The sequence below is a fragment of the Cnephaeus nilssonii genome (assembly GCF_951640355.1).
Source record: "Cnephaeus nilssonii genome assembly, chromosome: 16".
Classification (NCBI taxonomy): Eukaryota; Metazoa; Chordata; class Mammalia; order Chiroptera; family Vespertilionidae; genus Cnephaeus; species Cnephaeus nilssonii.
The window spans coordinates 1303331-1375419 of NC_137087.1; positions in this window are offsets into that span (position 1 = coordinate 1303331).

Below are 72089 nucleotides of genomic sequence, written 5' to 3' on the forward strand. Positions count from 1 at the left end.
ACAAGATTTCCCAGTGACAAAATTGTGCTGTTCATATATTCAGTGTACTGGAATATGTATTCCTATTGTGTGAAGCACATTTCTAAATATTTCCCTAGTCTGGAGACGTAAGTTCTGAGTGCTACACACCCAATTGTCCAGTGATTGAAGCTCATTCATTGTGAATAGCCAACATTACTACACTGTGACCTTAACCCTGTCCCTAACCCTCTAACCCAAACCCTAAACCTAGCCCACACCTGAGCCTGAACCCTACCTAGCCCAAAACCTTATCCTAACCCTAACCATGAACAGAGCCCCAATTCTCTAACCCTAATACCAGAACTAATCTCGATGACGTCATCACTCCCAGCTGGTCCCCTGGCCAAATCATTATCACCTGGGATCAATTAAGCCTGCCCACGTGGCCCCTCCCCCTTGGTGACGTCATCACATCCAGTTTAATGGCCTAACCAGGCTTCTTTCAAAATCGCCAACTCATTGTCGCGGAATAATAATTGTAACCAGTATCCAACTCGGATCTATGTTCTATGAACACGATTTCCTTGTCAGGAAACAATGTGTTACAGATATTAAGGCCCTTTATTCACGTATTCCTAGTGTTTGAAGCACTTTCTTAGATATTAACCTAGGTTATCATTGTGAATTTCCCGAGTTGGAGTCTCTCTCTTCCAGTGTCTCAAGCTTTTTCATTGTGAATTCTAATTTGGTAAAACAACCTTGTTTACAAATATACCAGCCCTTTCAACATTATTACCAGTTGACAGTCTATCCTACCTTTCACAGCACTTTGGATACAAATTCTCAGTATTTCAAAATTCAGTAGAGATGTTCCGGTTCTAAAACGTATTCCAGGAGTTCTAGAGACACTCTGCCATTCCCCTGGTCTGTTGTTTTGAGCAATGAGACTTTTCATTTTAACACGGGTGTCATACCGGCTTTTTAAAGGCACAGTAAAACATTACTTGGAACCCTAGCCTAACTAACATTTTTATTTCATAGTGTTCTCAATACTTTCATACTGTTCGATAGCTCTAGGAAAATGAGTTTTTCAGTGTTTCACCAAAACCTTTAACCGTAAACGTCAACTCCTTTTGACGGGAAAAATAAATGTAAACAGTGTCACACTCGCTTCTCAGCTGTTTGAACAAGATTTCCCAGTGACAAAATTGTGCTGTTCAGATATTCAGTCTACTGGAATATGTATTCCTATTGTGTGAAGCACATTTCTAAATATTTCCCTAGTCTGGAGTCGTAAGTTCTGAGTGCTACACACCAAATTGTCGAGTGATTGAAGCTCATTCATTGTGAATAGCCAACATTACTACACTGTGACCGTAACCCTGTCCCTAACCCTCTAACCCAAACCCTAAACCTAGCCCACACCTGAACCTGAACCCTATCTAGCCCAAAACCTTATCCTAACCCTAACCATGAACAGAGCCCCAATTCTCTAACCCTAATACCAGAACTAATCTCGATGACGTCATCACTCCCAACTGGTCCCCTGGCCAAATCATTATCACCTGGGATCAATTAAGCCTGCCCACGTGCCCCCCCTTGGTGACGTCATCACATCCGGTTTAATGGCCTAACCAGGCTTCTTTCAAAATCGCCAACTCATTGTCCCGGAATAATAAATGTAACCAGTATCCAACTCGGTTCTATGTTCTTTGAACACGATTTCCTTGTCAGGAAACAATGTGTTACAGATATTAAGGCCCTTTATTCACGTATTCCTAGTGTTTGAAGCACTTTCTTAGATATTAACCTAGGTTATCATTGTGAATTTCCCGAGTTGGAGTCTCTCTCTTCCAGTGTCTCAAGCTTTTTCATTGTGAATTCTAACTTGGTAAAACAACCTTTTTTACAAATATACCAGCATTTTCAACATTATTACCACTTGACAGTCTATCCTACCTTACACAGCGCTTTGGATACAAATTCTCAGTATTTCAAAATTCAGTAGAGATGTTCGGGTTCTAAAACGTATTCCAGGAGTTCTAGAGACACACTGCCATTCCCCTGGTCTGTTGTTTTGAGAAATGAGACTTTTCATTTTAACACGGGTGTCATACCGGCTTTTTAAAGGCACAGTAAAACATTACTTGGAACCCTAGCCTAACTAACATTTTTATTTCATAGTGTTCTCAATACTTTCGTACTGTTCGATAGCTCTAGGAAAATGAGTTTTTCAGTGTTTCACCAAAACCTTTTCCCGAAAACGCCAACTCCTTTTGACGGGAAAAATAAATGTAAACAGTGTCACACTCGCTTCTCAGCTGTTTGAACAAGATTTCCCAGTGACAACATTGTGCTGTTCAGATATTCAGTCTACTGGAATATGTATTCCTATTGTGTGAAGCACATTTCTAAATATTTCCCTAGTCTGGAGTCATAAGTTCTGAGTGCTACACACCCAATTGTCCAGTGATTGAAGCTCATTCATTGTGAATAGCCAACATTACTACACTGTGACCTTAACCCTGTCCCTAACCCTCTAACCCAAACCCTAAACCTAGCCCACACCTGAGCCTGAACCCTACCTAGCCCAAAACCTTATCCTAACCCTAACCATGAACAGAGCCCCAATTCTCTAACCCTAATACCAGAACTAATCTCGATGATGTCATCACTCCCAGCTGGTCCCCTGGCCAAATCATTATCACCTGGGATCAATTAAGCCTGCCCACGTGGCCCCTCCCCGTGGTGACGTCATCACATCCGGTTTAATGGCCTAACTAGGCTTCTTTCAAAATCGCCAACTCATTGTCCAGGAATAATAAATGTAACCAGTATCCAACTCGGTATTATGTTCTTTGAACACGATTTCCTTGTCAGGAAACAATGTGTTACAGATATTAAGGCCCTTTATTCACGTATTCCTAGTGTTTAAAGCACTTTCTTAGATATTAACCTAGGTTATCATTGTGAATTTCCCGAGTTGGAGTCTCTCTCTTCCAGTGTCTCAAGCTTTTTCATTGTGAATTCTAATTTGGTAAAACAACCTTGTTTACAAATATACCAGCCCTTTCAACATTATTACCAGTTGACAGTCTATCCTACCTTTCACAGCACTTTGGATACAAATTCTCAGTATTTCAAAATTCAGTAGAGATGTTCCGGTTCTAAAACGTATTCCAGGAGTTCTAGAGACACTCTGCCATTCCCCTGGTCTGTTGTTTTGAGCAATGAGACTTTTCATTTTAACACGGGTGTCATACCCGCTTTTTAAAGGCACAGTAAAACATTACTTGGAACCCTAGCCTAACTAACATTTTTATTTCATAGTGTTCTCAATACTTTCATACTGTTCGATAGCTCTAGGAAAATGAGTTTTTCAGTGTTTCACCAAAACCTTTAACCGTAAACGTCAACTCCTTTTGACGGGAAAAATAAATGTAAACAGTGTCACACTCGCTTCTCAGCTGTTTGAACAAGATTTCCCAGTGACAACATTGTGCTGTTCAGATATTCAGTCTACTGGAATATGTATTCCTATTGTGTGAAGCACATTTCTAAATATTTCCCTAGTCTGGAGTCGTAAGTTCTGAGTGCTACACACCAAATTGTCGAGTGATTGAAGCTCATTCATTGTGAATAGCCAACATTACTACACTGTGACCGTAACCCTGTCCCTAACCCTCTAACCCAAACCCTAAACCTAGCCCACACCTGAACCTGAACCCTATCTAGCCCAAAACCTTATCCTAACCCTAACCATGAACAGAGCCCCAATTCTCTAACCCTAATACCAGAACTAATCTCTATGACGTCATCACTCCCAACTGGTCCCCTGGCCAAATCATTATCACCTGGGATCAATTAAGCCTGCCCACGTGCCCCCCCTTGGTGACGTCATCACATCCGGTTTAATGGCCTAACCAGGCTTCTTTCAAAATCGCCAACTCATTGTCCCGGAATAATAAATGTAACCAGTATCCAACTCGGTTCTATGTTCTTTGAACACGATTTCCTTGTCAGGAAACAATGTGTTACAGATATTAAGGCCCTTTATTCACGTATTCCTAGTGTTTGAAGCACTTTCTTAGATATTAACCTAGGTTATCATTGTGAATTTCCCGAGTTGGAGTCTCTCTCTTCCAGTGTCTCAAGCTTTTTCATTGTGAATTCTAACTTGGTAAAACAACCTTTTTTACATATATACCAGCACTTTCAACATTATTACCACTTGACAGTCTATCCTACCTTACACAGCGCTTTGGATACAAATTCTCAGTATTTCAAAATTCAGTAGAGATGTTCGGGTTCTAAAACGTATTCCAGGAGTTCTAGAGACACTCTGCCATTCCCCTGGTCTGTTGTTTTGAGAAATGAGACTTTTCATTTTAACACGGGTGTCATACCGGCTTTTTAAAGGCACAGTAAAACATTACTTGGAACCCTAGCCTAACTAACATTTTTATTTCATAGTGTTCTCAATACTTTCGTACTGTTCGATAGCTCTAGGAAAATGAGTTTTTCAGTGTTTCACCAAAACCTTTTCCCGAAAACGCCAACTCCTTTTGACGGGAAAAATAAATGTAAACAGTGTCACACTTGCTTCTCAGCTGTTTGAACAAGATTTCCCAGTGACAACATTGTGCTGTTCAGATATTCAGTCTACTGGAATATGTATTCCTACTAGAAGCCCAGTGCATGATTTAATCATGCACGTGTAAGCTGTCTGTCCACTGGTCGGCAGCTCCGAAGTCCCTGGGCCCCTAGGGTGAGGCGGGGCGGGGGCGTGGTCCTCCTGCGGCCAGAGCCCGGCCGGGGTCTTGCCTTTGCCTCCCACCCAGGAAGGCTGGGGCCACCGCTGCGCGCTCCTGCGGCCCAACTGCCGCCAGACTCCTCCCCGGGGAGCCGCGCCGCCCGCCCGCCCCCCCCCCCCCCGCCGCCACCGCCTCCAAACCTCCAAAACGCTGGCTCGGCTCGCTGCCCCAGAGGCCTGTCTGTGCTGCAGCACAGCCATGGCACAGATGCTGAGCTCACGTCGCCGCTGGCAAGGCGAGCTCAGCGTCCTGCCGGCCCAATCACCACCCCAGCCACCCCGAGTCCCGCCCCCTGTGTCTCCCGCTGGCCCAATCATGGGTGTAGCGGAGTGATGGTAATTTAAATATTACCTTTTTATTATGTAAGATTGTGTGAAGCACATTTCTAAATATTTCCCTAGTCTGGAGTCATAAGTTCTGAGTGCTACACACCCAATTGTCCAGTGATTGAAGCTCATTCATTGTGAATAGCCAACATTACTACACTGTGACCTTAACCCTGTCCCTAACCCTCTAACCCAAACCCTAAACCTAGCCCACACCTGAGCCTGAACCCTACCTAGCCCAAAACCTTATCCTAACCCTAACCGTGAACAGAGCCCCAATTCTCTAACCCTAATACCAGAACTAATCTCGATGATGTCATCACTCCCAGCTGGTCCCCTGGCCAAATCATTATCACCTGGGATCAATTAAGCCTGCCCACGTGGCCCCTCCCCGTGGTGACGTCATCACATCCGGTTTAATGGCCTAACTAGGCTTCTTTCAAAATCGCCAACTCATTGTCCAGGAATAATAAATGTAACCAGTATCCAACTCGGTATTATGTTCTTTGAACACGATTTCCTTGTCAGGAAACAATGTGTTACAGATATTAAGGCCCTTTATTCACGTATTCCTAGTGTTTAAAGCACTTTCTTAGATATTAACCTAGGTTATCATTGTGAATTTCCCTAGTTGGAGTCTCTCTCGTCCAGTGTCTCAAGCTTTTTCATTGTGAATTCTAATTTGGTAAAACAACCTTTTTTACAAATATACCAGCACTTTCAACATTATTACCACTTGACAGTCTATCCTACCTTTCACAGCGCTTTGGATACAAATTCTCAGTATTTCAAAATTCAGTAGAGATGTTCGGGTTCTAAAACGTATTCCAGGAGTTCTAGAGACACACTGCCATTCCCCTGGTATGTTGTTTTGAGCAATTAGACTTTTCATTTTAACACGGGTGTCATACCAGCTTTTTAAAGGCACAGTAAAACATTACTGGGAACCCTAGCCTAACTAACATTTTTATTTCATAGTTTTCTCAATACTTTCATACTGTTCGATAGCTCTAGGAAAATGAGTTTTTCAGTGTTTCACCAAAACCTTTTCCCGAAAACGCCAACTCCTTTTGACAGGAAAAATAAATGTAAACAGTGTCACACTCGCTTCTCAGCTGTTTCAACAAGATTTCCCAGTGACAAAATTGTGCTGTTCATATATTCAGTGTACTGGAATATGTATTCCTATTGTGTGAAGCACATTTCTAAATATTTCCCTAGTCTGGAGACGTAAGTTCTGAGTGCTACACACCCAATTGTCCAGTGATTGAAGCTCATTCATTGTGAATAGCCAACATTACTACACTGTGACCTTAACCCTGTCCCTAACCCTCTAACCCAAACCCTAAACCTAGCCCACACCTGAGCCTGAACCCTACCTAGCCCAAAACCTTATCCTAACCCTAACCATGAACAGAGCCCCAATTCTCTAACCCTAATACCAGAACTAATCTCGATGACGTCATCACTCCCAGCTGGTCCCCTGGCCAAATCATTATCACCTGGGATCAATTAAGCCTGCCCACGTGGCCCCTCCCCCTTGGTGACGTCATCACATCCAGTTTAATGGCCTAACCAGGCTTCTTTCAAAATCGCCAACTCATTGTCGCGGAATAATAATTGTAACCAGTATCCAACTCGGATCTATGTTCTATGAACACGATTTCCTTGTCAGGAAACAATGTGTTACAGATATTAAGGCCCTTTATTCACGTATTCCTAGTGTTTAAAGCACTTTCTTAGATATTAACCTAGGTTATCATTGTGAATTTCCCGAGTTGGAGTCTCTCTCTTCCAGTGTCTCAAGCTTTTTCATTGTGAATTCTAATTTGGTAAAACAACCTTGTTTACAAATATACCAGCCCTTTCAACATTATTACCAGTTGACAGTCTATCCTACCTTTCACAGCACTTTGGATACAAATTCTCAGTATTTCAAAATTCAGTAGAGATGTTCCGGTTCTAAAACGTATTCCAGGAGTTCTAGAGACACTCTGCCATTCCCCTGGTCTGTTGTTTTGAGCAATGAGACTTTTCATTTTAACACGGGTGTCATACCGGCTTTTTAAAGGCACAGTAAAACATTACTTGGAACCCTAGCCTAACTAACATTTTTATTTCATAGTGTTCTCAATACTTTCATACTGTTCGATAGCTCTAGGAAAATGAGTTTTTCAGTGTTTCACCAAAACCTTTAACCGTAAACGTCAACTCCTTTTGACGGGAAAAATAAATGTAAACAGTGTCACACTCGCTTCTCAGCTGTTTGAACAAGATTTCCCAGTGACAACATTGTGCTGTTCAGATATTCAGTCTACTGGAATATGTATTCCTATTGTGTGAAGCACATTTCTAAATATTTCCCTAGTCTGGAGTCGTAAGTTCTGAGTGCTACACACCAAATTGTCGAGTGATTGAAGCTCATTCATTGTGAATAGCCAACATTACTACACTGTGACCGTAACCCTGTCCCTAACCCTCTAACCCAAACCCTAAACCTAGCCCACACCTGAACCTGAACCCTATCTAGCCCAAAACCTTATCCTAACCCTAACCATGAACAGAGCCCCAATTCTCTAACCCTAATACCAGAACTAATCTCGATGACGTCATCACTCCCAACTGGTCCCCTGGCCAAATCATTATCACCTGGGATCAATTAAGCCTGCCCACGTGCCCCCCCTTGGTGACGTCATCACATCCGGTTTAATGGCCTAACCAGGCTTCTTTCAAAATCGCCAACTCATTGTCCCGGAATAATAAATGTAACCAGTATCCAACTCGGTTCTATGTTCTTTGAACACGATTTCCTTGTCAGGAAACAATGTGTTACAGATATTAAGGCCCTTTATTCACGTATTCCTAGTGTTTGAAGCACTTTCTTAGATATTAACCTAGGTTATCATTGTGAATTTCCCGAGTTGGAGTCTCTCTCTTCCAGTGTCTCAAGCTTTTTCATTGTGAATTCTAACTTGGTAAAACAACCTTTTTTACATATATACCAGCACTTTCAACATTATTACCACTTGACAGTCTATCCTACCTTACACAGCGCTTTGGATACAAATTCTCAGTATTTCAAAATTCAGTAGAGATGTTCGGGTTCTAAAACGTATTCCAGGAGTTCTAGAGACACACTGCCATTCCCCTGGTCTGTTGTTTTGAGAAATGAGACTTTTCATTTTAACACGGGTGTCATACCGGCTTTTTAAAGGCACAGTAAAACATTACTTGGAACCCTAGCCTAACTAACATTTTTATTTCATAGTGTTCTCAATACTTTCGTACTGTTCGATAGCTCTAGGAAAATGAGTTTTTCAGTGTTTCACCAAAACCTTTTCCCGAAAACGCCAACTCCTTTTGACGGGAAAAATAAATGTAAACAGTGTCACACTCGCTTCTCAGCTGTTTGAACAAGATTTCCCAGTGACAACATTGTGCTGTTCAGATATTCAGTCTACTGGAATATGTATTCCTATTGTGTGAAGCACATTTCTAAATATTTCCCTAGTCTGGAGTCATAAGTTCTGAGTGCTACACACCCAATTGTCCAGTGATTGAAGCTCATTCATTGTGAATAGCCAACATTACTACACTGTGACCTTAACCCTGTCCCTAACCCTCTAACCCAAACCCTAAACCTAGCCCACACCTGAGCCTGAACCCTACCTAGCCCAAAACCTTATCCTAACCCTAACCATGAACAGAGCCCCAATTCTCTAACCCTAATACCAGAACTAATCTCGATGATGTCATCACTCCCAGCTGGTCCCCTGGCCAAATCATTATCACCTGGGATCAATTAAGCCTGCCCACGTGGCCCCTCCCCGTGGTGACGTCATCACATCCGGTTTAATGGCCTAACTAGGCTTCTTTCAAAATCGCCAACTCATTGTCCAGGAATAATAAATGTAACCAGTATCCAACTCGGTATTATGTTCTTTGAACACGATTTCCTTGTCAGGAAACAATGTGTTACAGATATTAAGGCCCTTTATTCACGTATTCCTAGTGTTTAAAGCACTTTCTTAGATATTAACCTAGGTTATCATTGTGAATTTCCCGAGTTGGAGTCTCTCTCTTCCAGTGTCTCAAGCTTTTTCATTGTGAATTCTAATTTGGTAAAACAACCTTGTTTACAAATATACCAGCCCTTTCAACATTATTACCAGTTGACAGTCTATCCTACCTTTCACAGCACTTTGGATACAAATTCTCAGTATTTCAAAATTCAGTAGAGATGTTCCGGTTCTAAAACGTATTCCAGGAGTTCTAGAGACACTCTGCCATTCCCCTGGTCTGTTGTTTTGAGCAATGAGACTTTTCATTTTAACACGGGTGTCATACCCGCTTTTTAAAGGCACAGTAAAACATTACTTGGAACCCTAGCCTAACTAACATTTTTATTTCATAGTGTTCTCAATACTTTCATACTGTTCGATAGCTCTAGGAAAATGAGTTTTTCAGTGTTTCACCAAAACCTTTAACCGTAAACGTCAACTCCTTTTGACGGGAAAAATAAATGTAAACAGTGTCACACTCGCTTCTCAGCTGTTTGAACAAGATTTCCCAGTGACAACATTGTGCTGTTCAGATATTCAGTCTACTGGAATATGTATTCCTATTGTGTGAAGCACATTTCTAAATATTTCCCTAGTCTGGAGTCGTAAGTTCTGAGTGCTACACACCAAATTGTCGAGTGATTGAAGCTCATTCATTGTGAATAGCCAACATTACTACACTGTGACCGTAACCCTGTCCCTAACCCTCTAACCCAAACCCTAAACCTAGCCCACACCTGAACCTGAACCCTATCTAGCCCAAAACCTTATCCTAACCCTAACCATGAACAGAGCCCCAATTCTCTAACCCTAATACCAGAACTAATCTCTATGACGTCATCACTCCCAACTGGTCCCCTGGCCAAATCATTATCACCTGGGATCAATTAAGCCTGCCCACGTGCCCCCCCTTGGTGACGTCATCACATCCGGTTTAATGGCCTAACCAGGCTTCTTTCAAAATCGCCAACTCATTGTCCCGGAATAATAAATGTAACCAGTATCCAACTCGGTTCTATGTTCTTTGAACACGATTTCCTTGTCAGGAAACAATGTGTTACAGATATTAAGGCCCTTTATTCACGTATTCCTAGTGTTTGAAGCACTTTCTTAGATATTAACCTAGGTTATCATTGTGAATTTCCCGAGTTGGAGTCTCTCTCTTCCAGTGTCTCAAGCTTTTTCATTGTGAATTCTAACTTGGTAAAACAACCTTTTTTACATATATACCAGCACTTTCAACATTATTACCACTTGACAGTCTATCCTACCTTACACAGCGCTTTGGATACAAATTCTCAGTATTTCAAAATTCAGTAGAGATGTTCGGGTTCTAAAACGTATTCCAGGAGTTCTAGAGACACTCTGCCATTCCCCTGGTCTGTTGTTTTGAGAAATGAGACTTTTCATTTTAACACGGGTGTCATACCGGCTTTTTAAAGGCACAGTAAAACATTACTTGGAACCCTAGCCTAACTAACATTTTTATTTCATAGTGTTCTCAATACTTTCGTACTGTTCGATAGCTCTAGGAAAATGAGTTTTTCAGTGTTTCACCAAAACCTTTTCCCGAAAACGCCAACTCCTTTTGACGGGAAAAATAAATGTAAACAGTGTCACACTTGCTTCTCAGCTGTTTGAACAAGATTTCCCAGTGACAACATTGTGCTGTTCAGATATTCAGTCTACTGGAATATGTATTCCTACTAGAAGCCCAGTGCATGATTTAATCATGCACGTGTAAGCTGTCTGTCCACTGGTCGGCAGCTCCGAAGTCCCTGGGCCCCTAGGGTGAGGCGGGGCGGGGGCGTGGTCCTCCTGCGGCCAGAGCCCGGCCGGGGTCTTGCCTTTGCCTCCCACCCAGGAAGGCTGGGGCCACCGCTGCGCGCTCCTGCGGCCCAACTGCCGCCAGACTCCTCCCCGGGGAGCCGCGCCGCCCGCCCGCCCCCCCCCCCCCCCCGCCGCCACCGCCTCCAAACCTCCAAAACGCTGGCTCGGCTCGCTGCCCCAGAGGCCTGTCTGTGCTGCAGCACAGCCATGGCACAGATGCTGAGCTCACGTCGCCGCTGGCAAGGCGAGCTCAGCGTCCTGCCGGCCCAATCACCACCCCAGCCACCCCGAGTCCCGCCCCCTGTGTCTCCCGCTGGCCCAATCATGGGTGTAGCGGAGTGATGGTAATTTAAATATTACCTTTTTATTATGTAAGATTGTGTGAAGCACATTTCTAAATATTTCCCTAGTCTGGAGTCATAAGTTCTGAGTGCTACACACCCAATTGTCCAGTGATTGAAGCTCATTCATTGTGAATAGCCAACATTACTACACTGTGACCTTAACCCTGTCCCTAACCCTCTAACCCAAACCCTAAACCTAGCCCACACCTGAGCCTGAACCCTACCTAGCCCAAAACCTTATCCTAACCCTAACCGTGAACAGAGCCCCAATTCTCTAACCCTAATACCAGAACTAATCTCGATGATGTCATCACTCCCAGCTGGTCCCCTGGCCAAATCATTATCACCTGGGATCAATTAAGCCTGCCCACGTGGCCCCTCCCCGTGGTGACGTCATCACATCCGGTTTAATGGCCTAACTAGGCTTCTTTCAAAATCGCCAACTCATTGTCCAGGAATAATAAATGTAACCAGTATCCAACTCGGTATTATGTTCTTTGAACACGATTTCCTTGTCAGGAAACAATGTGTTACAGATATTAAGGCCCTTTATTCACGTATTCCTAGTGTTTAAAGCACTTTCTTAGATATTAACCTAGGTTATCATTGTGAATTTCCCTAGTTGGAGTCTCTCTCGTCCAGTGTCTCAAGCTTTTTCATTGTGAATTCTAATTTGGTAAAACAACCTTTTTTACAAATATACCAGCACTTTCAACATTATTACCACTTGACAGTCTATCCTACCTTTCACAGCGCTTTGGATACAAATTCTCAGTATTTCAAAATTCAGTAGAGATGTTCGGGTTCTAAAACGTATTCCAGGAGTTCTAGAGACACACTGCCATTCCCCTGGTATGTTGTTTTGAGCAATTAGACTTTTCATTTTAACACGGGTGTCATACCAGCTTTTTAAAGGCACAGTAAAACATTACTGGGAACCCTAGCCTAACTAACATTTTTATTTCATAGTTTTCTCAATACTTTCATACTGTTCGATAGCTCTAGGAAAATGAGTTTTTCAGTGTTTCACCAAAACCTTTTCCCGAAAACGCCAACTCCTTTTGACAGGAAAAATAAATGTAAACAGTGTCACACTCGCTTCTCAGCTGTTTGAACAAGATTTCCCAGTGACAAAATTGTGCTGTTCATATATTCAGTGTACTGGAATATGTATTCCTATTGTGTGAAGCACATTTCTAAATATTTCCCTAGTCTGGAGACGTAAGTTCTGAGTGCTACACACCCAATTGTCCAGTGATTGAAGCTCATTCATTGTGAATAGCCAACATTACTACACTGTGACCTTAACCCTGTCCCTAACCCTCTAACCCAAACCCTAAACCTAGCCCACACCTGAGCCTGAACCCTACCTAGCCCAAAACCTTATCCTAACCCTAACCATGAACAGAGCCCCAATTCTCTAACCCTAATACCAGAACTAATCTCGATGACGTCATCACTCCCAGCTGGTCCCCTGGCCAAATCATTATCACCTGGGATCAATTAAGCCTGCCCACGTGGCCCCTCCCCCTTGGTGACGTCATCACATCCAGTTTAATGGCCTAACCAGGCTTCTTTCAAAATCGCCAACTCATTGTCGCGGAATAATAATTGTAACCAGTATCCAACTCGGATCTATGTTCTATGAACACGATTTCCTTGTCAGGAAACAATGTGTTACAGATATTAAGGCCCTTTATTCACGTATTCCTAGTGTTTAAAGCACTTTCTTAGATATTAACCTAGGTTATCATTGTGAATTTCCCGAGTTGGAGTCTCTCTCTTCCAGTGTCTCAAGCTTTTTCATTGTGAATTCTAATTTGGTAAAACAACCTTGTTTACAAATATACCAGCCCTTTCAACATTATTACCAGTTGACAGTCTATCCTACCTTTCACAGCACTTTGGATACAAATTCTCAGTATTTCAAAATTCAGTAGAGATGTTCCGGTTCTAAAACGTATTCCAGGAGTTCTAGAGACACTCTGCCATTCCCCTGGTCTGTTGTTTTGAGCAATGAGACTTTTCATTTTAACACGGGTGTCATACCGGCTTTTTAAAGGCACAGTAAAACATTACTTGGAACCCTAGCCTAACTAACATTTTTATTTCATAGTGTTCTCAATACTTTCATACTGTTCGATAGCTCTAGGAAAATGAGTTTTTCAGTGTTTCACCAAAACCTTTAACCGTAAACGTCAACTCCTTTTGACGGGAAAAATAAATGTAAACAGTGTCACACTCGCTTCTCAGCTGTTTGAACAAGATTTCCCAGTGACAACATTGTGCTGTTCAGATATTCAGTCTACTGGAATATGTATTCCTATTGTGTGAAGCACATTTCTAAATATTTCCCTAGTCTGGAGTCGTAAGTTCTGAGTGCTACACACCAAATTGTCGAGTGATTGAAGCTCATTCATTGTGAATAGCCAACATTACTACACTGTGACCGTAACCCTGTCCCTAACCCTCTAACCCAAACCCTAAACCTAGCCCACACCTGAACCTGAACCCTATCTAGCCCAAAACCTTATCCTAACCCTAACCATGAACAGAGCCCCAATTCTCTAACCCTAATACCAGAACTAATCTCGATGACGTCATCACTCCCAACTGGTCCCCTGGCCAAATCATTATCACCTGGGATCAATTAAGCCTGCCCACGTGCCCCCCCTTGGTGACGTCATCACATCCGGTTTAATGGCCTAACCAGGCTTCTTTCAAAATCGCCAACTCATTGTCCCGGAATAATAAATGTAACCAGTATCCAACTCGGTTCTATGTTCTTTGAACACGATTTCCTTGTCAGGAAACAATGTGTTACAGATATTAAGGCCCTTTATTCACGTATTCCTAGTGTTTGAAGCACTTTCTTAGATATTAACCTAGGTTATCATTGTGAATTTCCCGAGTTGGAGTCTCTCTCTTCCAGTGTCTCAAGCTTTTTCATTGTGAATTCTAACTTGGTAAAACAACCTTTTTTACATATATACCAGCACTTTCAACATTATTACCACTTGACAGTCTATCCTACCTTACACAGCGCTTTGGATACAAATTCTCAGTATTTCAAAATTCAGTAGAGATGTTCGGGTTCTAAAACGTATTCCAGGAGTTCTAGAGACACACTGCCATTCCCCTGGTCTGTTGTTTTGAGAAATGAGACTTTTCATTTTAACACGGGTGTCATACCGGCTTTTTAAAGGCACAGTAAAACATTACTTGGAACCCTAGCCTAACTAACATTTTTATTTCATAGTGTTCTCAATACTTTCGTACTGTTCGATAGCTCTAGGAAAATGAGTTTTTCAGTGTTTCACCAAAACCTTTTCCCGAAAACGCCAACTCCTTTTGACGGGAAAAATAAATGTAAACAGTGTCACACTCGCTTCTCAGCTGTTTGAACAAGATTTCCCAGTGACAACATTGTGCTGTTCAGATATTCAGTCTACTGGAATATGTATTCCTATTGTGTGAAGCACATTTCTAAATATTTCCCTAGTCTGGAGTCATAAGTTCTGAGTGCTACACACCCAATTGTCCAGTGATTGAAGCTCATTCATTGTGAATAGCCAACATTACTACACTGTGACCTTAACCCTGTCCCTAACCCTCTAACCCAAACCCTAAACCTAGCCCACACCTGAGCCTGAACCCTACCTAGCCCAAAACCTTATCCTAACCCTAACCATGAACAGAGCCCCAATTCTCTAACCCTAATACCAGAACTAATCTCGATGATGTCATCACTCCCAGCTGGTCCCCTGGCCAAATCATTATCACCTGGGATCAATTAAGCCTGCCCACGTGGCCCCTCCCCGTGGTGACGTCATCACATCCGGTTTAATGGCCTAACTAGGCTTCTTTCAAAATCGCCAACTCATTGTCCAGGAATAATAAATGTAACCAGTATCCAACTCGGTATTATGTTCTTTGAACACGATTTCCTTGTCAGGAAACAATGTGTTACAGATATTAAGGCCCTTTATTCACGTATTCCTAGTGTTTAAAGCACTTTCTTAGATATTAACCTAGGTTATCATTGTGAATTTCCCGAGTTGGAGTCTCTCTCTTCCAGTGTCTCAAGCTTTTTCATTGTGAATTCTAATTTGGTAAAACAACCTTGTTTACAAATATACCAGCCCTTTCAACATTATTACCAGTTGACAGTCTATCCTACCTTTCACAGCACTTTGGATACAAATTCTCAGTATTTCAAAATTCAGTAGAGATGTTCCGGTTCTAAAACGTATTCCAGGAGTTCTAGAGACACTCTGCCATTCCCCTGGTCTGTTGTTTTGAGCAATGAGACTTTTCATTTTAACACGGGTGTCATACCCGCTTTTTAAAGGCACAGTAAAACATTACTTGGAACCCTAGCCTAACTAACATTTTTATTTCATAGTGTTCTCAATACTTTCATACTGTTCGATAGCTCTAGGAAAATGAGTTTTTCAGTGTTTCACCAAAACCTTTAACCGTAAACGTCAACTCCTTTTGACGGGAAAAATAAATGTAAACAGTGTCACACTCGCTTCTCAGCTGTTTGAACAAGATTTCCCAGTGACAACATTGTGCTGTTCAGATATTCAGTCTACTGGAATATGTATTCCTATTGTGTGAAGCACATTTCTAAATATTTCCCTAGTCTGGAGTCGTAAGTTCTGAGTGCTACACACCAAATTGTCGAGTGATTGAAGCTCATTCATTGTGAATAGCCAACATTACTACACTGTGACCGTAACCCTGTCCCTAACCCTCTAACCCAAACCCTAAACCTAGCCCACACCTGAACCTGAACCCTATCTAGCCCAAAACCTTATCCTAACCCTAACCATGAACAGAGCCCCAATTCTCTAACCCTAATACCAGAACTAATCTCTATGACGTCATCACTCCCAACTGGTCCCCTGGCCAAATCATTATCACCTGGATCATTAAGCCTGCCCACGTGCCCCCCCCTTGGTGACGTCATCACATCCGGTTTAATGGCCTACCAGGCTTCTTTCAAAATCGCCAACTCATTGTCCCGGAATAATAAATGTAACCAGTATCCAACTCGGTTCTATGTTCTTTGAACACGATTTCCTTGTCAGGAAACAATGTGTTACAGATATTAAGGCCCTTTATTCACGTATTCCTAGTGTTTGAAGCACTTTCTTAGATATTAACCTAGGTTATCATTGTGAATTTCCCGAGTTGGAGTCTCTCTCTTCCAGTGTCTCAAGCTTTTTCATTGTGAATTCTAACTTGGTAAAACAACCTTTTTTACATATATACCAGCACTTTCAACATTATTACCACTTGACAGTCTATCCTACCTTACACAGCGCTTTGGATACAAATTCTCAGTATTTCAAAATTCAGTAGAGATGTTCGGGTTCTAAAACGTATTCCAGGAGTTCTAGAGACACTCTGCCATTCCCCTGGTCTGTTGTTTTGAGAAATGAGACTTTTCATTTTAACACGGGTGTCATACCGGCTTTTTAAAGGCACAGTAAAACATTACTTGGAACCCTAGCCTAACTAACATTTTTATTTCATAGTGTTCTCAATACTTTCGTACTGTTCGATAGCTCTAGGAAAATGAGTTTTTCAGTGTTTCACCAAAACCTTTTCCCCGAAAACGCCAACTCCTTTTGACGGGAAAAATAAATGTAAACAGTGTCACACTTGCTTCTCAGCTTTTGAACAAGATTTCCCAGTGACAACATTGTGCTGTTCAGATATTCAGTCTACTGGAATATGTATTCCTACTAGAAGCCCAGTGCATGATTTAATCATGCACGTGTAAGCTGTCTGTCCACTGGTCGGCAGCTCCGAAGTCCCTGGGCCCCTAGGGTGAGGCGGGGCGGGGGCGTGGTCCTCCTGCGGCCAGAGCCCGGCCGGGGTCTTGCCTTTGCCTCCCACCCAGGAAGGCTGGGGCCACCGCTGCGAGCTCCTGCGGCCCAACTGCCGCCAGACTCCTCCCCGGGGAGCCGCGCCGCCCGCCCGCCCCCCCCCCCCCCGCCGCCACCGCCTCCAAACCTCCAAAACGCTGGCTCGGCTCGCTGCCCCAGAGGCCTGTCTGTGCTGCAGCACAGCCATGGCACAGATGCTGAGCTCACGTCGCCGCTGGCAAGGCGAGCTCAGCGTCCTGCCGGCCCAATCACCACCCCAGCCACCCCGAGTCCCGCCCCCTGTGTCTCCCGCTGGCCCAATCATGGGTGTAGCGGAGTGATGGTAATTTAAATATTACCTTTTTATTATGTAAGATTGTGTGAAGCACATTTCTAAATATTTCCCTAGTCTGGAGTCATAAGTTCTGAGTGCTACACACCCAATTGTCCAGTGATTGAAGCTCATTCATTGTGAATAGCCAACATTACTACACTGTGACCTTAACCCTGTCCCTAACCCTCTAACCCAAACCCTAAACCTAGCCCACACCTGAGCCTGAACCCTACCTAGCCCAAAACCTTATCCTAACCCTAACCGTGAACAGAGCCCCAATTCTCTAACCCTAATACCAGAACTAATCTCGATGATGTCATCACTCCCAGCTGGTCCCCTGGCCAAATCATTATCACCTGGGATCAATTAAGCCTGCCCACGTGGCCCCTCCCCGTGGTGACGTCATCACATCCGGTTTAATGGCCTAACTAGGCTTCTTTCAAAATCGCCAACTCATTGTCCAGGAATAATAAATGTAACCAGTATCCAACTCGGTATTATGTTCTTTGAACACGATTTCCTTGTCAGGAAACAATGTGTTACAGATATTAAGGCCCTTTATTCACGTATTCCTAGTGTTTAAAGCACTTTCTTAGATATTAACCTAGGTTATCATTGTGAATTTCCCTAGTTGGAGTCTCTCTCGTCCAGTGTCTCAAGCTTTTTCATTGTGAATTCTAATTTGGTAAAACAACCTTTTTTACAAATATACCAGCACTTTCAACATTATTACCACTTGACAGTCTATCCTACCTTTCACAGCGCTTTGGATACAAATTCTCAGTATTTCAAAATTCAGTAGAGATGTTCGGGTTCTAAAACGTATTCCAGGAGTTCTAGAGACACACTGCCATTCCCCTGGTATGTTGTTTTGAGCAATTAGACTTTTCATTTTAACACGGGTGTCATACCAGCTTTTTAAAGGCACAGTAAAACATTACTGGGAACCCTAGCCTAACTAACATTTTTATTTCATAGTTTTCTCAATACTTTCATACTGTTCGATAGCTCTAGGAAAATGAGTTTTTCAGTGTTTCACCAAAACCTTTTCCCGAAAACGCCAACTCCTTTTGACAGGAAAAATAAATGTAAACAGTGTCACACTCGCTTCTCAGCTGTTTCAACAAGATTTCCCAGTGACAAAATTGTGCTGTTCATATATTCAGTGTACTGGAATATGTATTCCTATTGTGTGAAGCACATTTCTAAATATTTCCCTAGTCTGGAGACGTAAGTTCTGAGTGCTACACACCCAATTGTCCAGTGATTGAAGCTCATTCATTGTGAATAGCCAACATTACTACACTGTGACCTTAACCCTGTCCCTAACCCTCTAACCCAAACCCTAAACCTAGCCCACACCTGAGCCTGAACCCTACCTAGCCCAAAACCTTATCCTAACCCTAACCATGAACAGAGCCCCAATTCTCTAACCCTAATACCAGAACTAATCTCGATGACGTCATCACTCCCAGCTGGTCCCCTGGCCAAATCATTATCACCTGGGATCAATTAAGCCTGCCCACGTGGCCCCTCCCCCTTGGTGACGTCATCACATCCAGTTTAATGGCCTAACCAGGCTTCTTTCAAAATCGCCAACTCATTGTCGCGGAATAATAATTGTAACCAGTATCCAACTCGGATCTATGTTCTATGAACACGATTTCCTTGTCAGGAAACAATGTGTTACAGATATTAAGGCCCTTTATTCACGTATTCCTAGTGTTTAAAGCACTTTCTTAGATATTAACCTAGGTTATCATTGTGAATTTCCCGAGTTGGAGTCTCTCTCTTCCAGTGTCTCAAGCTTTTTCATTGTGAATTCTAATTTGGTAAAACAACCTTGTTTACAAATATACCAGCCCTTTCAACATTATTACCAGTTGACAGTCTATCCTACCTTTCACAGCACTTTGGATACAAATTCTCAGTATTTCAAAATTCAGTAGAGATGTTCCGGTTCTAAAACGTATTCCAGGAGTTCTAGAGACACTCTGCCATTCCCCTGGTCTGTTGTTTTGAGCAATGAGACTTTTCATTTTAACACGGGTGTCATACCGGCTTTTTAAAGGCACAGTAAAACATTACTTGGAACCCTAGCCTAACTAACATTTTTATTTCATAGTGTTCTCAATACTTTCATACTGTTCGATAGCTCTAGGAAAATGAGTTTTTCAGTGTTTCACCAAAACCTTTAACCGTAAACGTCAACTCCTTTTGACGGGAAAAATAAATGTAAACAGTGTCACACTCGCTTCTCAGCTGTTTGAACAAGATTTCCCAGTGACAACATTGTGCTGTTCAGATATTCAGTCTACTGGAATATGTATTCCTATTGTGTGAAGCACATTTCTAAATATTTCCCTAGTCTGGAGTCGTAAGTTCTGAGTGCTACACACCAAATTGTCGAGTGATTGAAGCTCATTCATTGTGAATAGCCAACATTACTACACTGTGACCGTAACCCTGTCCCTAACCCTCTAACCCAAACCCTAAACCTAGCCCACACCTGAACCTGAACCCTATCTAGCCCAAAACCTTATCCTAACCCTAACCATGAACAGAGCCCCAATTCTCTAACCCTAATACCAGAACTAATCTCGATGACGTCATCACTCCCAACTGGTCCCCTGGCCAAATCATTATCACCTGGGATCAATTAAGCCTGCCCACGTGCCCCCCCTTGGTGACGTCATCACATCCGGTTTAATGGCCTAACCAGGCTTCTTTCAAAATCGCCAACTCATTGTCCCGGAATAATAAATGTAACCAGTATCCAACTCGGTTCTATGTTCTTTGAACACGATTTCCTTGTCAGGAAACAATGTGTTACAGATATTAAGGCCCTTTATTCACGTATTCCTAGTGTTTGAAGCACTTTCTTAGATATTAACCTAGGTTATCATTGTGAATTTCCCGAGTTGGAGTCTCTCTCTTCCAGTGTCTCAAGCTTTTTCATTGTGAATTCTAACTTGGTAAAACAACCTTTTTTACATATATACCAGCACTTTCAACATTATTACCACTTGACAGTCTATCCTACCTTACACAGCGCTTTGGATACAAATTCTCAGTATTTCAAAATTCAGTAGAGATGTTCGGGTTCTAAAACGTATTCCAGGAGTTCTAGAGACACACTGCCATTCCCCTGGTCTGTTGTTTTGAGAAATGAGACTTTTCATTTTAACACGGGTGTCATACCGGCTTTTTAAAGGCACAGTAAAACATTACTTGGAACCCTAGCCTAACTAACATTTTTATTTCATAGTGTTCTCAATACTTTCGTACTGTTCGATAGCTCTAGGAAAATGAGTTTTTCAGTGTTTCACCAAAACCTTTTCCCGAAAACGCCAACTCCTTTTGACGGGAAAAATAAATGTAAACAGTGTCACACTCGCTTCTCAGCTGTTTGAACAAGATTTCCCAGTGACAACATTGTGCTGTTCAGATATTCAGTCTACTGGAATATGTATTCCTATTGTGTGAAGCACATTTCTAAATATTTCCCTAGTCTGGAGTCATAAGTTCTGAGTGCTACACACCCAATTGTCCAGTGATTGAAGCTCATTCATTGTGAATAGCCAACATTACTACACTGTGACCTTAACCCTGTCCCTAACCCTCTAACCCAAACCCTAAACCTAGCCCACACCTGAGCCTGAACCCTACCTAGCCCAAAACCTTATCCTAACCCTAACCATGAACAGAGCCCCAATTCTCTAACCCTAATACCAGAACTAATCTCGATGATGTCATCACTCCCAGCTGGTCCCCTGGCCAAATCATTATCACCTGGGATCAATTAAGCCTGCCCACGTGGCCCCTCCCCGTGGTGACGTCATCACATCCGGTTTAATGGCCTAACTAGGCTTCTTTCAAATCGCCAACTCATTGTCCAGGAATAATAAATGTAACCAGTATCCAACTCGGTATTATGTTCTTTGAACACGATTTCCTTGTCAGGAAACAATGTGTTACAGATATTAAGGCCCTTTATTCACGTATTCCTAGTGTTTAAAGCACTTTCTTAGATATTAACCTAGGTTATCATTGTGAATTTCCCGAGTTGGAGTCTCTCTCTTCCAGTGTCTCAAGCTTTTTCATTGTGAATTCTAATTTGGTAAAACAACCTTGTTTACAAATATACCAGCCCTTTCAACATTATTACCAGTTGACAGTCTATCCTACCTTTCACAGCACTTTGGATACAAATTCTCAGTATTTCAAAATTCAGTAGAGATGTTCCGGTTCTAAAACGTATTCCAGGAGTTCTAGAGACACTCTGCCATTCCCCTGGTCTGTTGTTTTGAGCAATGAGACAGACTTTTCATTTTAACACGGGTTTCATACCGGCTTTTTAAAGGCACAGTAAAACATTACTTGGAACCCTAGCCTAACTAACATTTTTATTTCATAGTGTTCTCAATACATTCATACTGTTCGATAGCTCTAGGAAAATGAGTTTTTCAGTGTTTCACCAAAACCTTTTCCCGAAAACGCCAACTCCTTTTGACGGGAAAAATAAATGTAAAGAGTGTCACACTCGCTTCTCAGCTGTTTGAACAAGATTTCCCAGTGACAAAATTTTGCTGTTCAGATATTCAGTCTATTGGAATATGTATTCCTATTGTGTGAAGCACATTTCTAAATATTTCCCTAGTCTGGAGTCGTAAGTTCTGAGTGCTACACACCCAATTGTCCAGTGATTGAAGCTCATTCATTGTGAATAGCCAACATTACTACACTGTGACCGTAACCCTGTCCCTAACCCTCTAACCCAAACCCTAAACCTAGCCCACACCTGAGCCTGAACCCCACCTAGCCCAAAACCTTATCCTAACCCTAACCATGAACAGAGCCCCAATTCTCTAACCCTAATACCAGAACTAATCTCGATGACGTCATCACTCCCAGTTGGTCCCCTGGCCAAATCATTGTCACCTGGGATCAATTAAGCCTGCCCACGTGGCCCCTCCCCCTTGGTGACGTCATCACATCCGGTTTAATGGCCTAACCAGGCTTCTTTAAAAATCGCCAACTCATTGTCTCGGAATAATAAATGTAACCAGTATCCAACTCGGTTCTATGTTCTTTGAACACGATTTTCTTGTCAGGAAACAATGTGTTACAGATATTAAGGCCCTTTATGCACGTATTCGTAGTGTTTGAAGCACTTTCTTAGATATTAACCTAGGTTATCATTGTGAATTTCCCGAGTTGGAGTCTCTCTCTTCCAGTGTCTCAAGCTTTTTCATTGTGAATTCTAATTTGGTAAAACAACCTTTTTTACAAATATACCAGCACTTTCAACATTATTACCACTTGACACTCTATCCTACCTTTCACAGCGCTTTGGATACAAATTCTCAGTATTTCAATATTAAGTAGAGATGTACGGGTTCTAAAACGTATTCCAGGAGTTCCAGAGACACTCTGCCATTCCCCTGGTCTGTTGTTTTGAGAAATGAGACTTTTCATTTTAACACGGGTGTCATTCCGGCTTTTTAAAGGCACAGTAAAGCATTACTTGGAACCCTAGCCTAACTAACATTTTGATTACATAGTGTTCTCAATACTTTCATACTGTTCGATAGCTCTAGGAAAATGAGTTTTTCAGTGTTTCACCAAAACCTTTTCCCGAAAACGCCAACTCCTTTTGAGGGGAAAAATAAATGTAAACAGTGTCACACTCGCTTCTCAGCTGTTTGAACAAGATTTCCCAGTGAAAAAATTGTGCTGTTCAGATATTCAGTCTATTGGAATATGTATTCTTATTGTGTGAAGCACATTTCTAAATATTTCCCTAGTCTGGAGTCGTAAGTTCTAAGTGCTACACACCAAATTGTCGAGTGATTGAAGCTCATTCATTGTGAATAGCCAACATTACTACACTGTGACCGTAACCCTGTCCCTAACCCTCTAACCCAAACCCTAAACCTAGCCCACACCTGAACCTGAACCCTACCTAGCCCAAAACCTTATCCTAACCCTAACCATGAACAGAGCCCCAATTCTCTAACCCTAATACCAGAACTAATCTCGATGACGTCATCACTCCCAGCTGGTCCCCTGGCCAAATCATTATCACCTGGGATCAATTAAGCCTGCCCACGTGGCCCCTCCCCCTTGGTGACGTCATCACATCCGGTTTAATGGCCTAACCAGGCTTCTTTTAAAATCGCCAACTCATTGTCCCGAATAATAAATGTAACCAGTATTCAACTCGGTTCTATGTTCTTTGAACACGATTTCCTTGTCAGGAAACAATGTGTTACAGATATTAAGGCCCTTTATTCACGTATTCCTAGTGTTTGAAGCACTTTCTTAGATATTAACCTAGGTTATCATTGTGAATTTCCCTAGTTGGAGTCTCTCTCTTCCAGTGTCTCAAGCTTTTTCATTGTGAATTCTAATTTGGTAAAACAACCTTTTTTACAAATATACCAGCACTTTCAACATTACTACCACTTGACAGTCTATCCTACCTTTCACAGCGCTTTAGATACAAATTCTCAGTATTTTAAAATTCAGTAGAGATGTTCGGGTTCTAAAACTTATTCCAGGAGTTCTAGAGACACTCTGCCATTCCCCTGGTCTGTTGTTTTGAGCAATGAGACTTTTCATTTTAACACGGGTTTCATACCGGCTTTTTAAAGGCACAGTAAAACATTACTTGGAACCCTAGCCTAACTAACATTTTTATTTCATAGTGTTCTCAATACATTCATACTGTTCGATAGCTCTAGGAAAATGAGTTTTTCAGTGTTTCACCAAAACCTTTTCCCGAAAACGCCAACTCCTTTTGACGGGAAAAATAAATGTAAAGAGTGTCACACTCGCTTCTCAGCTGTTTGAACAAGATTTCCCAGTGACAAAATTGTGCTGTTCAGATATTCAGTCTATTGGAATATGTATTCCTATTGTGTGAAGCACATTTCTAAATATTTCCCTAGTCTGGAGTCGTAAGTTCTGAGTGCTACACACCCAATTGTCCAGTGATTGAAGCTCATTCATTGTGAATAGCCAACATTACTACACTGTGACCGTAACCCTGTCCCTAACCCTCTAACCAAAAACCCTAAACCTAGCCCACACCTGAGCCTGAACCCTACCTAGCCCAAAACCTTATCCTAACACTAACCATGAACAGAGCCCCAATTCTCTAACCCTAATACCAGAACTAATCTCGATGACGTCATCACTCCCAGCTGATCCCCTGGCCAAATCATTATCACCTGGGATCAATTAAGCCTGCCCACGTGGCCCCTCCCCCTTGGTGACGTCATCACATCCGGTTTAATGGCCTAACCAGGCTTCTTTCAAAATCGCCAACTCATTGTCCCGAATAATAAATGTAACCAGTATTCAACTCGGTTCTATGTTCTTTGAACACGATTTCCTTGTCAGGAAACAATGTGTTACAGATATTAAGGCCCTTTATTCACGTATTCCTAGTGTTTGAAGCACTTTCTTAGATATTAACCTAGGTTATCATTGTGAATTTCCCGAGTTGGAGTCTCTCTCTTCCAGTGTCTCAAGCTTTTTCATTGTGAATTGTAATTTGGTAAAACAACCTTTTTTACAAATATACCAGCACTTTCAACATTATTACCACTTGACAGTCTATCCTACCTTTCACAGCGCTTTAGATACAAATTCTCAGTATTTCAAAATTCAGTAGAGATGTTCGGGTTCTAAAACGTATTCCAAGAGTTCTAGAGACACACTGCCATTCCCCTGGTCTGTTGTTTTGAGCAATGAGACTTTTCATTTTATCACGGGTGTCATACCGGCTTTTTAAAGGCACAGTAAAACATTACTTGGAACCCTAGCCTAACTAACTTTTTTATTTCATAGTGTTCTCAATACTTTCATACTGTATGATAGCTCTAGGAAAATGAGTTTTTCAGTGTTTCACCAAAACCTTTTCCCGAAAACGCCAACTCCTTTTGACGGGAAATATAAATGTAAACAGTGTCACACTCGCTTCTCAGCTGTTTGAACAAGATTTCCCAGTGACAAAATTGTGCTGTTCAGATATTCAGTCTATTGGAATATGTATTCCTATTGTGTGAAGCACATTTCTAAATATTTCCCTAATCTGGAGTCGTAAGTTCTGAGTGCTACACACCAAATTGTCGAGTGATTGAAGCTCATTCATTGTGAATAGCCAACATTACTACACTGTGACCGTCAGCCTGTCCCTAACCCTCTAACCCAAACCCTAAACCTAGCCCACACCTGAGCCTGAACCCTACCTAGCCCAAAACCTTATCCTAACCCTATCCATGAACAGAGCCCCAATTCTCTAACCCTAATACCAGAACTAATCTCGATGACGTCATCACTCCCAGCTGGTCCCCTGGCCAAATCATTATCACCTGGGATCAATTAAGCCTGCCCACGTGTCTCCTCCCCCTTGGTGAAGTCATCACATCCGGTTTAATGGCCTAACCAGGCTTCTTTCAAAATCGCCAACTCATTGTCCCGGAATAATAAATGTAACCAGTATCCAACTCGGTTCTATGTTCTTTGAACACGATTTCCTTGTCAGGAAACAATGTGTTACAGATATTATGGCCCTTTATTCACGTATTCCTAGTGTTTGAAGCACTTTCTTATATATTAACCTAGGTTATCATTGTGAATTTCCCGAGTTGGAGTCTCTCTCTTCCAGTGTCTCAAGCTTTTTAATTGTGAATTCTAATTTGGTAAAACAACCTTTTTTACAAATATACCATTACTTTCAACATTACTACCACTTGACAGTCTATCCTACCTTTCACATCGCTTTAGATACAAATTCTCAGTATTTTAAAATTCAGTAGAGATGTTCGGGTTCTAAAACTTATTCCAGGAGTTCTAGAGACACTCTGCCATTCCCCTGGTCTGTTGTTTTGAGCAATGAGACTTTTCATTTTAACACGGGTTTCATACCGGCTTTTTAAAGGCACAGTAAAACATTACTTGGAACCCTAGCCTAACTAACATTTTTATTTCATAGTGTTCTCAATACATTCATACTGTTCGATAGCTCTAGGAAAATGAGTTTTTCAGTGTTTCACCAAAACCTTTTCCCGAAAACGCCAACTCCTTTTGACGGGAAAAATAAATGTAAAGAGTGTCACACTCGCTTCTCAGCTGTTTGAACAAGATTTCCCAGTGACAAAATTGTGCTGTTCCGATATTCAGTCTATTGGAATATGTATTCCTATTGTGTGAATCACATTTCTAAATATTTCCCTAGTCTGGAGTCGTAAGTTCTGAGTGCTACACACCCAATTGTCCAGTGATTGAAGCTCATTCATTGTGAATAGCCAACATTACTACACTGTGACCGTAACCCTGTCCCTAACCCTCTAACCCAAACCCTAAACCTAGCCCACACCTGAGCCTGAACCCTACCTAGCACAAAACCTTATCCTAACCCTATCCATGAACAGAGCCCCAATTCTCTAACCCTAATACCAGAACTAATCTCGATGACGTCATCACTCCCAGCTGGTCCCCTGGCCAAATCATTATCACCTGGGATCAATTAAGCCTGCCCACGTGTCTCCTCCCCCTTGGTGAAGTCATCACATCCGGTTTAATGGCCTAACCAGGCTTCTTTCAAAATCGCCAACTCATTGTCCAGGAATAATAAATGTAACCAGTATCCAACTCGGTTCTATGTTCTTTGAACACGATTTCCTTGTCAGGAAACAATGTGTTACAGATATTATGGCCCTTTATTCACGTATTCCTAGTGTTTGAAGCACTTTCTTAGATATTAACCTAGGTTATCATTGTGAATTTCCCGAGTTGGAGTCTCTCTCTTCCAGTGTCTCAAGCTTTTTCATTGTGAATTCTAATTTGGTAAAACAACCTTTTTTACAAATATACCATTACTTTCAACATTACTACCACTTGACAGTCTATCCTACCTTTCACAGCGCTTTAGATACAAATTCTCAGTATTTTAAAATTCAGTAGAGATGTTCGGGTTCTAAAACTTATTCCAGGAGTTCTAGAGACACTCTGCCATTCCCCTGGTCTGTTGTTTTGAGCAATGAGACTTTTCATTTTAACACGGGTTTCATACCGGCTTTTTAAAGGCACAGTAAAACATTACTTGGAACCCTAGCCTAACTAACATTTTTATTTCATAGTGTTCTCAGTACTTTCATACTGTTCGATAGCTCTAGGAAAATGAGTTTTTCAGTGTTTCACCAAAACCTTTTCCCGAAAACGCCAACTCCTTTTGACGGGAAAAATAAATGTAAACAGTGTCACACTCGCTTCTCAGCTGTTTGAACAAGATTTCTCAGTGACAAAATTGTGCTGTTCAGATATTCAGTCTATCGGAATATGTATTCCTATTGTGTGAAGCACATTTCTAAATATTTCCCTAGTCTGGAGTCATAAGTTCTGAGTGCTACACACCCAATTGTCGAGTGATTGAAGCTCATTCATTGTGAATAGCCAACATTACTACACTGTGACCGTAACCCTGTCCCTAACCCTCTAACCCAAACCCTAAACCTAGCCCACACCTGAGCCTGAACCCTACCTAGCCCAAAACCTTATCCTAACCCTAACCATGAACAGAGCCCCAATTCTCTAACCCTAATACCAGAACTAATCTCGATGACGTCATCACTCCCAGCTGGTCCCCTGGCCAACTCATTATCACCTGGGATTGTAAGGCCGTGAAGACCCCCGGTAGGTCCTCTGGCAGAGCGACGACCCCAAATAAAACGCCGAACTCGAGTCTTGATGCAAAAGCAAGAGGTTTTTTTATTCAAGCGCAGCGCAGGGACTCACAGGCAACAGCTCTAACAAGAGACTGCTGACTGGAGCCCTGAACTAGGGTTGATTACAAGCTTTTAAAGGCAAAAACCACACGCAAGTGGGGGTGGAAAGTGGGGGTGATGGCCCGTTCTCATGGGAACGGTATGCCTTATCTTCAGCAGAAAAACAGAAAACTTTGTAAAAAGAAAACTTGTAAAAACAAGACTTTGTTTTACCAGAGACCAGAAGCCAGGATGTCTTAATCTGTTTCAAGAGAAACCAGGACATTTACTGATACAAAGACCAGAAGCTAGGATGTTTACTGATAAGCGCTGAAGGGGAGGTCAGCATGCTCCCTTCTGGGAACTGAGCTGTGCTTGCTTAATCTAAACTATTCCTGCCTCCCGGGACAGTCTCCTGGGCGCCTGCTCTGAGAGTGCATTCTTTCATTCCCCCCTTTTCTTTTTGGGGAGTTCCAATCCTGGGACTACAGACCCTCATCTTGAGGAAGCGGTTGGTATCTCTGTTGGAGAACCATTACCTGGACTGCACTTATTCTGTCTCGGATAAAGGTCACCAATCTGTTGAGGATACAGGGGCCAAAAGTCAGGAGCATCAAAAGAATTACTAGGGGCCCCACTAGGGTGGATATCAGGGTGGTGAACCAAGGGGATCGGCTGTACCAACTTTCAAATTATCTAAGCAAGCAAGTGTGTACAGAAGCCAGAATAGCAGGGTTAAAATTCAAACAGCAGTTTTTACCTAGGTATGGTTGCTACTATACTTCAGTACCACAGTCCCCATCAGTACTGTCCTCACTGAAGTCCAGTTCCCCTCCTGCAGGTGTCGAGTCTCCTCCTGGCCTGCGTGGAGCCCAGGCTAGGGATCTCACGGGTGAGGCCGCTGGTTGCCAGGATCCGGGCTGTTTCCTGGTGCAGGAGCTGGGAGTGGTGTAGCCAGATCTGGGTGCCGTCCACTTCAACAGCCGTGGGCATGCTCAGGATAACAGTGTAGTATCCCTTTCAGGTTGGGGGGAGTCCTTGGGCAGTGAGCTTCTTTACCTACACCGAGTCCCCGGGCTGGAAGGGATGTACAGGGTCCGCGGTGGGCACTGGCAGTGCATCTCGAACAAGCTTATGGGTGGCTCTCTGGGTATAGAGCCTGTAAGGACTTAAGGAAGGGAATGGTTATGAATTCTAGCTTTCAGTTTTTCCCTGACCCTGGGAAGGATGGGGGAAGGTCTACTATACATGATCATAAATGAAGGGGGAACCCCTTCTGGTAGGGGGTACACCTGGCCCATAAGATAGCGAAGGGCAGGAGGTTGGTCCAGTTTTTACCGGTTTCTCGGTTTCTAGGACAAATTTAGTTAAAGTACTTTTAGAGTCCTGCTCATGCCTGTCTAGATTCTGGGCCTAAGGCTTGAGCTATATCTAGAAATACCTTGGCTACAAAGGCGGGGCTGTTATCTGATTCTATGACTACTGGCAGCCCGAAGCTAGATATAATCTCCTGGAGTAATCTCTTGACAACTATAGAGGCAGTTTCTGTCTTAATGGGGTATGCTTTAACCTAACCCGAGAAGGTGTCTATGAGAGCTAGCAGATATTTATTACCTTATCTAAGCTTGGTAGTACCTGCCTCGCAGAAGTTCAGAAGTCTTGGTGATGCCAAGTGGGTAGCCTGGTGTAACTGGGCAACTCACGTCCGACCTAGAGTCTCTGGGACCAACAGTCTGTCATCTGGTAGGATCCACCAACCATCTGGTCCTTTGATGGCTTGCTTCTGTTCTGCCAATTCCTCCTCTTGTTTGGTGTAAGAGGGGGTCTGCGTAGGTCCAGGTACGGCAGGGTTACTAAAACTTGTAAAGGCCCCATTGGTTTTTGGGCGGCTTCCTTGGCAGTTTGGTCTGCGGCTCTATTTCCTCTGGCCGCAATTGTCTCTCCTTTCTGATGTCCTTTGCAGTGCACTATTGCAACTGCCCTTGGGGGCCAGATGACCTCTAATAAGGCTAAAATCTCTTCCTTATTTTTAATGTCCTTTCCCGCTGTAGTTGGTAACCCTCTTTCCCGGTGGATGGCACTGTGTCCCCATCGAAGGGCCTGGATTAAGGCCAAAAGTTCGACTTTTTGTGCCGTGGTTCCCCTATTCAAGGACTGCGCCCAAATGGTGCGGTCCAGGGCTACTACCGCTGCTCTGCATATCAGATGCCATCCTGAACATAACTGCTCCCAACCGTGAACAGTACCTTGTCTGGTGATGATAGCGGGACATCTGTCAGGTCTGGGCGAGCTGTTCGTACTGCTTCTGTTACCTCTGTGCAGTCCTGAATAGGTTCCTCTGGATTATCATCTGGAAGCAGGCTGGCAGGGTTGATGGCCAGTGTCTTATGGAACCGGACACAGGGCTGGTCTAGGAGAAGAGCTGGGCACTGGGTGATCCTGGTGTTTGACATCGATCTCTCTGGAGCACCTCGAAGGAGGGCCTCCACACCATGGGGTGTTGTCAGGGCTAGTTCCTGACCCAGAGTCTACTTATCTGCCTCCTTCACCAGCAATGCTGTGGTGGCCACTGCCCGGAGGCACGCTGGCCACCCTGCTGCCACGGGGTCTAGCCTCTTAGCAACAGGTCTCTTCCAGGGACCTAGAGTCTGAATGAGAACCCCTTTGGCAATGCCCCTTACCTCACTCACGTAGAGGTGGAAGGGCTTCGTGACGTCTGGCAAGGCTAGGGCAGGTGCTGAGACGAGAGCCTTCTTTAGCTTCTCAAAGGCCTGTTGTTCTACTTCGGTCCAGTTCAGTGGATGCATTACCCTAGTACTTGAGTACAGAGGTTTAGCAATCTCCGCGAGCCCCGATATCCACAGGTTGTAGTATCCAACTGCCCGTAGGAATTCCCGCTCCGTCCCCCTCAAAGGATATGGTGGCACATCCAAATAGTTTCTGCAGGAGGTCACGTCTACACAGGGGGTACGGACATTGTGGCATGATCAGAAATGAATGCGTTACCGTGTCCTTTCGAGGTCTACAGTCCTTTTTGATGTTCAAGGAAAACAGGAAATTTGTCCGGTGGCTCCCTGGACTGATGTCTTCTTAGAGGTTACGGGTCCCATCGGCTCTGTCAAGACTGAATAGGCTGCCCCAGTGTCCACCAGGAAACTAACAGGTTTGCCCCCCACTTGTAAGGTTACCCTGGGCTCCTGGGGGCTCAATGGAAAGGAGCCACAGTCCTGTCAGTTCTCTTCCTTTAAGTTAAAGACTCTTGGAGTCTGAGTCTCCCCTTTTGCTTCTCTAGGTAACCTGCCAGGACATTCTCTCTTGCAGTGCCCTCGCTTCCTACAATAAGCATATTAATTCCTTCCTATTTGCTGCTGGCCTTTTCTTTCTTTCTACTTTTCTCTGTTCTACCTCATCACATGCACAAACCTTCACAAAAATTTTCACAATTTTAAATTAGCCTTCAAACCTTCCTTCTATGTCCTTCAAAAATGCATAACTATGCCTCAGACCTTCTATTAAGTATTTCTAAACATGTCTAGCAATCAATGTTTCAGTATTGTATGCTAGAAAAGGCAGTGGGGGAGGGAGCAGGCTCCGCAGCTGGCTCCCAGGCTAGCCAGGCCTCTAGCCACTTGAGTCCCAAATGGCCACATTCTTCCTACAGATAATGATCTCAGATTCTGATAAGCCTGAAAAGGGGAATTACTAGCTGTGCCTTCTTTAAGTCCCCTAACAGAACACGGTGAAAAGTGTCCAAGGAGTCGTCAGGGGTTCTTGGGTCTCATTGGGGCGCAGGGGGTCACAAGGAAATTTCCCTTTTCATCGCTGCCTCCAGCAGCTACTCAAAACAACCCCTGGAGGGGATGGACACCGGGTGGGCGGAGGCAGGGAGCGCGGCGAGGGTCCCAGGTGGTGAAGGAATGCTCCCACCAGGGCGTTTTAATCTGGCAGTCTACTCTCTGTTCCCACTGGGAAAAGCGCTTGTCTCCTGCCAATGAAGGTGGCATGGGGGGAACCAGTGACCCTTACACTGCAATCAGACTCCCTGACCTTTCTGAAAAGCCCCTCTGCTTGAGTGTGTTTCCATTAAAATTACTGACTTTAAAACTATAACTTAAGAGTTGACACACACACATAAGGACCATGTGGCCCACAAAATATTTTCCTTTCTAAAGATTTTACAATGTGCTGTAATCATTAATTACATCAAAGTTAAATGGCCAATTGAGACAAACACTTCTGAGACCGTTTCTCCACTACTGATTAAGACTGGGTGGCAGCAGGTGTTAGAAATAAGATTCATTTAGTTTTTGAGCTTGCTGGGCAGACTTGGTGATTTTGCCAGCTCAAGCTTTCTTTTTATAAATAGTTAACTTTAAAATTTGGTCCCTGCTTTTAATCTCTTGGACCATAATTGTTACAACGTTATACCTTCAAATTAATAAACATAGACAGAAATTTTGTTAGGCGGGCCGATTCCCCCTCTGACAGAGAGCAAACACCCCCGGGAAAAAAGAAATCCCTGTGGCCACTCAGGGCGATTTGCTATGTGTCAGAGCACTCAGCCTTAAACAAATTAAATGTTTCTTTTTTCTTCTCACAGACTTCCACACATGAACAAATAATTATACCCAGGCAGACAAACAAAATATCAAACAAACGTCTGTACTTACACCATTTCAGTGAACAAGTATTCTTATAGTTTTGTGATCTGAGCAGATAACAGGAACACTGCCTCTAAGTCCCCTGATGGGGGCCTCCCTTTCCCATATCCCAGGACAGGATTCTTGACTCATGTTTCAGCAAAACAGAAATGACACTCATATTGGACAAAGAAAACAAGACTAATATTCCAGGGACTGTGAGGGGAAAGTTATCCTACAGTCCGGCGTTGACCTGGGGGGAAAAATGCTTGGTCGGGGAGGGACAGGTTACACACAGAGCATTATTTCAGGAGAGGCAAAACCTTGATAAAAGCTCAGTAATCCAATTACACAGTCAAAGGTTAAACAGGAAGGGAAGAACCACTCAATGTCCTCTGAGAGGATTTTAACAAACTGATAACAAACTGACAAAACCTTGACAAATCAAAACTCAACAAATAATATCCCAATTATGACAGAAAATATAAGACAAAAAGACAAAACAAACAGTCCTGATACCAACATGACAAAATACAAAACAAACACCTGTTGAGAGGGAGAGCCTCCAGCCCCTTCTGGGGGGGGGGGGTCCCTCTCTCCTCTCGCAGGAGGAGATTTCTTGTGAGCTGAAAGCCTGGATGGCCTCTTGAAAGAAAAGGTTTTTAATCCAGTTACAGATGCTATTAGAATCAGAATGAGAGAGGAAGGGAAAGATCAGGTTATGTCCTCTATGAGGATCCTAATAACTGAAAACAGTAAGTTAAACAAATGGTTAACGGGGTCCATAAAGAGTTAATAGTAACTTCAGCCTTAATTTCACCTTGGACTATGATGTCACAGGCAGGGACAGGGTCTGTAAATCTCTCCGCCCTGTGAAGCTGTTAGCTGGGAGTCTTCCAGCACCAAAAGAGATAAGGAAGTTGTAAATAAAAGTTCTTCTGTTCTTTGAAATGTTATAAATGGATACTTTTAAATCAACCCTAGGACTTTAAAATTCAATTTAATACAGTAAATTCACAAATCAGAGTAAACTGAAACCTTCATTTATACAGACAGAGGAATTTTTATCATCTAAGTGGGCTGATTCCCTCCCTGACGGAGAACAAAGGACTCTGAGAAAAAGGTGTCTCAGCAGCTGCTAAAGACCTTTGTATTCCGCCATAGCAGGTCCGCCCCATCTTTAAATAAATTAAACAGCAGAAAGAGATAACAAATACCTTCACATTTATATTTATATACTAAACAATCTGAGTTTTTGACTCCTATTAGATATTTACCAGAGTTTAAACAGTGGAGGTCAGCAGAGGAGAAAGGCCAATACTGAAGGGGCTGAAGCGGTGCCGGTCCCCCATCGTCCGACGGGGGAGGCGGAGGTCCGTATGCTCGGAGGGGACATGCAACGGTGGAATCCGGGGAAGGGGGCAGTCCCCTCCGGCTTCGGGTGCCCTGAGCTGGTCCCTCAGCAGGGGGAGGAGCGGGAGCAGAGGGGACCGCCGGCCCTGGGCCCCCTCGCAGAGACGGCTGGAGGGAGGGAGGATAGGGCGGCGGAGAATCGAGAAGGAGGAGGTCGGCCTGAGGGTCGACCAGCGGCCTCTTGGACGGCTCCTGTGGGGGAGACTGGACAGTTAGAACCCGCGAGGCGTTCCGGGGCAACCAGGGTCGGACCCACGGGGGAGGATTCTGCACGAGATCCTGCCAGACGACGATGTAGGGCTGCTGGTCGGGGTGCGACCCTGGTCCGGGCTGAAAAACAGTGTCTTTTACTGCAAAAATAACGGAAAGATCAAAAGTGCCCTCCGGTGGCCACCCGACGTTGAGCCGAGGCCATTCAGAGGAGCAGAAAGTCTGTCAAGGTCCTTTTTTAACATTGACAGAAAGATCAAAACCTCGTCCCCGTACGTCCTTCCAGTTAGTAAGAGTCAGAGACAGAGGTGTACTCTTTCCCTGTCCCATTCCGTCCGTGTCAGGATGAAAAGAGAGAAGCAAACAAAAGGAGAAAAAAATGAACAAGACACTCAGACAACGGACCCAACGAGACTGAAACAATGACCTGATATAACCAGAACCAGACGGACGGACTCCCGTCCTACAGTTTGTCCGGCCGGACTTCGATCCGCCCATCGCCGGACACCCGAGGACGACCAATTTCACTCGGTCATCTCCTGAATCTGGGGCGTCCCCCAGTTTGACAGTTTTACTGACCGGACTCTAACCGGTCAGAGGAGCCCTCTCCTTACGGAGAGAACAACCTGTCACCAGAACCAGAAATCCTGAAACAGTTACCAGACGAAACAGACAACAGACAAAAAAACGAAATGGGGCCCCCTTACCTCCAAGGTCGGTTCTGACGTTTGAGGGGTGGTCGATCGATCCCGGACGAGCCCCCAAATGTAAGGCCGTGAAGACCCCCAGTAGGTCCTCTGGCAGAGCGACGACCCCAAATAAAACGCCTAACTCGAGTCTTGATGCAAAAGCAAGAGGTTTCTTTATTCAAGCGCAGCGCAGGGACTCACAGGCAACAGCTCTAACAAGAGACTGCTGACTGGTGCCCTGAGCTAGGGTTGATTACAAGCTTTTAAAGGCAAAAACCACACGCAAGTGGGGGTGGAAAGTGGGGGTGATGGCCCGTTCTCATGGGAACGGTATGCCTTATCTTCAGCAGAAAAACAGAAAACTTTGTAAAAAGAAAACTTGTAAAAACAAGACTTTGTTTTACCAGAGACCAGAAGCCAGGATGTCTTAATCTGTTTCAAGAGAAACCAGGACATTTACTGATACAAAGACCAGAAGCTAGGATGTTTACTGATAAGCGCTGAAGGGGAGGTCAGCATGCTCCCTTCTGGGAACTGAGCTGTGCTTGCTTAATCTAAACTATTCCTTCCTCCCGGGACAGTCTCCTGGGCGCCTGCTATGAGAGTGCATTCTTTCAGGATCAATTAAGCCTGCCCACGTGGCCCCTCCCCCTTGATGACGTCACCACATCCAGTTTAACGGCCTAACCAGGCTTCTTTCAAATTCGCCAACTCATTGTCCCGGAATAATAAATGTAACCAGTATCCAACTCGGTTCTATGTTCTTTGAACACAATTTCCTTGTCAGGAAACAATGTGTTACAGATATTAAGGCCCCTTATTCACGTATTCCTAGTGTTTGAAGCACTTTCTTAGATATTAACCTAGGTTATCATTGTGAATTTCCCGAGTTGGAGTCTCTCTCTTCCAGTGACTCAAGCTTTTTCATTGTGAATTCTAATTTGGTAAAACAACCTTTTATACAAATATACCAGCACTTTCAACATTATTACCACTTGACAGTCTATCCTACCTTTCACAGCGCTTTGGATACAAATTCTCAGTATTTCAAAATTCAGTAGAGATGTTCGGGTTCTGAAACGTATTCCAGGAGTTCTAGAGACACTCTGCCATTCCCCTGGTCTGTTGTATTGAGCAATGAGACTTTTCATTTTAACAAGGGTGTCATACCGGCTTTTTAAAGGCACAGTAAAACATTACTTGGAACCCTAGCCTAACTAACATTTTTATTTCATAGTGTTCTCAATACTTTCATACTGTTCGATAGCTCTAGGAAAATGAGTTTTTCAGTGTTTCACCAAAACCTTTTCCCGAAAACGCCAGCTGCTTTTGACGGGAAAAATAAATGTAAACAGTGTCACACTCGGTTCTTAGCGGTTTGAATAAGATTTCCCAGTGAAAAAATTGTGCTGTTCAGATATTCAGTCTATTGGAATATGTATTCCTATTGTGTGAAGCACATTTCTAAATATTTCCCTAGTCTGGAGTCGTAAGTTCTCAGTGCTACACACCAAATTGTCCAGTGATTGAAGCTCATTCATTGTGAATAGCCAACATTACTACACTGTGACCGTAACCCTGTCCCTAACCCTCTAACCCAAACCCTAAACCTAGCCCACACCTGAGCCTGAACCCTACCGAGCCCAAAACCTTATCCTAACCCTAACCATGAACAGAGCCCCAATACTCTAACCCTAATATCAGAACTAATCTCGATGATGTCATCACTCCCAGCTGGTCTCCTGGCCAAATCATTATCACCTGGGATCAATTAAGCCTGCCCACGTGGCCCCTCCCCCTTGGTATCGTCATCACATCTGGTTTAATGGCCTAACCAGGCTTCTTTCAAAATCGCCAACTCATTGTCCCGGAATAATAAATGTAACCAGTATCCAACTTGGTTCTATGTTCTTTGAATACGATTTCCTTGTGAGGAAACAATGTGTTACACATATTAAGGCCCTTTATTCACGTATTCCTAGTGTTTGAAGCACTTTCTTTGATATTAACCTAGGTTATCATTGTGAATTTCGCGCGAGTTGGAGTCTCTCTCTTCCAGTGTCTCAAGCTTTTTCATTGTGAATTCTAATTTGGTAAAACAACCTTTTTTACAAATATACCAGCACTTTCAACATTATTACCACTTGACAGTCTATCCTACCTTTCACAGCGCTTTAGATACAAATTCTCAGTATTTCAAAATTCAGTAGAGATGTTCGTGTTCTAAAATGTATTCCAAGAGTTCTAGAGACTCTCTGACACATCCCCCTGTTCTGTTGTTTTGAGCTCTGAGAGTTTTCAGTTTAACACGGGTGTCATACCGGCTTTTTAAAGGTACTTTAAAACACTACTTGGAACCCTAGCCTAACTAACATTTTGATATCATAGTGTTCTCAATACTTTCATACTATTGTATAGCTTTGGAAAATGAATTTTTCAGTGTTTCACCAACTCCTTTTCCCGAAAACGCCAACTCCTTTTGACGGGAAAAATAAATGTAAACAGTGTCACACTCGGTTCTCAGCGGTTTGAACAAGATTTCTCAGTGACAAAATTGTGCTGTTAAGATATTCAGTCTATTGGAATATGTATTCCTAGTGTGTGAAGCACATTTCTAAATATTTCGCTAGTTTGGAGTTGTAAATTCTCAGTGCTACACTCCAATTTGTCCAGTGGTTCAAGCTCATTCATTGTGAATACCCAATTTTACAGCACCGTGACCTTAACCTTGTCCCTAACCCTCTAACTCTACCCTAAACCTAGCCCTAATGTGAGCCTGAACCCTACCTAGCTCGAACCCTTATCCTATCCCTAACCCTAGCCAGAACCCCAATTCTCTAACCCTAACACCAGAACTAACCTCGATGACATCATCACTCCCAGCTGGGCCCCAGGCTAAATCATTATCTCCTGGTATAAATTAAACCTTCCCTCGTGGCCCCTCCCCCTTGGTGATGTCATCACTTCCTGTTTAATGGCCTAACCAGGCCTCTTTCAAAAAGGCCAACTCATTGTCTCTTAATTATAAATATAAACAGCTTCAAACTCGGTTCTATGTTCTTTGAACACGATTTGCTTGTCAGGAAACAATGTGTGACAGATATTAAGGCCCTTTATTCACGTATTTCTAGTGTTTGAAACACTGTCTTAGATATTAACCTAGGTTTTCATTGTGAATTTCCCGAGTTGGAGTCTCTCTCTTCCAGTGTCTCAAGCTCCTTCATTGTGAGTTCCAATTTGCTGAAACAGCGTTTTTTACAAATATAGCAGTACTTTAACCATTATTAACACTTGATAGTTTACCCTACTTTTCACAGCGCTTTGGATACAAATTCTCAGCATTTCAAAATTCAGTAGAGATGTTCGTTTTCTAAAACGTATTCCAAGAGTTCTAGAGAAACTCTGAGACATCCCCCTGTTCTGTTGTTTTGAGCTCTGAGAGTTTTCATTTTAACACGGGTGTCATACCGGCTTTATAAAGGTACTTTAAAACACTACTTGGAACCCTAGCCTAACTAACATTTTGATTTCATAGTGTTCTCAATACTTTCATACTCTTCTATAGTTCTAGGAAAATGAATTTTTCAGTGTTTCACCAACTCCTTTTCCGGAAAACGCCAGCTGCTTTTGACGGGAAAAATAAATGTAAACAGTGTCACACTCGGTTCTCAGCGGTTTGAACAAGATTTCCCAGTGACAAAATTGTGCTGTTCAGATATTCAGTCTATTGGAATATGTATTCCTGGTGTGTGAAGCACATTTCTAAATATTTCCCTAGTCTGGAGTTGTAAATTCTCAGTGCTACACTCCAATTTGTCCAGTGGTTGAAGCTCATTCATTGTGAATACCCAACCTTACAGGACCGTGACCTTAACCCTGTCCCTAACCCTGTAACTCTACCCTAAACCTAGCCCAAACGTGAGCCTGAACCCTACCTAGCTCGAACCCTTATCCTATCCCTAACCCTAGCCAGAACCCCAATTCTCTAACCCTAACACCAGAACTAACCTCGATGACATCATCATTCCCAGCTGGGCCCCAGGCTAAATCATTATCTCCTGGTATCAATTAAACCTGCCCTCGTGGCCCCTCCCCCTTGGTGATGTCATCACTTCCTGTTTAATGGCCTAACCAGGCCTCTTTCAAAAAGGCCAACTCATTGTCTCTTAATTATAAATATAAACAGCTTCAAACTCGGTTCTTTGTTCTTTGAACACGATTTGCTTGTCAGGAAACAATGTGTGACAGATATTAAGGCCCTTTATTCATGTATTTCTAGTGTTTGAAACACTGTCTTAGATATTAACCTAGGTTTTCATTGTGAATTTCCCGAGTTGGAGTCTCTCTCTTCCAGTGTCTCAAGCTCCTTCATTGTGAGTTCCAAGTTGCTGAAACAGCGTTTTTTACAAATATAGCAGTACTTTAACCATTATTAACACTTGATAGTTTACCCTACTTTTCACAGCGCTTTGGATACAAATTCTCAGTATTTCAAAATTCAGTAGAGATGTTCGTGTTCTAAAACGTATTCCAAGAGTTCTAGAGACACTATGAGACATACCCCTGTTCTGTTGTTTTGAGCTCTGAGAGTTTTCATTTTAACACGGGTGTCATACAGGCTTTTAAAAGGTAATTTAAAACACTACTTGGAACCCTAGCCTAACTAACATTTTGATTTCATAGTGTTCTCAATACTTTCATACTCTTCTATAGTTCTAGTAAAATGAATTTTTCAGTGTTTCACCAACTCCTTTTCCGGAATACGCCAGCTGCTTTTGACGGGAAAAATAAATGTAAACAGTGTCACACTCGGTTCTCAGCGGTTTGAACAAGATTTCCCAGTGACAAAATTGTGCTGTTCAGATATTCAGTCTATTGGAATATGTATTCCTGGTGTGTGAAGCACATTTCTAAATATTTCCCTAGTCTGGAGTTGTAAATTCTCAGTCCTACACTCCAATTTGTCCAGTGATTGAAGCTCATTCATTGTGAATACCCAACCTTACAGCACTGTGACCAAAACCCTGTCCCTAACCCTCTAACCCTAACCCTAAACCTAGCCCTAACCTGAGCCTGAACCCTATCTAGCCCGAACCCTTATCTTATCCCTAACCCTAGCCAGAACCCCAATTCTCTAACCCTAACACCAGAACTAACCTCGATGACATCATCACTCCCAGCTGGGCCCCAGGCTAAATCATTATCTCCTGGTATCAATTAAACCTGCCCTCGTGGCCCCTCCCCCTTGGTGATGTCATCACTTCCTGTTTAATGGCCTAACCAGGCCTCTTTCAAAAAGGCCAACTCATTGTCTCTTAATTATAAATATAAACAGCTTCCAACTCGGTTCTATGTTCTTTGAACAGGATTTGCTTGTCAGGAAACAATGTGTGACAGATATTAAGGCCCTTTATTCACATATTTCTAGTGTTTGAAACACTGTCTTAAATATTAACCTAGGTTTTCATTGTGAATTGCCCGAGTTGGAGTCTCTCTCTTCCAGTGTCTCAAGCTCCTTCATTGTGAGTTCCAATTTGCTGAAACAGCGTTTTTTACAAATATACCAGTACTTTAACCATTATTACCACTTGATAGTCTACCCTACTTTTCACAGCGCTTTGGATACAAATTCTCAGTATTTCAAAATTCAGTAGAGATGTTCGTGTTCTAAAACGTATTCCAAGAGTTCTAGAGACACTGTGAGACATCCCCCTGTTCTGTTGTTTTGAGCTCTGAGAGTTTTCATTTTAACACGGGTGTCATACCGGCTTTTTAAAGGTACTTTAAAACACTACTTGGAACCCTAGCCTAACTAACACTTTGATTTCATAGTGTTCTCAATATTTTCATACTATTCTATAGTTCTAGGAAAATGAATTTTTCAGTGTTTCACCAACTCCTTTTCCCGAAAACGCCAGCTCCTTTTGACGGGAAAAATAAATGTAAACAGTGTCACACTCGGTTCTCAGCGGTTTGAACAAGATTTCCCAGTGACAAAATTGTGCTGTTCAGATATTCAGTCTATTGGAATATGTATTCCTAGTGTGTGAAGCACATTTCTAAATATTTCCCTAGTCTGGAGTTGTAAATTCTCAGTGCTACACTCCAATTTGTCCAGTGGTTGAAGCTCATTCATTGTGAATACCCAACCTTACAGCACCGTGACCTTAACCCTGTCCCTAACCCTCTAACCCTAACCCTAAACCTAGCCCTAACCTGAGCCTGAACCCTACCTAGTCCGAACCCTTATCCTATCCCTAACCCTATCCAGACCCCAATTCTCTAACCCTAACACCAGAACTAACCTCGATGACATCATCATTCCCAGCTGGGCCCCAGGCTAAATCATTATCTCCTGGTATCAATTAAACCTGCCCTCGTGGCCCCTCCCCCTTGGTGATGTCATCACTTCCTGTTTAATGGCCTAACCAGGCCTCTTTCAAAAAGGCCAACTCATTGTCTCTTAATTATAAATATAAACAGCTTCAAACTCGGTTCTTTGTTCTTTGAACACGATTTGCTTGTCAGGAAACAATGTGTGACAGATATTAAGCCCCTTTATTCACGTATTTCTAGTGTTTGAAACACTGTCTTAGATATTAACCTAGGTTTTCATTGTGAATTGGCTGAGTTGGAGTCTCTCTCTTCCAGTGTCTCAAGCTCCTTCATTGTGAGTTCCAATTTGCTGAAACAGCGTTTTTTACAAATATAGCAGTACTTTAACCATTATTAACACTTGATAGTTTACCCTACTTTTCACAGCGCTTTGGATACAAATTCTCAGTATTTCAAAATTCAGTAGAGATGTTCGTGTTCTAAAACGTATTCCAAGAGTTTTTCACCAACTCCTTTTCCGGAAAACGCCAGCTGCTTTTGACGGGAAAAATAAATGTAAACAGTGTCACACTAGGTTCTCAGCGGTTTGAACAAGATTTCCCAGTGAAAAAATTGTGCTGTTCAGATATTCAGTCTATTGGAATATGTATTCCTAGTGTGTGAAGCACATTTCTAAATATTTCCCTAGTCTGGAGTTGTAAATTCTCAGTCCTACACTCCAATTTGTCCAGTGTTTGAAGCTCATTCATTGTGAATACCCAACCTTACAACACTGTGACCGAAACCCTGTCCCTAACCCTCTAACCCTAACCCTAAACCTAGCCCTAACCTGAGCCTGAACCCTATCTAGCCCGAACCCTTATCTTATCCTTAACCCTAGCCAGAACCCCAATTCTCTAACCCTAACACCAGAACTAACCTCGATGACGTCATCACTCCTAGCTGGGCCCCAGGCTAAATCATTATCTCCTGGTATCAATTAAACCTGCCCTCGTGGCCCCTCCCCTTTGGTGATGTCATCACTTCCTGTTTAATGGCCTAACCAGGCCTCTTTCAAAAAGGCCAACTCATTGTCTCTTAATTATAAATATAAACAGCTTCCAACTCGGTTCTATGTTCTTTGAACACGATTTGCTTGTCAGGAAACAATGTGTGACAGATATTAAGGCCCTTTATTCACGTATTTCTAGTGTTTGAAACACTGTCTTAGATATTAACCTAGGTTTTCATTGTGAATTGCCCGAGTTGGAGTCTCTCTCTTCCAGTGTCTCAAGCTCCTTCATTGTGAGTTCCAATTTGCTGAAACAGCGTTTTTTACAAATATACCAGTACTTTAACCATTATTACCACTTGATAGTCTACCCTACTTTTCACAGCGCTTTGGATACAAATTCTCAGTATTTTAAAATTCAGTAGAGATGTTCGTGTTCTAAAACGTATTCCAAGTGTTCTAGAGACACTGTGAGACATCCCCCTGTTCTGTTGTTTTGAGCTCTGAGAGTTTTCATTTTAACACGGGTGTCATACCGGCTTTTTAAAGGTACTTTAAAACACTACTTGGAACCCTAGCCTAACTAACATTTTGATTTCATAGTGTTCTCAATACTTTCATACTGTTCTATAGTTCTAGGAAAATGAATTTTTCAGTGTTTCACCAACTCCTTTTCCCGAAAACGCCAAGTCCTTTTGATGGGAAAAATAAATGTAAACAGTGTCACACTCGGTTCTCAGCGGTTTGAGCAAGATTTCCCAGTGACAAAATTGTGCTCTTCAGATATTCAGTCTATTGGAATATGTATTCCTAGTGTGTGAAGCACATTTCTAAATATTTCCCTAGTCTGGAGTTGTAAATTCTCAGTGCTTGTCCCAATTTCTCCTTCAGGGATGTAAGCACAGGTGACCAAGGGTGCCTCAGCCTGTCTCTAAACTGACATGTACGACCCAAGGTACTTACTTAATATTGACCGAGCATAAATTACACAGGAGACAGACATGCAATGCTCGAATCACACACAGTTTATTTACCAGAGTCCTGGTGGTTTCCAGACCTCTGCAGGCCACCCGGGGATCCGCGTTGACAGACACACACACTGGACTTTGGACGTTGCAGCTGCGGCTCAGAGTCTTGCTTGAGGCCTCACTTTCCGGCTCATTGTTTGGACTCATGGTCCACGGCAGAGCTTGGGCAGATGCAGAAAGGGGGGTGGAGAGTGACCGTCTGTGGAGGAGCAGAGCAGGCCTCTCTGATCTTCCTCTGGTGCTTCCTCTTTTTATGTGCCTAGATGGGCGTCTTCAGTGTTTGTCTTATCAGCGGGTCCCAGGAGCCTTGCATATCTGGTTTTACATATGGGGAACAGATTACTTTACTTTTTTTTCTACATACAGGCCACTCAGGGGTGTTTAATCAACCTGTTTTCATTACATTCAATACTTTTTAACATCATATTTTAATATCACACTGTAATTCCACATTTTGATACTTATTCTATATTATTCTTATCACTATTACTATAACATTCCACCCGGTGATTCCTGAAGGGTTTACGCTAAGGGAATCAATTATTTTTCATTTTATTGGGGATAAGGCATATAATGATTTTAGCAATCTTAACAAATAAACAAAAGAGGAAAATAATAGCCAATGCAAATAATATCTCCTTAATTAAAGTCCATGTAGCTTCAAATGAAGAGAGTCCATGCTGAATCCATGCGATGGGGTTGATGAAATTCCAATCAGGAGTGCAGGGGACGGTCCTCCATAAGGATAGGAGAGTGTCCGCTGTCTTGCAATTACGGTGTAGTTTTTTCAAGTCTTCCAAGGTTGTGATGGTTTCGGCGTTTGGGATGTAGGCTAAGTGATGTAGTTGTTCAGCTTGTGACTTCAAGGTCTTCATAGTATCTTTTACAAGGGGTTCTAAAGAGCTAAGCTTGTTAAAAGATTCATTAAGAGTAGGAGGTGCAGTATAATGTTTTTCTTGCAAGCGTTGGTATAAGGGTAAAGAGGGTGAGAAGTATAGAGAGGTTTTGGTGTCAAAGAATGAATAATATATTTTATTATTAAAGGTGATGTTCATAGCATTAGTGATTAAGTGACAAGAATTAGGGAAGGAGTTGTTCACATTCTTCCTTATTGTGTGATCATATACAGAGATATTTGTAAAGCAGGCGACAAAGTTGTGTCTGCCTATATTATACATGAGTGGTCTTGGGTCATGTGGAAGAAGTGATACAGGAAATGTATCTACAGATAGTGGTTGGAATGCAATGAAGATATTTGGAGTGAATTGTATTAGTGAAGATTTTAAGAAGAAATAAGGTTCCACATATAGCATGTCTCCATTAGGCATTGCATATTCATTATTGTTCATGTGTATTGGTATAAAAATGTAGGATATGCCACTAAGTTTTCTCCTCCTACTGCTGTGAGTATTGAAAGTTCACAGTCTGAGTAGGAGCATCCTATAGGTTTTGTAAAGTCAATTGCAGCTATTGCATCATTCCACAATGGGTTCAGTCCTTGTCCCCTGACAATGAGAGACAAAAGGTCTCGTTGGGCTTGTGTTAGGGAATTTTGTATAAGTTGACATTGTTGTCTAAATTGGTATTTTTGGAATCTTTGATTAATGTCCTCTATGTCTTGATGTAATGTGTGCATATAGTGATCCTGTTCCTTAACTATGTCTGATAAGAGCATAACTTGCTGATGGGTTTGTGCTGCCAGTTGATAGGCACTGTCAAATGATTTAGAGATGAGTTCTAATGTTTTAGTTTCAAATTCGGTTGTATGGTGGAAGTATTTATTTAAAGCATTAGTTAATTGATTAATTTTAACTGAATTTGCTATAGATACAGATGCTGCGATTGATGCCAATGCAAAGGAAGCTGCGTCTAGTTGTAAGAGTTTCCTTCCTGAATGTTGTCTAAATTTTTGAGGGAATGGTGCATTTCTGATTGGAATTGGGGGTTCTACATCTGCACAAGCTTTGACTAATGAGGAGGCTAGAAAATCATCTGGTGAGAAGTATATGGTAGTTCTCTGAATCTGTGGTTGGAAAATTAGTCTACCTGGGTTATTGATTTGTGTAATTACTGATTGGGCCTCAAGAAGTTTAGGTGCAGGTTTTGTAATGCCATAAGAATAGACAGGTGAGAAATGTAAGGTTCTTAAGCATGTCGTAGAATTGTAGCAACCTCTTTGCATGGTTCTAATAGGTTATTATAACATTTATCAGCAATATTAGGTATATAGTAGAAATCAGTGAAGAGTAGAAGAGAATGATTAGTCATGGGTGAATGGTGGTGGAGGAATAATTTTTTCCATCCGCCGTCTAAGTAATGTAGCATATATGATTGAAAACCAGTAGTGAAGGATCCAGCTATACGTTTTGCTTTTGAGGGATTAATATAGGCTCCAAAGGTTGTAAACCAAGAAGTAGGTTTTAGTCCATAAGAAATATTATAATGTAAACTAATGAGTGGGTCATATCCTCTGCAAGCAAAATGTGAGTGATTTAGTGGTATAGGCGTAGGTCTTAATGTTGAGTTGGGATAAAGAACTGTATAGGTTGTTTGGTGTTGTTGGCCTGTGGTAAGATTTGAAAGAATGTTTGTAGAGGTGTAGCTAAATGTAAAATTTCTATAGCTTATAATGGGGAATGGTCCATATGAGTACGGGTGGTTTAAAAATGTAGGTTGTCGTGCTTGTTGATCATGTTTAGGAATAATTGCATAGGTGAGCATTTCTGTGACACTTGGGGAGCAATCTAATAGATATGATGTTGTAGAGGAATTAAACATGAATAAAGGAAAAAATTTCTGTGTGTAGTTAGAGAAAAACATAGTTAAATTTGCTAAGGAATTAGCTTGTTCTAGTATGTATCTTTTAGACTGCAACCAATCCGTTATAGACATTGTCATTTTTTGTGGATAATATAGAGCAGTTATAGGAGGGCATAATTGATGGGTTAATTTTACCAATGGCTATGGTATTAGAACAAATGTGGGTTGAATTCATGACAAATTGTTCTCCTTGTGGGATTTCTGTAAAGGTATGTGTAATTATATCTGGGTAGTAAAGGGTGGTATAATTTATATTCCAGAATCCTAGAAATTGCTGTGATCTTAGTTTGTAAGAATTTGGATATAGCATATTGGGGGTTAGTCTTTGTAATAGATTTAGAACAGATTTGGCCAATTTCTTGTTGGGGTCAACACAATATATAGCTGGTTCTAGTTTGGTATAAAAATGAGTAAAGTTTGTCCCAGTGGTATTAATATGAAGGGAATTATTAGATATAGCTGCTGGAAAGCAAATTTGATATATGGTGCCAAACATAGGTGAATTCCAAAGTTTATGCATAGTTTCACCAGAGTCAAAATTGACAGGACTAATGAGGTCTATCATCATCTGAGGTATGTGTCTAAATGGCCAGTAGTTGTTATCATGAGCTAAATATTCTTCTGGTGTGATGGCATCAGTTAAAAAGGTTATCATCACAGGGCCATATTCAGACTTTGACATGTGACATTTAATGCCTACACAAAAGTTGCCAAATGTTGGAAAATTTGGAAAGCCTGTTAAATAATATTGATAATAAGTTATGTCATTTTCTTTTACAATGTGTGTCATGTTATAATATGGTGAGATAGGAAAGCCTTCTGGTAGGGTTGGGTTTGTGGTGGGTGGTGAAAAGAATGGTTGTCTGTTAAAATAGGTTGATATGGGTGTTTCTGTTGTGAGTGTAGGTATGGATGCCTCTGTTGTGTTCATCATCTCCTCATATTTATCATATTCATCATAATCCTCAAATTCATCTCCTAGTTCTCCTGTATACCAAAAATGCATGAGATGTTCTTGAAATGGAACTACATTAATTAGTGCTCTCTGAATGCATGAATTATTTTCTATATTTAAATATGGATCTACATTTTGAACTATGTTTATAAATTTGGAATTGAGAGTTATAAGGGTATCAGTAGTTATATGATAAGTTGTTGTGGGAGGATCTCTTGATTGGACATCTATAATGGAAACTGATCTCAGAGACAGAGAGTCCTGAAACCATTGTTGGGAAATGCATTCTTTCAATTGAGTGTGACCATATGTTCTCATAGAATTTTGTACATAATTCAATATTTTAAGTTGGCAAAAATCTGGGTGGTAATATGATGGACACATCTTGTATGTGGAGTAATATTGTAAAGAAGTATTGAAAGAAAAATCACCTATAGTTAGTGAAAAGATTGAGTTATTTGCTGTAAGTGTGACTGGGTGGTGGAAAACATAATGTTTGTTTGGTTTAGTTAGTTGTATGGATAATTTATGGGCTATAGCTGGTTTTATGGTATCTGGCTTGCCAGTATTAGTAGTAGTAATAGTAGTAGGAAAAGTAGTAATAGGTAAAGCAGTAGCAGGCACTTCAGGAGTAATATCAGCATTAGTAGAAGTACTAAAAGTAGTTGTAGTGCTAGAAGCACTAGAAATAACATCATTAGCAAGAATATTAGTAAAGAGTAAAATCAATGTCCAGTGGAAAATTCCTCTGGGCCATCTAGTTCCATCATATGTTCCCATCTTTCTCTGTCTTCAAGTTCTCTCTGAGAGATTGCAGGGATATAGTTCCAAGGTGGTGTCAAATATTCTGCATTTAAGTCTCATATGCAAATTATATTGAATAATTCATTTGGGGTTGTTAATGGTGGAAGTGAGCTTGGGTATCTGTAAGCAGAATAGATTGCTTGTTCTCCTATGGCAATATAGTCTCTGAGTAGAGCATGAAAACGTACAGCTGTTTCTCCTGGCAAATATTCTTGTGTACATTCTGTTCAATGTATGATATGAGTGGCAGGAGGAGTGTAAGAGTGATTATGGCTGAGATAAGACAATAAATAAATAATATAATGTTCATTTAAAATCTTGGTTGTGTGTTTTGGATTTTGGTTTGTTGTAGTTCTCCCTTATCATTTGCTGTCCAGTAAAGTGAGGCTCTGCTGTCAGCTATGATTTCCTGCAAGGACAAGGAGTTATCTTTAGAGTTTTTTGTTAAGATTTTGTAAGGAATTTTCCTATTTGTTCTAGGTGGAGGGATGAATTGGTATTCATTGATATTTTCAATGTGTGGAAGATATAGTTGTTCTAGGGGGGAGGGTCTGTTCTGTCTAGGTCTAGAATTCAATAAAAGGCATGCTTTATTTAAAAGAACTTGTAAAGATGGATATTTATTATCCATCAATAATGTTTGCATTTTATGTTTCAGGAGTCCATTGTGCCTTTCAATTGTTCCTGCTGCTGTTGGGTTGTATGATAAGTGAAAGTTCCAATCTATGTCATATTCTGCTGCCAACTTTTGTACAGATGTGGCAGTAAAGTGTGATCCTTGATCTATGATTTGTGGCGGGCCAAAATGCATCATCCAGGTATTTAGGGAGCGTAATGTTGTATTTGCATCTGGATGTGACGATGCTGTGGCAGCAAGGATTCCTGTATTTACATCCACTAATGTGCATGCATATTTTTGTGAATATGGTACTTTTAAAGGTCCAATAAAATCTATCTGTAAGAGTTGGTTGGGTATATATGGTTTATTCATTCTAGGTGGCTGAAGTGTGCGGAACATGTGTGTTCCTTTGCAAACAGTGCATGCATTTATGGCTGATTTAATGTCTCTGATTGGGGCTTTTATGTTTCTTTTTAGAAACCAGTTTATAAGTGCTGATTGTCCTATGTGTCCTAATGTTTGATGTATTTGTGTGATAAATGGTATGGTCAATTTCATTTCTAATTCTGGAGGTTGTATTTTGTATTTTCCATCTTCCTTTTTTAATTTAATTGATGGAATTGGTGGCAAGGAGTAAGAATTGTTATCTTCCTTTTTTAATGCTAATGTTATTGCTAAAGATTTAGATTTGTCAGTGATAGTGAGGTTATTTCCTGGTGTTAGTCCTTTTGCTAGTTGATCTACTATTTTGTTGTATAGTGTTGTTTTAGAGCTGTCACTAGCATGTGCATTGACATGTGTTACATATATTTTTATCTTTTGTGATAAAATATATATCTCTTCCCAATATTCTCTAGACCATAAATCTTTGCCATTAATTTGCCAATTAGTTTGTTTCCATTTTCCTGACCATAATATAATGCCATTATATACTGCCCAAGAGTCTGTAAATATATATATTTTGTTTTTGTGTCCGCACTGCTTCCTGTATAGCCATATATGCGGCTATAAGTTCTGCATGTTGTGCAGAATTGGACTCACCAGACACAGTCAGAGCTTGTTGTGTCGCGGGAATGAAGGCTGCTGCCCTCCAGGTGTTGCGGTCACCGGATACGGGGGCTGATCCGTCTGTAAACCAGGCATTTTTAAAGACAGGGGTGTATTTTGGCCCCTGTACACCTATAGATGTCTCTATAGGTTCAAACTTGTTGGCACAGGTGGGTGGCTCCACCTCAAGTTTGTTTACCTCCTCGGTGAGGAGGGCTGGTTCTCCGGAGCCGCTGATACAACGCGTGTTTATGTACCACTTCCACGCGAGTACCTTTTCTTCAATTTGGTTACCTGCCAACTCTTCCGCTGACATATTTAACCATGCCTTAAGAGGCAGGGTGCTCCTGACTGTTATTGGCTGTTGTCCTGTCAGAGGTTCTGTGTGTAGCAGTGCTGCATATAAAGTCCAAATCAATTTCTCAAAATATGAGTATTTAAAATGAGAGTATGGAAATTTCTTGGACCAGAATCCTACTGGCATTAGCTTATGGTCATCTTTCCCTTTTTTATATAGTCCCCAATTACCATGTTCTGATATAAAAGCAATATCTAGAACTACCTTGTCACCTGGTTGTATATTTTGTAGTTGAGAAAAGAGGTGGATGTAGTGTTTTAATTGTTGGAAAGCTTCTTTCTGTTCTTTATTCCATTGGAAGTTTACTGCTTTTCTAGTTACTTTGTATATAGGTTTTGCTATGTCTGACAGATATGGTATGTGTTGTTTCCAAAACATAAATAATCCCACAACTTGTTGTGCTTCCTTTTTTGATGTGGGGCTTTTAAGTGAGTCTAATTTATTGATGACCTTATTTGGTACTGTTCTTCCTGTAGAATCCCAATGTATTCTTTAATCTGTCTATTTCTGTACAGTATTTTACAGTGTATTGGATTTGCCTTAATAATATTTCCTGTGATTCTTTCAATAGAAATCCTGTGTTTTCACAGGATTTTGTGGGTATATTATCTATGGCCATTAAAGAGATTTGGGATCCAGTGTATATTAAAAATGTTTTAGGTAAGATTAAATCATCTTGGGGTTTTATATTCAAAGTAATATATGGCCTCTTATCATTTTCCCTATAAAACTCGTCTGCTAGAGCAAGAGAGGTTAGTTTCTTCTTATGCCCCCTTGGTTGCCCTTCCATTGGGGGCGGGGGCCTTGGTAGTTTCCCTGTTGTCTGAATGGATTATTTCTGGGTTGTTGTTGAAATGGGTTATTCTTAGATTGGTAAGTGGGGAAGGGGTTTCTGGATTGGGTTTTATTGAATGAATTTCCAGATTGATTTTTTGTAAATGGGTTTTGTGGGGGTCCCCTTTTAAAGAAAGGGTTATTCACCTTCCAGTAAGGTTTTTGCTGTGCTAGGCATGGCTTTGGTTGTGTCCAATTTCTTCCCTTGTTCTGGAAATTATTATTATTTCTATACATATTCTGGGGTCCCCTTATTTCCTTCCTTATTTTATTTTATTTTATTATTTATTTATTTATTTATTTATTTATTTATTTATTTATTAAAGAGTAATTTTGTGTTCTCTCCTCCTTTGCTACAAAGGTGAATTTTTTATCTGTAATCATGTCCTGATGGAGGGTGATTTTTTCCTTAATCTCATTTGGGGTTCTTGACCCTGCTAATAAATTTTGCATTTGTATTTTATATCCCTCGCGTGCATTTTTAATTAGACAGCTTATGATGCCATCCACATTAGTGGCTTCCCAGGGATTATCTCCATGGTATATTCCATTAAGGATAGTTAATTTCCTCAATTGATGTTGGAGCTGGCCTATATTATTCCATGGTTTTGAAAATTGTGATGAGGAGAAATCTATATGGGGAAAAGACTTTTTCCAAGCCTTAGACACCCAGTGCCATATAGACGCCAGTGCCTGTCTTCCTTGCTGTTCTATGTCTTTTAGTAGTTGTTCTCTTAGTTTTGGGTGTTCTATTGCATCAATTACTTGTGATAATTCATCTGCACTGATCATAACGGTGTGGCCTCTCTTCTCATACAGATGTAGCAACCAATCAATGTCTGTCAGTTCTCCCTTTATTAATAGGCCTCTAAGTTAATTCATGTCTTGTGTGGTGAAGGAGGAAAATTCTACTGTCTCTCCTTCACCTTCTGTTCCTTCCTTCCTCACCACCTTTTTTCTTACTATGGCTGGCTTGCTAGAATATTGTCCTATCACCTTTTGTGCTAATCTTTTGCCTTTATCATTATCTTCCTGAAGATTATGAATTGTATGTAGAAGTATTGGGATCACCTCTTCAGGTGAAGCCCTTTGAATTACTGGTATTAATGTATCAGGGTTATTGATTACTTTCTCTCCCAATCTGGGAGTGTATCTGACCTTGCATTTCTCCCTGAGGCTGTCCTCTAGGGTGCACCATTTACTTTCGGCCGGTATGTTAGCTAGTCGTTCTTTATTCCTCCTTAGTTTCTGTTAGAAGCTTCTGAGTTATTCCATTTTAATCTTCCTTCCTATCTTGAAGGCAGTCCGGACAAATTATTATTTTAGGACCTGCTCTCCCAAAGGGATAGATGGCACAAGGGGAAGTTTCCCTCTGGACTTCAGTCAGGTATATATTGCAAAGAAAGAGATAATTGTGAGCCTTTCTTAAGAAATTCAGGATCCTGTTTTGTAATTTATGCTCTGCCATTCATTTATAAAATCTATATTTATATATATATTCCTCTTTCTTTCCGTAATTTGCAATGAGAGAATTATTCCTTCCAGCCACAATTCCTCCGTCCCGTTTATGCCACGGTTGTGCTGCCTACGTAAGCTGTCGGTTGGTATAATCCGCCAACTTGGGTCCCTCCACCGATTTCTCAAGCCTAGTTTCCCCTTTCGCGTGTCCTTCCTCTTGGCTGCCTCCACAGCCCCTTGCTTGCGTAAACGGTTGGCAGATATAACCCTTCTGCACGGCTCCGCTTGGGCAGAGAAACTGCTAGGACCCTCCGGCGTTTGCCTTTGGGAGTCAGCCTCTCCTGGGCGTGCCCTTACGGTGGACAACTTTTAGTTTGAAGCAAGCTCAAGGTTTTTCAGAAGTGACACCGATCGGTTCTCTATGCCTGATTACTTTCGGGTTTGGGTGGACGACATTATCTGCTCTTAGCAGGCCCAACACTTGACGTCAGATTTGGCTAGAAGCTTCCCCTTTTCTCTCTTATTCAAATTGATCTCTGCTGTGCCCGGAGCAATTTAGAAAAATTAATTTAGGAAATTTGGTTTCACTTACCCCCTTAATGTCCAATTTTAATTTAGCAACTGCCGACTACGCCAATTGTCCCAATTTCTCCTTCAGGGACGTAAGCACAGGTGACCAAGGGTGCCTCAGCCAGTCTCTAAACTGACACGTACAACCCAAGGTACTTACTTAATATTGACCGAGCATAAATTACACAGGAGACAGACATGCAATGCAAGAATCACACACGGTTTATTTACCAGAGTCCTGGTGGTTTCCAGACCTCGGCAGGCCACCCAGGGATCCGCGCCGACAGACACACACACTGGACGTTGGACATTGCAGCTGCGGCTCGGCGTCTTGCTTGAGGCCTCACTTTCCGGCTCACTGTTTGGACTCACGGTCCACGGCAGAGCTTAGGCAGATGCAGAAAGGGGGGTGGAGAGTGACCGTCTGTGGAGGAGCAGAGCAGGCCTCTCTAATCTTCCTCTGGTGCTTCCTCTTTTTATGTGCCTAGATGGGCGTCTTCAGTGTGTCTTATCAGCCGGTCCCAGGAGCCTTGCATATCTGGTTTTACATATGGGGAACAGATCACTTTACTTTTTCTTTTTCTATATACAGGCAACTCAGGGGTGTTTAATCAACCTATTTACATTACATTCAATATTTTTTAACATCATATTTTAATATCACACTGTAATTCCACATTTTGATACTTATTCTATATTATTCTTATCACTATTACTATAACAGTGCTACGCTCCAATTTGTCCAGTGGTTGAAGCTCATTCATTGTGAATACCCAACCTTACTGCAACGTGACCTTAACCCTGTCCCTAACCCTCTAACCCTAATGCTAAACCTAGCCCTACCTGAGCCTGAACCCTACCTAGCCCGAACTCTTATCCTAACCCTAACCCTAGCCAGAACCCCAATTCTCTAACCCTAACACCAGAACTAACCTCGATGACGTCATCACTCCCAGTTGGGCCCCCTGCTAAATCATTATCTCCTGGGAGCAATTAAACCTGCCCTCATGGCCCCTCCCCCTTGGTGACATCATCACTTCCTGTTTAATGGCCTAACCAGGCCTGTTTCAAAATGCCAACTCATTGTCTCTTAATTACCAATGTAAATAGCATCCAACTCAGTTCTATGTTCTTTGAACACGATTTGCTTGTCAGGAAACAATGTGTGACAGATATTAAGGCCCTTTATTCACGTATTTCTAGTGTTTGAAACACTGTCTTAGATATTAACCTAGGTTTTCATTGTGAATTGCCCGAGTTGGAGTCTCTCTCTTCCAGTGTCTCAAGCTCCTTCATTGTGAATTCCAATTTGGTGAAACAGCGTTTTTTACAAATATACCATACTTTAACCATTATTACCACTTGAAAGTCTACCCTACTTTTCACAGCGCTTTGGATACAAATTCTCAGTATTTCAAAATTCAGTAGAGATGTTCGTTTTCTAAAACGTATTCCAAGAGTTCTAGAGACACTCTGAGACATCCCCCTGTTCTGTTGTTTTGAGCTCTGAGAGTTTTCATTTTAACACGGGTGTCATACCGGCTTTTTAAAGGTACTTTAAAACACTACTTGGAACCCTAGCCTAACTAACATTTTGATTTCATAGTGTTCTCAATACTTTCATACTATTCTATAGCTCTAGGAAAATGAATTTTTCAGTGTTTCACCAACTGCTTTTCCCGAAAACGCCAACTCCTTTTGACGGGAAAAATGAATGTAAACAGTGTCACACTCGGTTCTCAGCTGTTTGAACAAGATCTCCCAGTGACAAAATTGTGCTGTTCAGATATTCAGTCTATTGGAATATGTACTCCTAGTGTGTGAAGCACATTTGTAAATATTTCCCTAGTCTGGAGTTGTAAATTCTCTGTGCTACACTCCAATTTGTCCAGTGGTTGAAGCTCATTCATTGTGAATACCCAACCTTACAGCACTGTGACTGAAACCCTGTCCCTAACCCTCTAACCCTAACCCTAAACCTAGCCCTAACCTGAGCCTGAACCCTATCTAGCCCGAACCCTTATCCTAACCCTAACCCTAGCCAGAACCCCAACCCAACACCGGAACTAACCTCGATGACGTCATCACTCCTAGCTGGGCCCCCTGCTAAATCATTTTCTCCTGGGATCAATTAAACCTGCCCTCAAGGCCCCTCCCCCTTGGTGACGTCATCACTTCCAGTTTAATGGCCTAACCATGCCTCTTTCAAAAACGCCAACTCATTGTCTCTTAATTATAAATATAAACAGCATTCAACTCGGTTCTATGTTCTTTGAACACGATTTGCTTGTCAGGAAACAATGTGTGACAGACATTAAGGCCCTTTATTCACGTATTTCTAGTGTTTGAAATACTTTCTTAGATATTAACCTAGGTTTTCATTGTGAATTGCCCGAGTTGGAGTCTCTCTCTTCCAGTGTCTCAATCTCCTTCATTGTGAATTCCAATTTGCTGAAACAGAGTTTTTTACAAATATACCAGTACTTTAACCATTATTACCACTTGAAAGTCTACCCTACTTTTCACAGCGCTTTGGATACAAATTCTCAGTATTTCAAAATTCGGGAGAGATGTTCATGTTCTAAAACGTATTCCAAGAGTTCTAGAGACACTCTGAGACATCCCCCTGTTCTGTTGTTTTGAGCTCTGAGAGTTTTCATTTTAACACGGGTGTCATACCGGCTTTTTAAAGGTACTTTAAAACACTACTTGGAACCCTAGCCTAACTAACATTTTGATTTCATAGTGTTCTCAATAGTTTCATACTATTCTATAGCTCTAGGAAAATGAATTTTTCAGTGTTTCTCCAACTCCTTTTCCCGAAAAGGCCAACTCCTTTTGTCGGGAAAAATGAATGTAAACAGTGTCACCCTCGGTTCTCAGCGGTTTGAACAAGATTTCCCAGTTACAAAATTGTGCTGTTCAGATATTCAGTCTATTTGAATATGTACTCCTAGTGTGTGAAGCACATTTCTAAATATTTCCCTAGTCTGAAGTTGTAAAATCTCAGTGCTACACTCCAATTTGTCCAGTGGTTGAAGCTCATTCATTGTGAATACCCAACCTTACAGCACCGTGATCTAAACCCTGTCCCTAACCCTCTAACCCTAACCCTAAACCTAGCCCTAACCTGAGCTTGAACCCTACCTAGCCCGAACCCTTATCCTAACCCTAACCCTAGCCAGAACCCCAATTCTCTAACCCCAACACCAGAACTAACCTCGATGACATCATCACTCCTAGCTGGGCCCCCTGCTAAATCATTATCTCCTGGGATCAATTAAACCTGCCCTCATGGCCCCTCCCCCTTGGTGACGTCATCACTTCCTGTTTAATGGCCTAACCAGGCCTCTTTCAAAAACGCCAACTCATTGTCTCCTAATTATAAATGTAAACAGCATTCAACTCAGTTCTATGTTCTTTGAACACGATTTGCTTGTCAGGAAACAATGTGTGACAGATATTAAGGCACTTTATTCACGTATTTCTAGTGTTTGAAACACATTCTTAGATATTAACCTAGGTTTTCATTGTGAATTTCCCGAGTTGGAGTCTCTCTCTTCCAGTGTCTCAAGCACCTTCATTGTGAATTCCAATTTGGTGAAACAGCGTTTTTTACAAATATACCATACTTTAACCATTATTACCACTTGAAAGTCTACGCTACTTTTCACAGCGCTTTGGATACAAATTCTCAGTATTTCAAAATTCAGTAGAGATGTTCGTGTTCTAAAACGTATTCCAAGAGTTCTAGAGACACTCTGAGACATCCCCCTGTTCTGTTGTTTTGAGCTCTGAGAGTTTTCATTTTAACACGGGTGTCATACCGGCTTTTTAAAGGTACTTTAAATCACTACTTGGAACACTAGCCTAACTAACATTTTGATTTCATAGTGTTCTGAATACTTTCATACTATTGGATAGTTCTAGGAAAATGAATTTTTCAGTGTTTCACCAACTCCTTTTCCCGAAAACGCCAACGACTTTTGACGGGAAAAATAAATGTAAACAGTGTCACACTCGGTTCTCAGCGGTTTGAACAAGATTTCCCAGTGACAAAATTGTGCTGTTCAGATATTCAGTCTATTGGCATATGTATTCCTAGTGTCTGAAGCACATTTCTAAATATTTCCCTAGTCTCGAGTTGTAAATTCTCAGTGCTACACTCCAATTTGTCCGGTGGTTGAAGCTCATTCATTGTGAATACCCAACCTTACTGCACCGTGACCTTAACCCTGTCCCTAACCCTCTAACCCTAACCCTAAACCTAGCCCTAACCTGAGCCTGAACCCTACCTAGCCCGAACCCTTATCCTAACCCTAACCCTAGCCAGAACCCCAACCCAACACCAGAACTAATCTCGATGAGGTCATCACTCCAAGCTGGGCCCCTGGGTAATCATTATCTCCTGGGATCAATTAAACCTGCCCTCATGGCCCCTCCCCTTGGTGACGTCATCAGTTCCTGTTTAATGGCCTAAACAGGCCTCTTTCAAAAACGCCAACTCATTGTCTCTTAATTATAAATGTAAACAGCATTCAACTCGGTTCTATGTTCTTTGAACAAGATTTGCTTGTCAGAAATCAATGTGTGACAGATATTAAGGCCCTTTATTCACGTATTTCTAGTGTTTGAAACACTTTCTTAGATATTAACCTAGGTTTTCATTGTGAATTGCCCGAGTTGGAGTCTCTCTCTTCCAGTGTCTCAAGCTCCTTCATTGTAAATTCCAAATTGGTGAAACAGCGTTTTTTACAAATATACCATACTTTAACCATTATTACCACTTGAAAGTCTACCCTACTTTTCACAGCGCTTTGGATACAAATTCTTAGTATTTCAAAATTCAGTAGAGATGTTCATGTTCTAAAACGTATTCCAAGAGTTCTAGAGACACTCTGAGACATCCCCCTGTTCTGTTGTTTTGAGCTCTGAGAGTTTTCATTTTAACACGGGTGTCATAACAGCTTTTTAAAGGTAATTTAAAACACTACTTGGAACCCTAGCCTAACTAACATTTTTATTTCATAGTGTTCTCAATAGTTTCATACTATTCTATAGCTCTAGGAAAATGAATTTTTCAGTGTTTCACCAACTCCTTTTCCCGAAAACGCCAACTCCTTTTGACGGGAAAAATAAATGTAAACAGTGTCACACTCGGTTCTCAGCGGTTTGAATAAGATTTCCCAATGATAAAATTGTGCTGTTCATATTTTCAGTCTATTGGAATATGTATTCCTAGTGTGTGAAGCACATTTCTAAATATTTCCCTAGTCTGGAGTTGTAAATTCTCAGTGCTACACTCCAATTTGTCCAGTGGTTGAAGCTCATTCATCGTGAATACCCAACCTTACTACACTGTGACAATAACCCTGTCCCTAACTCTCTAAACCTAAGCCTAAACCTAGCCCTATCCTGAGCCTGAACCCTACCTAGCCCGAACCCTTATCCTAACCCTAACCCTAGCCAGAACCCCAATTCTCTAACCCTAACACTAGAACTAACTTCAATGTCGTCATCACACCCAGCTGGGCCCCGGGCTAAATCATTATCTCCTGGTATCAATTAAACCTGCCCTCGTGGCCCCTCCCCCTTGGTGACGTCATCACTTCCTGTTTAATGGCCTAACCCGGCCTCTTTCATAAACGCCAACTCATTGTCTCTTAATTATAAATGTAAACAGCATCCAACTCGGTTCTATGATCTTTGAACAAGATTTGCTTGTCAGGAAACAATGTGTGACAGATATTAAGGCCCTTTTTTCACGTATTTCTAGTGTTTGAAACACTTTCTTAGATATTAACCTAGGTTAAACTGAATCCTGGGTCTGGGCGAGGCCGTGTGTCCCTGGATCCGGGTGAGGCTGGGTCCCGGGTCCGGGTGAAGCAGTGGGCCCCTGCATCTGGGTGAGCCTGGGTCCCAGGTCCGCGTGAGGCCGTGGGCCCCTGGATCCGGGTGAGGCCACGCGACCCTGGGTCTGGGAGAGGCCACGCGCCCCTGGGTCTGTGTGAGGCCACATGCCCCTGGGTCCGGGGGAAGCTAGATCCCAGGTCCGGGCGAGGCCGTGTGCCCCTGGATCCGGGTGAGGCTGAGTCCCGGGCCGGGGAGAAGCCACGCGCCCCTGGGTCCGGGTGAGGCCATGAGCCCCTGGGTCCGGGTGAAGCTGAATCCTGGGTCTGGGCGAGGCCGTGTGCACCTGGATCCGGGTGAGACTTGGTCCCGGGTCCAGGTGAGGCCGTGGGCCCCTGGATCCGGGTGAAGCCGTGCCCCTGGGTCCGGCCGAGACCAAACCAGAGAGAGTCGGACCTGCATTACCACCATTTCTCCACCATCCAGAGCTGAGGGGTCAGTGACGACCTGTACTCATAAGGAACTGGTGGACATTGATATTGGGTCTCAAAAGAACTATTGGTCCACAAAGAAACTCACTACAGACTGATTCATTTGCCTGTCAGCATAACTATTATTGCTCGTCTCACATTCAATTCTTATAAGTATATCTCTAGTGACACATGATTTCGCTCATCTAGGGGAAATGATGAACAACATAGACTGATGAACAAGAAAAGAACCAGAAACAAGGAGGCATCGATCGGACTATCGGGCCTCAGAGGGAGGATAGAGGAGGGTGGGGGGAGGGGGGAGAGATCAACCAAAGGTCTTGTGTGCATGCATATGAGCCTAACCAATGGTTAAGTTCAACAGGGGGTTGGGGCATCCATGGGGAGGGGTGTGGGATGGGAATGGGGGGATGAGGACAAATATGTGACACCTTAATCAATAAAGAAATTTTTTTTAAAAAAAGAAAGCAGTATTAATTCAGAGCAAATACTAATGAGTCTCACAGAATTGTGTGAGAGCAAGTGGAAAACCATCAAAATGTAAGTGTCTAATCTAGAAGGGATGTTGTACACTGCAGAAATCCTGGAAATAGAGTTAGTTCACATGAAACCAGTGTTTAAAACCACCAGAAGTCACAGAAAAGAAAGTTTTCAACTGTAAAACAGTTGAAAGACAAGTCTATATAGCTTCTCAAGTTCAGAGAAGAGTGTATAATGTTGTTTGTACTTGTGGAGAAGTCCCACAAGTAGAGCAGAAGGCCCATTATAGGACACAGATAGAAATTAGCAGTAATTGAGAGCAAATACTAATGAATATCATAGAATTGTGTGAGAACAAGTGGAAAACCATCAAAATGTAAGTGTCTAGTTCATAAAGGATGTTGTACACTGCAGAAATCCTTGAAATAGAGTTAGTTCACATGAAACCAGTGTTTGAAACCACCAGAATTCACTGAATAATAGTATTCAACTGTAAAACAGTTGAAAGACAAGTGTATATAGATTCTCAAGCTCAGAGAAGAGTGTATAATGTAGTTTGTACTTGTGGAGAAGTCCAACAAGTAGAGTAGAAAGCCCAAAATAGGACACAGCTAGAAATCAGTAGTAATTCAGAGCAAATACTAATAAATATCATAGAATTGTGTGAGAACAAGTGGAAAACAATCAAAATGTAAGTGTGTCTAGTCTAGAAAGGATGTTGTACACTGATGAAATACTTGAAATAGAGTTAGTTCACATGAAACCAGTGTTTGAAACCACCAGAAGTCACTGAAAAGTAGTATTCAACTGTAAAACAGTTGAAACACAAGTTAATATAGCTTCTCAAGTTCAGAGAAGAGTGTTTAAAGTTGTTTCTACATGTGGTGAAGTCCCACAAGTAGAGCAGAAGGCTCATTATAGGATACAGCTAGAAATCAGTAGTAATTCAGAGCAAATACTAATGAATATCCTAGAATTGTTTGAGAACCAGTGGAAAATAATCAAAATGTGTCTAGTCTAGAAAGGATGTTGTACACTGCAGAAATCCTTGAAATAGAGTTAGTTCACATGAAACCAGTGTTTGAAACCATCAGAATTCACTGAAAAGTAGTATTCAACAGTAAAACAGTTGAAGGACAAGTGTATATAGCTTCTCTAATTCAGATAAGAATGTATAAATTTGTTTCTACAAGTGGTGAAGTCCCACAAGTAGAGCAGAAGGCCCATTAAAGGACACTGCAAGAAAGCAGTAGTAATTCAGAGCAAATACTAATGAGTATCACAGAATTGTGAGAGACCAGGTGGAAAAGACATCAAAATGTGTCTAGTCTAGAAGGGATATTGTACACTGCAGAAATCCTTGAAATAGAGTTAGTTCACATGAAACCAGTGTTTGAAACCACCAGAAGTCACTGAAAAGTAGTATTCAACTGTAAAAAAGTTGAAAGACAAGTGTATATAGCTTCTCAAGTTCTGAGAAGAGTGTATGAAGTTGTTTTTACATGTGGTGAAGTCCCACAATTAGAGCAGAAGGGCTTTTATAGGACACTGCAAGAAAGCAGTAGTAATTCAGAGCAAATACTAATGAGTATCACAGAATTGTGAGAGAGCAAGTGGAAAAGACATCAAAATGTAAGTGTCTAGTGTAGAAAGCATGTTGTACACTGCGGAAATCCTTGAAATAGAGTTAGCGCATATGAAACCAGTGTTTGAAACCACCAGAAGTCACTGAAAAGTAGTTTTCAACTGTAAAACAGTTGAAAGACAAGTGTATATAGCTTCCAAAGTTCAGAAAAGAGTGTATAATATTGTTTGTACTTGTGGAGAAGTCCCACAAGTAGAGCAGAAGGCCCATTACAGGACACAGCTAGAAATCAGTAGTAATTCAGAGCAAATATTGATGAATATCATGGAATTGTGTGAGAACAAGTAGAAAACCATCAAAATGTAAGTGTCTAGTGTAGAAGGGATGTTGTACACTGTAGAAATCCTTGAAATAGAGTTAGTTCACATGAAACCAGTGTTTGAAACCATCAGAATTCACGGAAAAGTAGTATTCAACCGGAAAACAGTTGAAGGACAAGTGTATATAGCTTCTATAATTCAGATAAGAATGTATAAAGTTGTTTCTACAAGTGGTGAAGTCCCACAAGTAGAGCAGAAGGTCCATTATAGGACACTGCAAGAAATCAGTAGTAATTCAGAGCAAATACTAATGAATATCATAGAATTGTGTGAGAACCAGTGGAAAATAATCAAAATGTGTCTAGTCTAGAAAGGATGTTGTACACTGCAGAAATCCTTGAAATAGAGTTAGTTCACATGAAACCAGTGTTTGAAACCATCAGAATTCACTGAAAAGTAGTATTCAACAGTAAAACAGTTGAAGGACAAGTGTATATAGCTTCTCTAATTCAGATAAGAATGTATAAATTTGTTTCTACAAGTAGTGAAGTCACACAAGTAGAGCAGAAGGTCCATTATAGGACACTGCAAGAAATCAGTAGTAATTCAGAGCAAATACTAATGAGTATCACAAAATTGTGAGAGACCAAGTGGAAAAGACATCAAAATGTAAGTGTCTAGTGTAGAAAGCATGTTGTACACTGCGGAAATCCTTGAAATAGAGTTAGCTCACATGAAACCAGTGTTTGAAACCACCAGAAGTCACTGAAAAGTAGTTTTCAACTGTAAAACATTTGAAAGACAGGTGTATATAGCTTCCAAAGTTCAGAAAAGAGTGTATAATATTGTTTGTACTTGTGGAGAAGTCCCACAAGTAGAGCAGAAGGCCCATTACAGGACACTGCTAGAAATCAGTAGTAATTCAGAGGAAATATTAATGAATATCATGGAATTGTGTGAGAACAAGAAGAAAACCATCAAAATGTAAGTGTCTAGTCTAGAAGGGTGTTGTACACTGCAGAAATCCTTGAAATAGAGTTAGTTCACATGAAACCAGTGTTTGAAAACAACAGAATTCAATGAAAAGTAGTATTCTACTGTAAAACAGTTGAAAGACAAGTTTATATAGCTACTCAAGTTCAGAGAAGAGTGTTTAAAGTTGTTTCTACATGTGGTGAAGTCCCACAAGTAGAGCAGAAGGCCCATTATAGGATACAGCTAGAAATCAGTAGTAATTCAGAGCAAATACTAATGAATATCATAGAATTGTGTGAGAACCAGTGGAAAATAATCAAAATGTGTCTAGTATAGAAAGGATGTTGTACACTGCAGAAATCCTTGAAATAGAGTTAGTTCACATGAAACCAGTGTTTGAAACCATCAGAATTCACTGAAAAGTAGTATTCAACCGGAAAACAGTTGAAGGACAAGTGTATATAGCTTCTGTAATTCAGATAAGAATGTATAAAGTTGTTTCTACAAGTGGTGAAGTCCCACAAGTAGAGCAGAAGGGCTATTATAGGACACTGCAAGAAAGCAGTAGTAATTCAGAGCAAATACTAATGAGTATCACAGAATTCTGAGAGATCAACTGGAAAAGACATCAAAATGTAAGTGTCTAGTCTAGAAAGGATGTTGTACACTGCAGAAATCGTAGAAATAGAGTTACTTTACATGAAACCAGTGTTAGAAACCCCTAGAATACAATGAAAATTAGCATTCAACTGTAAAACTGTTGAAAGACAAGTGTTTATAGCTTCTCAAGTTCAGAGAAGAGTGTATAATGTTGTTTTTACATGTGGTGAAGTCCCACAAGTAGAGCAGAGGGCCCATTATAGGACACAGCTAGTAATCTGTAGTAATTCAGAGCAAATATTAATGAATAGCATGGAATTGTGTGAGAATAAGTAGAAAACCATCAAAATGTAAGTGTCTAGTCTACAAAGGATGTTGTACACTGCGGAAATCCTTGAAATAGAGTTACTTCACATGAAACCAGTGTTTGAAACCACCAGAATTCACAGAAAATTAAGTTTTCAACTGTAAAACAGTTGAAAGACAAGTCTATATAGCTTCTCAAGTTCAGAGAAGAGTGTATAATGTTGTTTGTACTTGTGGAGAAGTCCCACAAGTAGAGCAGAAGGCCCATTATAGGACACAGATAGAAATTAGCACTAATTGAGAGCAAATACTAATGAATATCATAGAATTGTGTGAGAACAAGTGGAAAACCATCAAAATGTAAGTGTCTAGTTCATAAAGGATGTTGTACACTGCAGAAATCCTTGAAATAGAGTTAGTTCACATGAAACCAGTGTTTGAAAGCAACAGAATTCAATGAAAAGTAGTATTCTACTGTAAAACAGATGAAAGACAAGTTTATATAGGTACTCAAATTCAGAGAAGAGTGTTTAAAGTTGTTTCTACATGTGGTGAAGTCCCTCAAGTAGAGCAGAAGGCCCATTATAGGATACAGCTAGAAATCAGTAGTAATTCAGAGCAAATACTAATGAATATCATAGAATTGTGTGAGAACCAGTGGAAAATAATCAAAATGTGTCTAGTCTAGAAAGGATGTTGTACACTGCAGAAATCCTTGAAATAGAGTTAGTTCACATGAAACCAGTGTTTGAAACCAATAGAATTCACTGAAAGGTAGTATTCAACTGTAAAACAGTTGAAAGACAAGTTTATATAGCTACACAAGTTCAGAGAAGAGTGTATAAATTTGTTTCTACAAGTGGTGAAGTCCCACAAGTAGAGCAGAAGGGCTATTATAGGACACTGCAAGAAAGCAGTAGTAATTCAGAGCAAATACTAATGAATACCATAGAATTGTGTGAGAACAAGTGGAAAATCATCACAATGTAAGTGTCTGGTCTAGAAAGGATGTTGTACACTGCAGAAATCCTTGAAATAGAGTTAATTCACATGAAACCAGTGTTTGAAACAACCAGAATTCACTGAATAATAGTATTCAACTGTAAAACAGTTGAAAGACAAGTGTATATAGATTCTCAAGCTCAGAGAAGAGTGTACACATAATATAGTGTGTACTTGTGGAGAAGTCCAACAAGTAGAGTAGAAAGCCCAAAATAGGACACAGCTAGAAATCAGTAGTAATTCAGAGCCAATACTAATGAGTATCACAGAATTGTGAGAGACCAAGTGGAAAACCATCAAAATGTAAGTGTCTAGTCTAGAAGGGATGTTGTACACTGCACAAATCCTTCAAATAGAGTTAGTTGACATGAAACCAGTGTTTGAAACCACCACAAGTCACTGAAAAGTAGTTTTCAACTGTTAAACAGTTGAAAGACAAGTGTATATAGCTTCTCAAGTTCAGAGAAGAATGTATAAAGTTGTTTCTAAAAGTGGTGAAGTCCCACAAGTAGAGCAGAAGGTCCATTATAGGACACTGCAAGAAAGCAGTAGTAATTCAGAGCAAATACTAATGAGTATCACAAAATTGTGAGAGACCACGTGGAAAAGACATCAAAATGTAAGTGTCTAATCTAGAAAGGATGTAGTACACTGCAGAAATCCTGGAAATAGAGTTAGTTCACATGACAACAGTGTTTGAAACCCCTTGAATACAATGAAAATTCGCATACAACTGTAAAACTGTTGAAAGAAAAGTGTATATAGCTTCTAAAGTTCAGAGAAGAGTGTAAGAAGTTGTTTCTACATGTGGTGAAGTCCCACAAGTAGAGCAGAGGGCTCATTACAGGACAAAGCTAGATATCTGTAGTAATTCAGAGCAAATATTAATGAATGGCAGGGAATTTTTTGAGAACAAGTAGCAAACCATCAAAATGTAAGTGTCTAGTGTAGAAAGGATGTTGTACACTTCGGAAATCCTTGAAATAGAGTTAGTTCACATGAAACATGTGTTTGAAAACAACAGAATTCACTGAAAAGTATTATTCAACTGTAAAACAGTAGAAAGACAAGTGTATATAGCTTCTCAAGTTCAGAGAAGAGTGTATAAAATTGTTTCTACATGTGGTGAAGTCCCACAAGTAGAGCAGAAGGCCCATTAGAGGACACAGCTAGAAATAAGTAGTAATTCAGAGCAAATACTAATAAATGTCATAGAATTGTGTGAGAACAAGTGGAAAAAAATCAAAATGTGTCTAGTCTAGAAAGGATGTTATACACTGCAGAAATCCTTGAAATAGAGTTAGTTCACATGAAACCAGTGTTTGAAACCATCAGAATTCACTAAAAAGTAGTATTCAACAGTAAAACAGTTCAAAGACAAGTGTATATAGCTTCTCTAATTCAGAGAAGAATATATAAAGTTGTTTCTACAAGTGGTGAAGTCCCACAAGTAGAGCAGAAGGCCCATTAAAGGACACTGCAAGAAAGCAGTAGTAATTCAGACAAATACCAATGAATATCATAGAATTGTGTGAGAACAAGTGGAAAACCATCAAAATGTAAGTGTCTAGTCTAGAAAGGATGTTGTACACTGCAGAAATCCTTGAAATAGAGTTAGTTCACATGAAACCAGTGTTTGAAAACAACAGAATTCACTGAAAAGTAGTATTCAACTGTAAAACAGTAGAAAGACAAGTGTATATAGCTTTTCAAGTTCAGAGAAGAGTGTATGAAGTTGTTTCTACATGTGGTAAAGTCCCACAAGTAGAGCAGAAGGCCCATTAGAGGACAAAGCTAGAAATCAGTAGTAATTCAGAGCAAATACTAATGAATGTCATAGAATTGTGTGAGAACAAGTGGAAAAAAATCAAAATGTGTCTAGTCTAGAAAGGATGTTGTACACTGCAGAAATCCTTGAAATAGAGTTAGATCACATGAAACCAGTGTTTGAAACCACCAGAATTCACTGAAAAGTAGTATTCAACTGTAAAACAGTTGAGAAACAAGTGTATATAGCTTCTCAAGTTCAGAGAAGAATGTATAAAGATGTTGCTACATGTGGTGAAGTCCCACAAGTAGAGCAGAAGGCCCATTAAAGGACACTGCAAGAAAGCATAGTAATTCAGAGCAAATACTAATAAATATCATAGAATTGTGTTAGAACAACTGGAAAACCATCAAAATGTAAGTGTCTAGAATAGAAAGGATGTTGTACACTGCAGAAATCCTTGAAATAGTGTTAGTTCACATGAAACCAGTGTTTGAATCCACCATAATTCACCGAAAAGTAGTACTCAACTGTAAAACAGTTGAAAGACAAGTTTATATAGCTTCTCCAGTTCAGAGAAGAGTGTATAAAGTTGTTTGTACATGTGGTGAAGTCCCACAAATAGAGCAGATGGCCCATTATAAGACACGGCTAGAAATCATTAGTGATTGAATCTCATTCATTGAGAATAGCCAAGGTTACTACATGGTGACCGGAACCCTGTCCCTAACCCTCTAACCCTACCCGTAAACCTAGCCCTAACCTGAGCCTGAACCCTACCTAGCCCGAAACCTTATCCTAACCCTAACCCTGAACGGAGCCCCAATTCTTTCTTTTTTTAAATTTCTTTATTGATTAAGGTATCACATATTTGCCCTCGTCCCCCCATTCCCATCCCACACCCCTCCCCACACATGCCCCCACCCCCCTGTTGTCCTTAACCGCTGGTTAGGCTCATATGCCTGCAAGCAAGTCCTTTGTTTGATCTCCCCCTTTATCCCCTTTATTCACGTATTCCTAGTGTTTGAATAAGGCACTTTATTCACGTATTCCTAGTGTTTGAAGCACTTTCTTAGATATTAACCAAGGTTATCTTTGTGAATTTCCCGAGTTGGAGTGTCTCTCTTCCAGTGTCTCAAGCTCTTTCATTGTGAATTCTAATTTGGTAAAACAACCTTTTTTACAAATATACCAGCACTTTCAACATTATTACCACTTGAAAGTCTATCCTACCTTTCACAGCGTTTTGGATACAAATTGTCAGTATTTCAAAATTCAGTAGAGATGTCCGGGATCTAAAACGTATTTCAGGAGTTCTAGAGACACTCTGCCATTCCCCTGGTCTGTTGTTTTGAGCTATGAGACTTTACATTTTAACACAGGTGTCATTCCGGCTTTTTAAAGGCACATTAAAAAATTACTTGGAACCCTAGCCTAACTAACATTTTTATTTCATAGTGTTCTCAATACTTTCAAACTGTTCGATAGCTCTAGGAAAATGAGTTTTTCAGTGTTACACCAAAACCTTTTCCCGAAAACGCCAACTCCTTTTGACGGGAAAAATAAAAGTAAACAGTGTCACACTGGGTTCTCAGCTGTTTGAACAAGTTTTCCCAGTGACAAAATTGTGCTGTTCAGAATTTCAGTCTATTGGAATATGTATTCCTATTGGGTGAAGCACATTTCTAAATATTTCCCGAGTCTGGAGTCGTAAGTTCTGAGTGCTACACACCAAATTGTCCAGTGATTGAATCTCATTCATTTTGAATAGCCAACATTACTACACTGTGACCTTAACCCTGTCCCTAACCCTCTAACCCAAACCCTAAACCTAGCCCACTCCTGAGCCTGAACCCTACCTAGCCCAAAACCTTATCCTAACCCTAACCATGAACAGAGCCCCAATTCTCTAACCCTAATACCAGAATTAATCTCGATGACGTCATCGCGCCCAGCTGGTCCCCTGGCCAAATCATTATCACCTGGGATCAATTACGCCTGCCCAGGTGGCCCCAGCCATTGGTGACGTCATCACCTCCGGTTTAATGGCCTAACCAGGCTTCTTTCAAAATCGCCAACTCATTGTCCCAGAATAATAAATGTAACCAGTATCCAACTCGGTTCTATGTTCTTTGAACATGATTTCCTTGTCAGGAAAGAATGTGTTACAGATATTAAGGCCCTTTATTCACGTATTCCTAGTGTTTCAAGCACTTTCTTAGATATTAACCTAGGTTATCATTGTGAATTTCCCGAGTTGGAGTCTCTCTTTTCCAGTGTCTCACGGTTTTTCATTGTGAATTCTAATTTGGTAAAACAAACTTTTTTACAAATATACCAGCACTTTCTACATTATTACCACTTGAAAGTGTATCCTACCTTTCACAGCGCTTTGGATATAAATTCTCAGTATTTCAAAATTCAGTAGAGATGTTCGGGTTCTAAAACATATTCCAGGAGTTCTAGAGACACTCTGCCATTCCCCTGGTCTGTTGTTTTGAGCAATGAGACTTTTCATTTTAACACGGGTGTCATACCGGCTTTTTAAAGGCACAGTAAAACGTTACTTGGAACCCTAGCCTAACTAACATTTTTATTTCATAGTGTTCTCAATACTTTCATACTGATCGATAGCTCTAGGAAAATGAGTTTTTCAGTGTTTCACCAAAACCTTTTCCCGAAAACGCCAACTCCTTTTGACGGGAAAAATAAATGTAAACAGTGTCACACTCGCTTCTCAGCTGTTTGAACAAGATTTCCCAGTGACAAAATTGTGCTGTTCAGATATTCAGTCTATTGGAATATGTATTCCTATTGGGTGAAGAACATTTCTAAATATTTCCCGAGTCTGGAGTCGTAAGTTCTGAGTGCTACACACCAAATTGTCCAGTGATTGAAGCTCATTCATTGTGAATAGCCAACATTACTACACTGTGACCCTAACCCTGTCACTAACCCTCTAACCCAACCCCTAAACCTAGCCCACACCTGAGCCTGAACCCTACCTAGCCCAAAACCTTATCCTAACCCTAACCATGAACAGAGCCCCAATTCTCTAACCCTAATACCAGAACTAATCTCGATGACGTCATCACTCCCAGCTGGTCCCCTGGCCAAATCATTATCACCTGGGATCAATTAAGCCTGCCCACGTGGCCCCTCCCCCTTGGTGACGTCATCACATCTGGTTTAATGGCCTAACCAGGCTTCTTTCAAAATCGCCAACTCATTGTCCCGGAATAATAAATGTAACCAGTATCCAACTCGGTTCTATGTTCTTTGAACACGATTTCCTTGTCAGGAAACAATGTGTTACAGATATTAAGGCCCTTTATTCACGTATTCCTAGTGTTTGAAGCACTTTCTTAGATATTAACCTAGGTTATCATTGTGAATTTCCTGAGTTGGAGTCTCTCTCTTCCAGTGTCTCAAGCTTTTTCATTGTGAATTCTAATTTGGTAAAACCACCTTTTTTACAAATATACCAGCACTTTCAACATTATTACCACTTGACAGTCTATCCTACCTTTCACAGCGCTTTGGATACAAATTCTCAGTATTTCACAATTCAGTAGAGATGTTCGGGTTCTGAAATGTATTCCAGGAGTTCTAGAGACACTCTGCCATTCCCCTGGTCTGTTTTTTTGAGCAATGAGTCTTTTCATTTTAACACGGGTGTCATACCGGCTTTTTAAAGGCACAGTAAAACGTTACTTGGAACCCTAGCCTAACTAACATTTTTATTTCATAGTGTTCTCAATACTTTCATACTGTTCGATAGCTCTAGGAAAATGAGTTTTTCAGTGTTTCACCAAAACCTTTTCCCGAAAACGCCTACTCCTTTTGGCGGGAAAAATAAATGTAAACAGTGTCACACTCGCTTCTCAGCTGTTTGAACAAGATTTCCCAGTGACAAAATTGTGTTGTTCAGATATTCAGTCTATTGGAATATGTATTCCTATTATGTGAAGCACATTTCTAAATATTTCCCTAGTCTGGAGTCGTAAGTTCTGAGTGCTACACACCAAATGGTCCAGTGTTTGAAGCTCATTCATTGTGAATAGCCAACATTACTACACTGTGACCATAACCCTGTCCCTATCACTCTAACCCAAACCCTAAACCTAGCCCACAACTGAGCCTGAACTCTACCTAGCCCAAAACCTTATCCTAACCCTAACCATGAACAGAGCCCCAATTCTCTAACCCTAATACCAGAACTAATCTCGATGACGTCATCACTCGCAGCTGGTCCCCTGGCCAAATCATTATCACCTGGGATCAATTAAGCCTGCCCACGTGTCCCCTCCCCGTTGGTGATGTCATCACATCCGGTTTAATGGCCTAACCAGGCTTATTTCAAAATCGCCAACTCATTGTCTCGGAATAATAAATGTAACCAGTATCCAACTCGGTTCTATGTTCTTTGAACACGATTTCCTTGTCAGGAAACAATGTGTTACAGATATTAAGGCCCTTTATTCACGTATTCCTAGTGTTTGAAGCACTTTCTTAGATATTAACCTAGGTTATCATTGTGAATTTCCCGAGTTGGAGTCTCTCTCTTCCAGTGTCTCAAGCTTTTTCATTGTGAATTCTAATTAGGTAAAACAACCTTTTTTACAAATATAGCACTGTGACCATAACCCTGTCCCTATCACTCTAACCCAAACCCTAAACCTAGCCCACACCTGAGCCTGAACGCTACCTAGCCCAAAACCTTATCCTAACCTTAACCATGAACAGAGCCACAATTCTCTCACCCTAATACCAGAACTAATCTCGATGACGTCATCACTCCCAGCTGGTCCCCTGGCCAAATCATTATCACCTGGGATCAATTAAGCCTGCCCACGTGGCCCCTCCCCCTTGGTGACGTCATCACATCTGGTTTAATGGCCTAACCAGGCTTCTTTCAAAATCGCCAACTCATTGTCCCGGAATAATAAATGTAACCAGTATCCAACTCGGTTCTATGTTCTTTGAACACGATTTCCTTGTCAGGAAACAATGTGTTACAGATATTAAGGCCCTTTATTCACGTATTCCTAGTGTTTGAAGCACTTTCTTAGATATTAACCTAGGTTATCATTGTGAATTTCCTGAGTTGGAGTCTCTCTCTTCCAGTGTCTCAAGCTTTTTCATTGTGAATTCTAATTTGGTAAAACCACCTTTTTTACAAATATACCAGCACTTTCAACATTATTACCACTTGACAGTCTATCCTACCTTTCACAGCGCTTTGGATACAAATTCTCAGTATTTCACAATTCAGTAGAGATGTTCGGGTTCTGAAATGTATTCCAGGAGTTCTAGAGACACTCTGCCATTCCCCTGGTCTGTTTTTTTGAGCAATGAGTCTTTTCATTTTAACACGGGTGTCATACCGGCTTTTTAAAGGCACAGTAAAACGTTACTTGGAACCCTAGCCTAACTAACATTTTTATTTCATAGTGTTCTCAATACTTTCATACTGTTCGATAGCTCTAGGAAAATGAGTTTTTCAGTGTTTCACCAAAACCTTTTCCCGAAAACGCCTACTCCTTTTGGCGGGAAAAATAAATGTAAACAGTGTCACACTCGCTTCTCAGCTGTTTGAACAAGATTTCCCAGTGA